This window comes from Gymnodraco acuticeps, unplaced genomic scaffold, assembly GCF_902827175.1.
Source record: "Gymnodraco acuticeps unplaced genomic scaffold, fGymAcu1.1, whole genome shotgun sequence".
Lineage (NCBI taxonomy): Eukaryota > Metazoa > Chordata > Actinopteri > Perciformes > Bathydraconidae > Gymnodraco > Gymnodraco acuticeps.
This window is the reverse complement of record NW_022991123.1, coordinates 1,704,097-1,776,185: the sequence shown is the minus strand read 5'-3', so window position 1 is coordinate 1,776,185 and position 72,089 is coordinate 1,704,097.

The following is a 72,089-nucleotide window of genomic DNA, read 5'->3' as shown; positions in this document are numbered from 1 at the left end:
CACAAAAGAAAAAGACAATTTGGGGGACGCTCGGTTAATCGGAACATGCAAATACACAGACAGGCACACGCAGGGAGCAAGGTCCCCGCTGGGGCCTTAGTTGGAATTGGTGAGAGGTAAGAAGGTACGCTGTGACTACGGCATAACACTCCCCTTCCTTGAATAAGGCCCCCTCTGCAAACCTGTTTCCCTCCAATAAAACCTTGTGATGTCATGGAGGGAAAAGGTTTTGGATAAAGAAAAAATAGAAAGAGTAGTAATAACCTTAGTTTTAAATATAAGATCCAAGTTTTTAGGATTAAGTGAAAGAGCAAGAACCAAAATGTAGATGAAGAGGCACAGCGTATCTGTCAATGAAAATGTGCATTCTCTTGTACCGTTTTCCAAGGTCATTTTCAGAATTCAGAATAAAACGAAATGTCAATGTAGCACCTCTAGTCCTATCTCATACCAAGAACAGAGGCACTAACATCTACCTAGGTTCGTAAAGTGGTATGCCGTGAATAACCCTGCGAAGAGTTAGATTTTAGTTGAAGATTTTACAATTTTATTGCCAGCAATGTTCAACAACATTTACATTCAATTGTGCCAACAATATGAAAATGAATGAAAAAAAAAATAGAGCTCGTTAACACACAAATCAAAATAGTCTCTTCCCTTTGATTAAGATAATTCAAATCAGTTTGGTGTGTGCATATGTACTGCTATGGCTCTTCTACCCGGGTAGAGCTAATAGTGTACTGGTTCTTATCTGAATCAGATCAGTGTGAATTCAGCAGGATTCTTCAAATCATGTCCTCTGTAGGCAGGTCCAATGGTAGGCCACACCGCTTCCAACAACCGCTCACAGATTCACTGGGCTTGGCTCGCCATCAATCCCAAGTCAGATTGGATCTGGCTTGCGGACATCAATCAAAAGGGTTAAATTACATGGGTCAAAAGTGACCCGAGTGAGATTGAATTGTAAATATCTTTGCAACAAATTACTTTAATAATTCAGAATTCCAGGTATTCCTCAATTAACTTGTTTTTAATCATCACAAATTCTTACTTTCATTTTTCCTTTCTTACTTTTTGAATACAAATTATTTTTGTATCACTACCCTTCTAAGGGAAAACATGGGTAAAAAATGACCCGTAATGACCTACAATTTGCGAAGTGCCGGAGCGGCGTTCCTGTGCTATCCGGCAGAACTACACCCCTGCCAGACGAGACATATACCACGTGATGAGACGTTAGGCCTGATCTTGGCCAGGAAAAACAGGCACTCTCTCGTTAATTGTTTTTGCGGTCTAGATTTCTTTCATTTTTTTTTTTGCACGTGTTTATAAATTACCTCGAGGGCCGTATAATTTGGTCTTGCGGAACGCATATGGCCCGGAGGCCGGCGGTTCCCCACCCCTGATCTAAAGGTTGTTGAGCAGGCAGTGAGAAATTAAGCTATAGACTTACCAAGTTTTATGGTCACCGTATAGTGCTTCGATCCATGCGGTGATGTGTGTGTCTAATCCATGCACATGCACAACATTTCAAGCACCTAACAAGCCTTTAGTTAGGCTCCCCACGCCTGAGGCTCAGGAGGTTAATGCCAATGACTTAAAACTGTACATGCATCCGTGGACATATATGGATACGGAAGGGTACAATTACCAGCATTCAGGCTTCGTGAGCTTTGATATTCAGATGTTTTTTCAGTTCTGCCACGACACGCTCATATTGTATGTTTATGAACAAGAAGAAAGAGAGAATGAAAAACAGTGGCTGGCAGAAAGACTGACATTTACATTCTGGGCATGTTAATTGGAGTGCAACAGTGGAATTTGCAAAATCCAACCAAGAGACCAGAATTACAATAGATAGTTATGAAACATAGATGGAAGGCATATTTGGGAGGGGGGGGATTGGAGTCTGGAGGACGGGGTGGAACCACAGCGAGTCTGGGAATGAATCTCAGCCTGCTGAATAGCCAGTGGTGGCAAAAAAAGGAGAGCATGCCGGCCTGTGTAGACCTGGAGGCTGGCCTGTTGGTGTGCATGTGTGGATCCCTCCGCAGCCCTTGTTTGCCAGCGGCAGGATTTTGTATTCAACACAAGCAGCCAGCGGAGGGACTGTATGAGGTGGATAACATGGGAGGGTCCAGGGAGGTTGTAGACGTGCTGCAGCGTTCTGGATGAGTTGAAGGGGGCTGGAAGGAGTGTGGCCGCAGAGGGAGTTACAGGAGCCCAGACAGGAGATGACTAAACTTGAGCAAGGAGTTGGACAAAGTCTCTGGTGGGCAAAAAGGTCTGCTGTTGTAGTTGTAGTACAAGGCTGTGGCTGTATTGTGGCTTCAGAGTTGTGTTAAATGTTTGGCCTTCTGGTTAGTGGTTACCATTGTTTAGGGTTAGGGGCGTTGTAGGGGGAACGTTTTTTAAAGGTGACATACATATAGTTGAGGCTGATTTGGAGGTGGTGGGCTGATGTGAGTAAGTGTTCCTGAATATAAGGGGACACACTAAAGATAATGAATATCCTTCAAAAAGCAGTCCTATTAAATGTCTTTCCTTCCCCCAAGCATTTTTGTTTTTGTATTACCGTGCCCAGGCTGTAAATAAAATGTATTTGTGTACAAATTAGAGTTCCCCCTTCAACCCCCAGCTCAGATAAAACGCATGAGAGGAAATTATTAAACAACAAATTGCCTTCAGGACATCATCTGATTCAACACTTCCTTATTTGAACACACATACATAGCTGCTGTCCGAGGGATAAACTTGACATATTTTGTTTTTCTAAAATTAATAATTTCCCACAAGCAGACGGTTTATAATGGTTTGCCAGACGGTGATTGAGAGGAGACTGCTCGAATGCCCCGTTTGCAGTTTACATTAAGTTACCTTATTTTTACTCGGCTTTGAACTCCACCCACTCCCTTGCTGCTGACGAATCCCGAGAGACGGTGAGCGGCATTGCAAGTTGTTCATGATTGCCTTCTAGCTTTTTGTTATGTCATCAGCTGTTATTTTATTGGTGAAGTTAGCATGTAATTTCAGATGACAAAAACTTGATATGAGGTTTAGAGTATTTTATCATTGTGCAAGAATCCATCTGTTAATCGCTTAAACAATTCTTAAAATCCACTCATTATGAATGAGTTCCTGTAACACACTGCTACAGAGCCGGAACACTCGTCTGTTTTGTTATATCTGTTCTTGAGCACATTGGAATAAAAAGGACGTTACATTTATGTCTCTCAATGTTAATTTGTGGTTGGTTAATTAAGTATCGGTGTAGCCATTAGACATCCTGATCAAAACGTATTTTTGTTATGTCCTGCTCATTGTTTACACTTCAAATACTAACTGACAAAAGGAGTTGGAGTTGAGAGACGATGACAACAACCAGATAATGTCACAAGTAGCTAGTTGCATACTTATTTTAGCTGGTTAATCATTAGACAATATCCAATGGCTTACAAGATTGCATTTGGCTGTTTACCTGGATTCAACCAAAGCCTGCTTGAATGTGATTGGTCAATAATACTCTGATTTAAAATGCAGGCATCTGTTTATAGAGATTAGTCCAGCCCAGAAATCAGAGCTAAAACAAGGGAATGAATACCGGAGAGACTTAAATGTGTGACATAACCAGAAACAAAACTTCTTATGAATGCTATTATTGTTGTATAACTGCTGAATGTGTCATCAGCAGTTATTTGCTTCCCGATCCCCACTTAACCCATGTAATCCCATTGGTCACAATAGTGACCGTAAAACATATTTTCACTGATAAGGCTCTATAAATGTTACTGAATTATATCTCAATGTATTCCAGAAAATATTGGATAAATAAAAGGTCTCAATGAAATATGTGCAGTGTCACATGTTTAGTGTAAATTGTCACATGACTTGAGCTGTTCACTTCCTGGTTGCACCAAGAGTGCTCCTCTCACTCACTCCTCCACGGCATCAGCACTACATCCCTCAATAGACTCCAGCGTGTCCAGAAGGCAGCCGCCAGACTCCCCACCCACACCAAATCATGGCATCACATCACCCCGGTCCTCAAAGAACTCCACTGGCTGCCCGTTTCACACCGCATCCATTACAAACTCCTGGTCCTCACTTACAAAGCCCTCCACCATCTGCCCCCCCTACCCCACTGACCTCCTCATCCTCTACCAACCACCCCGGTCGCTCAGATCCACCTCAGCCGTTTGCTTTCCATCCCCAAGGCCAAACTCCGGAGCTTCGGGGATAGAGCCTTCTCTGTGGCAGCCCTGAAGCTCTGAACTCCCTCCCCCAAGACCTCCATGAGCCTGAGTCCCTCATCCTGTTCCAGTCCCGCCTCAAAACCCACCTCTTCAACTCTGTATCCATAAGCCCCCCCCCCCCCCTCCCTCAACCAACACCCTCCTGACTGCTTTGTTTTGTTTTGTTTGTCTACCCTCCCTCCCAAATGTAAAGTGTCTTTGGGTTCAAGAAAAGCGCTACAGAAATATAATTTATTATTATTATTAAGTGAAGAGGATGGCTGCCTCAAAGCTCCCAGAAAAAGGGTTAGTAAAGAATGTTAACGTAAAGATAGTACAATGGTTTTGGTAAACATCATCTTTAAGGTATCTAGTATTGATAAATGCATTTGCAATAACTTAACTTTTTTTTAATGTGGAAACAGAAAAGAGTAAACATGTTGACGGCAACAATAGTGACCGGCGGGATAACACAGTGCATCTAGGTATACACATACATAGTCTTTTAACCTAATTTCTTAATGTGTTGTTTCTTTTAGCTTTACCTTGAGTCAAGTTCTGGATATGTTGGATCTAGGAGACAGCCCTGATAAGGCATGCAACATTACAGTTATCCCTCAAACTGAGAAAGATGCTTTCCTCAGTGATTGTGATAGCGATGGGTCAGATATGGACTATGAGGGGGAGTCAGGCCATTTGCCAGCCAAGCTGTCGAATGCATATGCTGAACTTCAGCAAACTGATCATGACAGGAACAACGTTATCAATGATGATGATGACATCCCCCTCACCACTACCCCTTCCTAACCCCCCTCCACTGTTCATGATAAAGAGCCAGTGGCCTCTATGAGCCAGAAGGTCCAGTCAGAAAAGCCAAGGGCAAAGCTGCAGGTTGTCAAAAATAAAGATTGAGTGTTCAAACGATCGAAGAGGCCCGCATCCACTGTTATTCCAAAACACACAGTATACAGCCCAAATGCTGCAGAATGTATAACACAAAGTTGCCCTGATCAAATCGATGTTTTCTTACTAATGTATCCACCTACCCTAAGAGAGATCACCATTGAAATGTCCAACCTCTACTCCACCCAGACCAAGGACCAGCAACTGTATCCGAGTATGGAGGAGCACCTCACATTTTATGGGATCCTTATCACCTCTGGGTACAGCTCTGTTCCAAGAAGACACATGTACTGGTCACTTGACAGTGATGTACACAATGAAAGCATTTCAGATGCAATGCGGATAAATCGCTTTGATGAAATAATGGCCTCAATTCATGTGGTTGACAACACAAAGATCACTGACGACCCATTTTTTAAAGTTAGACCCATCTTCTTCGAGCTCAATCAGTCATACAAAGTCATGCCATTTCAGGAATGGCTGTCGGTGGATGAGAGCATGATCAGATACTATGGTCGCCATGGATGTAAGCAATTCATAAGAGGTAAACCAATCCGCTTTGGTTACAAACTATGGAGCCTTGCCTCATCCAGTGGTTACATGCATCACATGGAGCCATATGGTGGATCCCACACTCTCCTCCCTCAGACGGGGTTAGGTCAGGGACCCAGTGTTGTCCTTGGTCTTGCAGAGCAAGCTCAGGTGCCTCAAGGTTGCAAGTTCATCCATGACAACCTCTTCACTTCTCTTGGACTCCTTGATGAAATGACAAAAAGAAGATATGGGAGCTCTGGAACAATGAGGCACAATTGTCTGTTTGATGTCCCATTCAAGCCCCAGAAAGAATTCATGAAGTTATCTCGGGGAACATCTGAGGTTTTGACCCAAGGAGACAAGTTGCTGGTCCGTTGGAGAGACAATAATGTTGTCACAGTGGCAACAAACATGGAGGAGAAATACAGTGAGACCTTTGTCAAGAGATGGAACAAGGAGTGACGTACATTTGACAAAGTCCCACAACCAAAATGCATCAACCTATACAATGAGCACATGGGTGGTGTTGACCTTCATGACCAACAGGTATCAAGATACCATATCTCAATCAGGTCTAAGAAGTGGTGGTGGCCCATCTTTGCATGGTCTCTCAACAGTGCACTTGTGAACAGCCATTTATTTTACAGAGACATTATGGGAGGGACATTATGGGAGGGATCATTGATCTGCTCACCTTCTCAAGGATAGTGGTGCAGTCACTTATGCAAAAGTTTGGCACAAAACCACTGAGCCAGGGCAGGAGATCTCTGCTGGCAGCTACTGTTGAACATCAGGCAAGATATGACAAATCATCTCACTGGCCAATCAACACGATGAATCGGTTCCAGAGATGTCGTCACTGTGACAAACGTACTACCTACGCATGTGAGAAATGCAAAGCACCACTGCCCATTGAGTGCTTCAAGATGTACCATGGACAGTAGAAAGGGCACTATAAGTGAAGGCAAAGAGGCTGTAATAGCTATAAAAAAAGCAAAGCAGACCCAATAAAGGCTGTGGAGATGAAGTACAAAGGACAAGTCCATGACAAAGGGGAAAAGTCCAAAATGACTGGAATGTTTTGGAAAATAAGTTCAAGTTAATCAATCAGTAGATAGTTCAAAATAGTGATGCACAAACTAATCGTGCACTTGGTTCTAAAGCCTATGATATATATATTGCATTTTTGTTCAGTATAGGACACCTATTCTACATGCTATATTTTCTAAATGTTACCTTTTATGTTCAATGTGAATGAATCACACAACTGGCTGTACAGTTGTTTGTGAATGTTGCACTAAAATATCAGAAAGACAATGTTACAAATATTGCACTAAAGTAAAAGTTCAAATTTGACAACAGATGTATAATATTAATGTTTCAATACATGTTGCACTAAAATAGAAATGTTGAAAAACTTTGATGGTTGTTCATATTGGTGTTGTATCAGGAATTTTGATGTGTAAAAAGTCTAAGTAGAATTTGATGGGGATTACCAGTGAGTTTTAAATGTGTAGATAACTAGGCTGGGATGTATACACATTTGGATGACTGCATTGGAGAAGTATGCTAATTCAATATATGTATTTTCACGGCAACAGATAATCCCACCAGTCACAATTGTGACCGGCCATAAAACATAACATTTCAACTACTTTTCCATGAGTTTTTTTAAAAACAATGATTGATTTTTTCAAAGGGTTACTAATGACACAAGATTTGGATATGTTCATGTCTGGGAAAAATGTGGGATTAAATGGGTTAAAGGTGATATTTCAATGGTGTTGTTCAAGTTGTTTCCAAAAATCAACTTGGTTGCACTTGGTTTGTCAGGGTTGAGCGAAGCAGGCAGGACCCAAAACGCAGATTTCACAGAAAAAACACCTTTAATCCAAGGTCAAATGGAAACAAAACAGAACTCTTCCCCGTGAACACAGTCAAGACACACAAGGAACTAATGGCGCATTTCCACTGCAGCGGGTAGCCCCGTTTAAGCGTCCTTAACCGTCCTCAAGCGGCCAGGCCAGTTTTTGGTGGCCTTTCCATATAGCCTAGTACCGGCTAGCGGGTACTTGTTCCCTCTTTTTCCAGCCCCATAAAATCGTGGTTCTATCAGACCAGGGCCAGGGCTGAACTAGTGACGTCAACACTCTCGACTGCTGATTGGTCAGAGAGAATCGTCACAAGATCGCGCGCGAGTTCATCCCCTAGCGTCGCATATATATTTAGAAGCAAGCTTGCAGCATTTTTATAAACAGCATTTTGTAAACGGAGGAGCTACAAAAATGGCTACGTCTAATAAGAAAAGCACACTGTGGTCGACCGAGGAGGTGACGACGTTCCTACATCTCATTGGGGATGATAAAATCCAGCGGGAGCTCGACGGAACAACTCGAAATGTGAAGCCGATCGCCCCGCCTACACTGCGTTGCTACCCCAGGTCCTAAACTGTAATGGAAATGGGCCACGGCCTCGGACGGCCAGCGAGGCAGCCCGAGGCCTGAGCGAGGACGCTTAGGGACGCTTAAACGGGGCTACCCCGTTGCAGTGGAAATGCGCCATAACAAAGACAGACAGAAAAACCAGAACTTAAATACACACAAGAATAATCAAAGAAACAAGAGACAGGTGAGGAGGGAGGAGAAAACACAGGGGCACAAGGTGAACACAATCGGATAATCAGACAGGAGGGAACACAGACAGAAAGCAACAGGCAAGACAGGGGGTGAACACTCTTCAAAATAAAAACAGGAAACCAAAGACAGAAAAAGACAAGAGAAAACAAAACACAAGGCAAGGCAAGGCAAGTTTATTTATATAGCACCTTTCAACACAAGGCAATTCAAAGTGCTTTACAAAAAATGAAAGACATTAAGAAAAAGGCATTTAAAATCAGTCATTAAAAAGAAAAGCTAATAAAATAAACATTAAAAGAAAAATACATGGATAAAAGTTACAGTGCAGTCTAAGATATGAATAGTTCAATTAAAAGCAGCGACAAAAAAGAAAAGTCTTCAGCCTGGATTTAAAGTAGTCAGAGTTGCAACGGACCTGCAGGTTTCTGGGAGTTTGTTCCAGATATTTGGAGCATAATAACTGAACGCTGCTTTACCATGTTTAGTTCTGACTCTGGGGACAGTAAGCTGACCAGTCCCTGAAGACCTGAGAGATCTGGATGGTTCATAATTTAGCAGGAGGTCGGAAATGTATCCTGGGCCTAAACCATTCAGTGCTTTATAAACCAGCAGTAGTATTTTGAAATCTATTCTTTGACACACAGGAAGCCAGTGTAAAGACTTCAGAACAGGAGTGATGTGATCCACTTTCTTAGTGTTAGTGAGGACTCGAGCAGCGGCGTTCTGAATCAGCTGCAGCTTCCTAATAGATTTTTTAGTGAGACCCGTGAAGACACCATTGCAGTAGTCGAGTCTACTGAAGATAAAAGCATGGACAAGTTTTTCCAAATCCTGCTGTGACATTAGTCTTTTAATCCTAGATATATTCTTTAGGTGATAGTAGTCTGATTTAGTAACTGTTTTAATGTGACTGTTGAAACTCAGATCAAAGTCCATGACTACACCTAGATTTCTGGCTTTATCTGTTGTTTTGAACATTGCAGACTGAAGCTCAGCGCTAACTTTTATACGTTCTGACTTGGCTCCAAAAACCATTACCTCAGTTTTATCTTTGTTTAATTGGAGAAAGTTCTGACACATCCAGTCATTGATTTGTTCAATGCACTTACTCAGTGTTTGAATTGGAGCATAGTCTCCTGGTGAAATTGTTACGTAAATGTGTGTGTCATCTGCATAGCTATGGTAACTTATTTTGTTGTTTTTCATTATCTGAGCCAGTGGTAGCATGTAGATGTTAAAGAGAAGAGGCCCCAAGATGGAGCCTTGAGGTACCCCACATGTCATATTTGTCAACTCAGATGTGTATTTACCTATAGAAACAAAGTTGTTTCTGTCCTTTAAGTAGGATTCAAACCAATTTAGAACTGTTTCCGAAAGTCCCACCCAGTTTTCCAGTCGGTCTAGTAATATGCTGTGGTCAACAGTGTCAAACGCAGCACTGAGATCTAATAATACTAACACTGAAGTTCTGCCACTGTCTGTGTTTAAGTGGATGTCATTAAAGACCTTTACAAGAGCAGTCTCAGTGCTGTGGTTTGGACGAAAGCCTGACTGGAACACATCGAAACAGTTATTTAAATGCAAGAAATTACTCAACTGTTGAAAAACAACTTTTTCAATGATTTTACCTAGAAATGGCAGTTTTGATATGGGCCTGTAATTGTTCATTACTGAAGCATCTAGATTATTCTTTTTTAAGAGCGGTTTAATGACTGCAGTTTTCAGGGCCTGTGGAAAAATACCTGAGTGAAGAGATTTGTTTACTATATGAAGTAGATCTGAGGCCATGCAAGGCAAAACATCTTTAACATCCAATTATTTGTTGGAATAATATCAAGGCAGCAAGAGGAGGATTTCAGAAGTTGTATAATGTCCTCTAGGTTTTTATCATTAATCTGATGGAATTGTGTCATGGTGTTTGAATTGATGTTAAGTGGACACAGAGACAACACATTTTCTGTTACTGATGCAGAGGCACTGACTGCTTGTCTGATTTTCTGAATTTTGTCAGTGAAAAAGGAGGCAAAATCATTTTACGCCCTGGTGGATAGAAATTCAGAGGCTACTGACACTGGGGGGTTAGTTAGTCTGTCGACGGTAGCAAACAAGGCACGTGCGTTGTTTTTGTTTTTGGTAATGATGTCAGAGAAGAACGATTGTCGTGCGTTTTTCAATTCCAAATTATAAAGGCCAAGTCTCTCTTTATAGATTTCAAAGTGAACCTGGAGATTTGTTTTTCGCCACCTGCGTTCAGCTTTTCGACATTCTCTTTTTTCTGTTTTCACGCTCATGGCCTTTCTCCATGGAGATATTTTATTGCCAGACACTTCCTTTACCCTAGTTGGAGCAATGGCATCTTTAACATTTTTTATTTTTGAATTAAAATGATCTACTAGCTCATTTACTGAGATGTTGGCAGGGGCAAGTGTGGAAGAAAAATTCTGAGTAAACATTTCCCTAGTATTTTCAGTTAAATATCGCTTTGTGGTGACCTCTTTTTGAACATTTTTGTGAACAAAAATAGAGCTCTCAAAGAAAACACAGGAATGGTCAGAGAGTGCAACATCAGTCACCACAAACTTATAGATATTCAGACCCTTTGAGATAATTAAGTCCAGAGTGTGCCCCTTATTGTGCGTGGGCTCCGTCACATGCTGAGTCAGTCCATAGCTATCAAGAACACAAAACAGTTCTTTAGCCCCTCTGTCCTGGGGGTTGTCAACATGGATGTTAAAATCACTAACAATGACTAGACGGTCAAAGTCAATACACACTATAGACAGCAGTTCAGTAAAGTCATCAAAAAAGCTTGCACAGTATTTGGGTGGTCTATAGATATTTAGGAACAGAGCTCGAGAGGAGCATTTCAGCTGAAGGGCCACATATTCAAAATAATCAAAGTTTCCATAGATGTCTTCCTGCATTGAAGGGAATCATTGAACAAAATAGCAACTCCACCCCCTTTCTTATGCATTCTTTCCTGACTCATAAAACTAAAGTTGGGAGGGGTTGATTCGATAAGAACAGTTGCACTGTTATTTTGTTCAATCCAAGTTTCTGTTAAAAACATAAAATCGAGATTGTGCTCAGTGATAAAATCATTGATTAAAAATGTTTTTCCTGCCATAGACCTGACATTTAATAAAGCTAGTTTAAGTTTGTTAAACACACTATCAGTCATGTTTTTTGTAACAAGCTGTGGCTGACATGGAATCACTGCTAAATTAGATAAACTCACACAAACGTTTGAGCGCTTCCTGTATCTAAGATGATTCACCGCTCTTAATCTATTACCTATCAACACAGATATCGGCAAAGCTATAGGCAGGCAGGGCCCCGGCATGTCCTGGAAAGAGTTGAGAGTGCCATACGCCCTTGAGCCTGGACCCAGCAAATATCAGTTTGCAGCGTTTAGTAGACACACATCCTTATCAGGCTTCGGAGACTGCAGATGCCCTCTCGAAGGGAGGGGGGGCGGCCGACGCAGGCACGGTGATGGAGACGTGGGAGATGGTGCGGGGGGTAGAGGACATGTTTGCCAGGGGGGGGAGGTGGTTGACGCAGGCACGGCGATGAAGACGGGGGAGACGGCGCGCGTCTCCGCGGCGATTTTGGTGGGCGTCGCTGAGGAGCGGGGGTAAAGGACATGGTGCCAGCCCTGCGAATCGACTTAGTTTGGTCTTTGAACTCCAGGAAGGAATCGGTGCCAACCCTCTGTATCTCCTTCATGTGTTCAACGATCCCCAGGAGGGTGGGCGAGGGTGAAAGGGTGAACGGAGTATCCTCAAAGGCGTTGACAGGGGGGGGGGGGGGTGACGGGCAGTGGAGACTCCTCCATGTGTCTCCCATAATCAGAACATTCCTCAGGCGGGTGCGGTGATAATTCTTCAGGGTTTTCTGCGTGATGTGTTGTGTCTTTCTCCTGTTTTGATTCCTCTTGCCGCTTGTCCTTGGCAGAGGGAACAGATTGATAACGCAGGCAGTTGAATATGTTAGAGATAAACAATTTCACTCCTGACTTGTTCAGGCAAACTCCATTTGCCTTGAAAAGATGTCTGCGGTCCCAGAAAAAGTTAAAATTGTCAATAAAATGAACAGAATGGTCAGTGCAGACAGTTGAAAGCCAGGTGTTCAGTGCAAACAATCTGCTGAATCTCTCCACTCCTCTTCTGACTGGCGGCAGAGGGCCACTGATGAACACCTCTGCATTTAGAGAGCTGACAGTTTCAACAGACATTTAAAGTCTTTTTTCAGCACTTCTGACTGTTGTTTCACAACATAATTTGTTCCAATGTGCAGTACCACATTCTTCACAGTCGGATGTTCAGCCCCAATATGCAGGATCTTCTCAGCCAAGTCAGAGACCACATCCTTGGGAAAACAGAGTACTTTGGTGTTGTTCTTATTACACAGACCTTTTACATCTCTTACAGCAGAGTCACCCACAATCAGAGTTTCAGGCCCAGTCGTTAGCTTTCCCTCTAGCCTTTTACTTTTGGAGTAGCTATTGGTCCTTACCCTGCTGTGTGAATAGGACAGGTTATCCAGTTAATATCAGATCTCCGGTTCTCGGTCAGCGGAGCGTATCTGTTCTGGATTGGCACACTTGGTGGTTTAGGAGGATTTTTTGTAGTTCTCCCTTTAGCAGCTGTCCACTGCTGTTTCCTAGTATGAATAGGGGTTGAAGAGGCGCTCTTCCTGGGTGATAACAATGCAGGCCAGCCAGTCGCATCACAGATTTGAGAGCGCTGGGCTCTGCCTGTTATCCGTCCTCCCAAATCTCATGGAAATGATTTACTCTTAGGCTTTGCACCCAGAGAGTTCCAGGGAGGACTACCACTTGTAGATGTATTACCCGGTACACAGCCCTCCTGTTCCTTGGAATCCTTGTAGCTGCTAACTAGCTGTGAGTTAGCATACCCTTCTCCATTGTTTTTGCAACATTGGTAAAGTGGTGTCATTCCCATGACATAGTCCATTCACTTCCACGTTAACTTCCAACCGTTGCATTTTCATTTCCAACACAGTTATCTTCTGTATACGTTTGTGGAAGTCATCTGTAGAGAACGGAGGCATTTTGCTACCAACTAGCTTAAGCTAAATAGCATGCAGTAGCCTACCAGGCTTTAGCTGTTGCTTGGCCACGCTACTGTAAGACTGAGGTCGTCGTAAACATTTTGAAATATGGCTGAAACCCTCCGTCTATTTACGAAGATGAACTGTCCCAGTGATAAGTTAATGTCCAGGAGCTGCTGCTCGAAGTTTTCAGAGAATAAGAATAGGAAAATCAGCATAAAAAGTAAGCAGAGGCAGGAGCCAGCAGAAAAGCGTCTGCACTGTAAGAAAGAAAAGATAAGACACCACACAGACAGATCGTGACATGGTTAAGGTTACGGTATGGTTATTAAAAATGTATGCACACTGTCAGGCAGACACATTCTGTGGGAAAGATTGTGGTTACTATCCCCTTTGCTACAAAAAGGTCACACTGTGTTCTGCATTGCCAATGAACATTGGCATTTGACGTAAATCGTGAGGTGCATCGTTGTACGAAATTGATGTTGTCCTTCAGAGGTTGCTCAATTTCAGATTGTTCTACTGTACCTTAAGCCATTGCTCCTTTTACTTTTGAAGAACTATCAATCATGATGCAATGCTAGAGTGTTTGCTCAACATCCATTATATTTAAGAAATGTGAATATATTGGAACGATTTGCAGTCAGTGACTTTCTAAAGTCTACAACCCACAGACAGTGTAAGCCACTTGTATCTCCATCTGCCAGCATGTATTGCAGTCATATTTACTTCTTGCTTATTTTATTTTTCTTTCCGCTTCAGTCTGTTCTCAGCATGTAAAACACATGCTCAGTTATTGTGAGTTCAAGTGAATGAAGATTCCACTTTGACACCCTTTCTCAGGACCATTGGCATACTTTTTGCTGCAGCTATTTTTAAGAAGATCATACACCCCTATACTATGCTCCCATAATATTGATGCAAATGCACAGTGTGCTGGAGTAAAGAGCCAAGAGAATTACACAATACTACAGTCCACAGCCATGCTGGAGGCTCTGTGAAGCTCAACTTAGGCCTGGTATTGTTATGCGTTTAATAGTAAAGTCAACATGCTGATGTATAACGTTTGCTATGCACACCATCTTAGATAAGCATTCTTGATGCAAACATTAGCTAACTTTCGCTACACACAAAGTACAGCTGAGGCTGATGACAATGTCAATGTAGTATAGTAGGTATTTGGTGATAAACCAAACTATGAGACACCACTGACATTTAGATACCACTGACAATTAGATACCAAGGAATGTTTTATGTGTTTATTGATTGTTACGTGTTTACATGCCCAGGGACTGCATATGGAAATGATCTTTTAACTCTAATCTGCTATGTAGCATCCTTTCTCTCCTTGTGATTGATGTTTATTTATGCATGGCACTTGTTCAATAAAGACACAATAATAACATTTCCAACTGCTGATGGCACTAGATGAAGAGTCTATAAAATGTTATGGTAATCCATTCAATAGTTATTTAGATATTTAATTCACAGCCACAGATGTACATTTTACAAGGAAAAATCACGGGACGTCCAAGATAGGATACATCATCATTGTCTTCAAAAAGCTCTGTGTCAATCTATAGAGTCGATGTTGAGGTATTTTACTTGGCAAGTAAAATTGTGGCGGTCTCACAAGACGAGGAGCTAGCTTAATTTCAGCTAAACAGTCTTAAAGAAACTCTGCAGCAAAGATGTCAGCTTTCATGAAGTTTAATGAGTATGGTGAAAATGTAAACACAATACAGACATAGCATCACTGTGACTGTCAACCCAGCGCTTGAGCTAAATAAATAAATAGATAAAAAACACAACACGCTACGACACGTATCGTTAAATAGATTTGCTTAGCTTAGCCGCTCAGCAGTCTGGCTGCTGTAAACTAACTTAAAAAATAAACATAACACAACATATCTTACTAGTTGTAATGACACAGTTTGCCTGACAACAATACGTATAACAAAAATAAACCTGACCTTGAACTGGCTCCCATGAAATTAACTAACAAGTCAGGGTAAACAGGAAATTGATATTTAACTGAAATATGGTCATGCTCATGATTTATCATGAAGCTAGCACATACAGTAGTGAACAAGTGAACATAGATGGGAAATATATGAGGGGCAGAAAAGAAAACATTCACCTGATAGTGGTGACAGGGGCGTAGCTCAAAACTCCGGGCCCTATACACAAGCTGTCTCTGTGGGCCCCCTTCCTCTCTTGATCCATGTCTCTAATGCACCTTTTCAAATGTATTTACAAATGACTGAGCCAACAACTGTACACATGAATCGGAAGCGGTTATCAGGGAAGTCACTAATGAACTAAAATAGAACTAAGGTATAAATAGTAACAATCTGTGCACATTTCAACCCTCTTTCTTCAACATACTGTAGTTTACAATTACTTTACTATGGTTAAATGAGGTTTGCTTGGAGTATCATGCTTAAGATTGTTGGTCAACCCTAGTAACATAACAACCTAGTGAGGCTGTCCAACAACATAATCTCTGACCCAAACCATGTCATGAACAGTGAATATGAACTGCCACCATCTAATCGGAGATACAGGGTCCCACGATTCAATAAAGTCAGACTGAAGCACTCCTTTGTGCATCAGTCAATCCTCACAGTAAATACAGAGCTAAATCAGATCAAATGCACACTGAAGGCTCTTTGAGCAGCTTTTCTCTCACTGATTGTGCTGTTGTGTTAAATGTTTGTTGTTTGTGTTTCATGTATATTTGTCTGTTGATGTTGGACATGGAGCTGCTGTGACGCAAGTCAAATTTCAGACTTGATCTGACAAATAAAGTAATGTCGTATCGTAAGAGAACATTCTTCGTGTTTGCGAAGAAGGTAACTTCGTCACTGTGGACTGACGGCTTCGGGCCTTGTACTATTGCACATGTGGTTTTATTTTGAAAAGTGTTTCCCTTTCTCCATGTCTGTTACTCCTGATTATGTTCACCTGGTGCGCTGTGTTGTCTCCCCCCCCCCACCCCCACCTGTGTCTAATTGCTGATAGGCTCTGTTTCCCTGGTAGTGTGTGTGAGATCCTTGTGGCTGCAGGCTGTGTTCAGGGAGAAACAGCAGGATTGAGGCTGTGTGTCATGTGTTCATGATTTAATAAATGCCCACACCGTAGGGGTGTAACGGTTCACAGAAGTCACGGTTCGGTTCGTACCTCGGTTTGGGGGTCACGGTTCAGTACGGGTTCGGTACAAAAAGAAAAAGAAAAAAAAAGTCCCAAATGCATAATTCCAGGTTTGTTGTTATTTATTTTTGAACAGTAGTGCAAGTTTCAGTTCAAAATAAGGAACTCTAACATTTTGAATAATTAACTGTATTAAACAGTTAAAAACAAACCATACACAGTACACTCAGATTATCTATAATGGCTGATGTCAAACAAAAAGGTTTCATCAAGCTGTAAAACTAAAAAGAATGTCTTGAAAATATTACATCATAAATAATAAGAAAGTGTTTCAAGAGCGCATAGCCGTTGAAAAACATATGCCAAAAGCTTCCGTTATTTATTTTGGTCTCACGGCGGGGATAAGCTTTTGAACTGCTGTTGTCTTTTGCCGGGCTCCGGTGATTGGCAAATCTGGGTGATGCCTTCTGATATGATTTAGCATGTTTAGCGTGTGTTCCCATTAGCATACCGCGCCGCTGTCTAACAACGCCGACACACCGTTCTCGTCCGATCCACCACTCGCGCACTTCATCGTTATTGTAGTCCACGGGGAACCCGACATTTTCCCAAACAGCTGATTTAAAAGAAGCAGTTGGGTTCTAGCTCCTGTGTGTTATCTGAAATCGCCATACTAACTTTTCTTCTTCTTGTATTTTGTTCGTTTTGTTGTTGTGTTTCTTCTTGTTCTTCATTTGTTGTTTAAGGGCGGCTGGCAAACAGCTTTTAGGCGCAATACCGCCCCCTGGATTATAAATAGTGTAATGGATACTGCCCTGAATGACAGACTTTTTTCCCACTCGTGAAAAAAAGGCGTAGTCGTCGTGTGACTGCATGTGCCGAACTGTGACGTCCGAACCGTGATGGTACGGGACGAATACGGATACCGTTACACCCCTAATACACCGGGTTGTATTTTGGACGTTCTGCCTCTGCCTCCTTGCTTGGTCGGGCCGCTCAACTGTCAGCTTCACAGTATTTATTTAAGTATTTATCATTCCCAAGGTAAGACGAAAAAAAAAAACACCATCTTAGTTTTCTAACCACTACATTGAGAGAGTGCTTACTATACTGCATTATAACAGACAACTGAACAAGACTTCACAAGCCATGTTTATTTGCATAAACAATAACACACACAAAAATCAGAAAGTATATATGCCAACAAGCAAAATAATTAAAACTTTAGAAAGCTGAACAATTTTTACAACTTATGCTTTGGATAATATGATTGATCTTGCAGTTATTGAAACAAATATGGATAATGTCTAACTTCAAACTCTAATGTATGTTACTGATGAAACTGATGATATTGGAGTTCATTCCCCAGTAAATTTGACGGGTCTTCTTGTTAGCAAAATCATTAGCTGACACTCTACTTCTTTGAATTATCTACGTTTAGAGCAAGCCACTCAGGAAGTTAGCCAGGCGCTGAAGCAAATTCTCATTGAATTACATTGGGAAAGTGACGTCTGTAAATCTTATAATGTTTTTTTTTTTAGGTAAATCAACTTTCCAGTATGAACACTTGAATAGCCCTTATTTATATCATTAAATCCTAAAAGTTTTAAAAAATGCGCTTAAAGCTGAAAACAGAGTTATTTTCCCTCCTGCATTCATGTGACAGAGCCGAGAGCGGCTGAGACGCAGCGGCTGGGAGGCGGGGCTTAAGGACAACTAGTGCGGGGAGGACTAAACCATTTTCCTCCTTTTGTGAGGGGTGAGAGAGGCCCCGGGCAGTAAGTCAGTCCCACTTGTCCCCCCACAACGACGCCCCTGAGTGGCGATAGAGAAACATTTAGGGGTCACAAAAGTCACTTGGATTCAACCTCAGAACCTTTAATGGCTTTGTCAAGCTCCATTGCAAGAGGAAATATTTGAACTTGGACGAGTGCTGAACCAACTGAAAGTCCAACATTGCCATCTATAGAATAATGCTGCTATAATTGGTACATTTATGCAACTAAAGACTTTAAGTCTGAAATTAATATTCTTGTCTCACCTCCCTCAACTTCAAGCCAAAACAATGGTACAATAACAATTTGCATCCCTGTCATGAGAAGTCAAAATGTCTTAAACATATAAGAAACAATTGATCCAGTAGTGCTACGATTAGCTTGTACTGTACACATGGTATGCATTCAAATGTAATACATATTATCCTGAAGTGCAGTAACAGGAATGATCATTGATTAACCTTCAAGGCTTACACAATGACACTTCATGCATTATAAATGATCAGTTCTGCATCTTTCACTGCCCGGTCAGTGTTATGGACGACATATATTCTCAGCACCAGTGCTCTAACGCCTATACCAACTGTATAACATTATACAGCTTTTTACCCTCTGTCTGGCATATATCTGTACCACTGCGAAGTCTTTCTCTCTCTTTATCTCACACACACATACACGTTTGTTGCACTTACTTCCCACCCACAAATGCGCACACACACACAAGTGACCTTGGCTCCCTGGGGAAGGACCATGTTTAATTGTTCATCAGCACTTTTCTCAGTGTTCCGCAGGCAGGGAATTAAAGGAAAGGAGGAGAGGGAGAAAAATGAGGAGGGAGGTAGAGAAGTTAGCTCCCAGGAGGATACCAAACACAAGGTGGGGGGAGGAGAGTAAAGGTAAGGAGAGGAAACTGAGGCATGTGCTTAATTGTTCTGGAAGCAGATGGACAAGCAGTCAGGCAAACACATTCTGTAACTTAATCAACTCCAGCTTGATGAGCATCCCGAGAATAAGCCCTCTAGCGCCGTGGGTAATTGTTCTATATATCTAGTTAGATTCCAATAAGAGTGCAATAGCATTGATATATTGATAACAATATGGTGAGTAACTGGGGAATGATATGCTATTTAAACCTCCGTAAATCACAGTGAAACATGAAACCACTGCTTTAATGGTAAATATATTGGTCCCTCAGCTCTTTTGTACCGTGTATGCTGACTAATCATCCACTGACCAAATAGACTGTGATGTGTGAAGTGATATTCACTGATTTATTTCCGTCTATCTCTATTTTCTCTCCCTCCTTCCCGTTTCTCTTTCCCTCCTTAGAACTTCTCTTATTGCCGTTTTCTTTCCCCACTTTCATTCTCTATGCACCTCATCCTCTCTCTCTTTTTCTCTTGCTCTCTCTCCAGACTTCTGACTAGATGGGGTGGCAGATAGTGATGAGCCAGCAGAGGCCATGCTCGGCTGCTTTAGCTAATGGAACTCTCCTGTCTCTACAAGGCCTCACAATGTGGTCCAGGACCAGGGCCTTATCTCATCATCTGTGTGTGTGTGTGTGTACGTGTGTGTACGTGTGTGTACGTGTGTGTACGTGTGTGTACGTGTGTGTACGTGTGTGTACGTGTGTGTGTGTCCAAGGCTAGCAGCAGAAAAAAGGTCAAAGTATAAGAGACCAATGAGTAATCACATTTTATTTTTATCATTTAGAGAGCTTTTAGGATTGTTGATTTGAGAAAACGATAATTCAAAACAGTGTGGGTCCCCTTATATCATGTTTGGCCATCATTCCTTTCAGTCATAACATTGTACTCACATTATGTGCCTTAATTAATGAGATCAGGAATACTGTGCCAAAATGACAAGTTAAACAGGGTACGAAACAAGAACAATGGCTTACTGTCTGTGACATTTAACTTAGTCTTGACGAGTTTGAACATGTATGCAAGAACTGAACATTATTACAATTTGTAGGTAGTTTTAATCTTCTTTAGTGTCTCCTTTTTCTGCTTCGACAGCTATAGTTACTTTAAAGATTCAGATTACAAATATATATAAATATCAACAAATAATATATTTAAGGGATAATGTGCAGCGAGGTGGTCAGTAATGAAAAGAGTACACTAACATGGTGATTAATACGGAGCCCCTAAAGGGACATGAAAAAAAAAACGGGTTCTCACCAGAACCTAACCAGTTATCTCGACTTATTTTTTTGAATTTTTTTTAAAGTTACCGGTGCGCCATGGAGGAAGTGGAGCACACAGGAGACAACCATTTAATTGCAGACTGTTATGTTTCCGTGGGGAAATGACACTGCATACATTATTTGAGATATATTTCGAACTCAGACTTAATTTAAAGGACATTTCGGCCAGGGGTGTGTGGTTAAAACGTAGCAGCCTGCGGTCACTCCAGGAGGCAGCGGGACGTGTAACTCAGACTCTGAGAAGAGCACGAGATACTTTCTTGTGTGCACGAGAAACTAACCCGTTTTTTTTTCTCTCTCTCTCTTCTTTGAAAACATTTGTCCATGTCCCTTTAGGGACTCCGTAGATTAGGATCCTGACTGTTGGCAAAACAACCTTTGGAACGTCCAAATTGCCAATCAGCCTCAATTATTCAACTGAGCCGTGTAATAACATATACTAATATAGGTTGAGATCAAACTTTTGTGATCCTTTGTCGATATTCAAGCTAACTACTAATTTACTCATTACTGTTTAGACCAAAAAGTGAAGTGAAGTAAGAAGAGCGGAGGTCAAAACCAGAGCCCTGTGATGAATAATGTACTAAGTATTGCTTTATGTGACTTATAAATGTAACCAGTTAAGCCCCAAGCCTGTTTTTCAGGCCTCAGGCTCGAAAATGACATTCCCAGAACAATTGAATATATCTTCACTTTAAAAGGGGTAAATTAATAATCTTTTTTCCCAAAGCAATGATAAACCTGTGAGTTGGATGTAGAAAAGTCAGAATCAATATAGAATCTTTTTATTTTAAAGTAAATTCAGATTGAACATAGTAAACATTTTTAAATTATATAGTGTCCGTCCAAAAAACATTACTTATAGTGAAAACCACCCTTGAATGATGATAGTAGACTAAAAGCTTTAGGAATCCAAACTATAACATATAAGTACCCTGTATCAAGATTGATGCAAAATAAGTGACATTTGACCTTTTTAGAGAGATTTAGAAATAAAAACCCACTTCTGGGGTCATTTGGGTGCATTTTCCATATATCTGGCCCCCTCGGTAGATTTTGATGATTGACACCTCTTTTTAACCGTTAGAGCCAATAGAATCGAGTGGAAGTTCCTAAAATCCATCTAAACATTACCCATTGGTGAATGAGTGCTGCGCAGCCAGAATGCCCAAAACCGGAAGCTGTCATACACTCTCGTAGCAGCTAATATGAAATCTCCGTTATTGACATAACTTAACTATGAAGATAGATTATCAGTAATCATTTCAAAGTGACACGGACACATTGGATTAACCTATAGATTAACCTTCAGCAGCGTTTTTCATTGTTTTAATGCCATTGAACACAACTTTTGATCAGAAAACAACAAAGGTAAGACCTTTTTAGCCGTTTTGTTGTTGTTTGTTGTCGTTTCGCCGCGAGTTCTGATCGCTCAGTGATGATACTTATATGTCTGGAATCTGTGGAATCTCAGTTTGCTAATTGATATATTGTTTGTGCAGATCCGATAAGTAATAAGGGTATTTTACAATGAGTTCTCTGCATTAGCATTTTTTCGCTCAGGGCTAATTCAGAGCCTTTGTTATTACTCTTTTGTTTTGTTTAGCTAAAAATGATTAATATTGTCTGAAAGCTGTGTTTCTTCCCGTTAAGTGAGTATGACACATTCATAGTTTATTAAAGGTTAAGAAACCCTCAGAAGCTATTTCTTGCAAATATGTCATGCCCCCGGTACCGGGGGCATGACATCTTTGCCACTCTATATGTCGGTGATTCGCAAATGGGGGTACGCGGACCCCTAGGGGTACGTTGGGGTACTGCAGGGGGTACGTGAGATTTTTTTTTTTAAAACGAAAAAAAGTTAATAAAAAAATACCATGTATGATTACATAAATAATCTTAGTACAGTGTTAAATAGAAAACACAATTTTATATAAAATATTCCTAGAACCACCAAGGGGGTCCTCATATAAACATGTCAAATTTGTGTATTGTATTTTATAGTTTTGCATAATATATCATTGTGTTCATTGGTTTGTTAAACAGATATTACTTCAGTTGAAAAACTTCTTGGAAAAATCAGTTTTAAAAAAATGTTGTTTGTTGTAATGCATGCATGAAGGAGTTAATACATCACACACTGAGGGAACATCACTATATTGGAATTATTTGTATAGGCTTTTTCGATCAAAAATGTTCGGGGTCGGTCAGGGGGTACTTGGCTGAGAACATTTTTCAAAGGGGGTACATTACTGAAAAAAGTTTGAGAAACACTGCGTAGGTGATAATCCCCAACGCCCTTATCGAGGGCAGGCAATGCCTGTACATGAGCCAATGTGTGAAAGTGTGAATGGTCATAGATGGCATAGATGTATTGGTGGGAAGCGTTGGGCAATGCTCACATTCACACATGTTTTAATTCACGTCCTTGCTCCCTCAAGCCTGTATGCAAATGCAAGCTTTAGAAAGCAAATTATGTATGAGTGAAATTAACCCCATACAGTACATTATTAAATGTATTGAAATAGCAGCACAGATTGTTTGCATAAACACTTCTTCCCCTTCCCTTGCCCTATTTCGTTCCATACTGTACAAATGTGGTCTTATTTACGCAATTATATACATTATGTGTGTGTGTTTCTATGAATGAGCAAATGGGCCATCGGTCCAAAACAATGGCATGGCACAAAACAATGGCAATTCTTTATTATTAAAATGCTATGAGGAAAGAACACAGGAAGAGGGAAAATAATATCCAAAATGGAAACAGGTGATGATACCGTAATAGCAGTGTCAATGGATGCCATATAGATTTGTTGGATTTGTTTTTCAGTGCAAGGACAGAAATGTTCACACTTACACACATGTCCATTGGCAGTCCAAGTGTATTTGTTTGTGGTTGTCTCTTGATGCCTACAGATTGGCCCTGTCAAAACAAGAAAAGCATGTGACTTGAAATAGACAGCAGAACTTCTGGAGGAAGAAAGAAACGGATGGAGCCTGAAGCACCCCTAGTGCAATCCTAACAGCGTGAAGTAGACACACGTCACAGTCACAATATTCACTATGGATGGAGTGATCAAAGCTCAAGACGTTCACACGCACTGCACACACACAATACAAAAATTCCCAGCCCAACTGCTTAAGCAGGGGCTAATTCTTAATTATAGCAAATGTCTGTTAAATTTGTCGAAGTACTTTGGTCCTCATTAACTAATACAAAAGACTTTCAATACAGGCTTAACCATCTTAGGTATGAACACACCCTCACACACACACAAACACAAAACAACACACCAGGACAAAGGAACGTGTCTTCAGTTAGTTACTCGGTCAGTTAGTTTTATTCACTGAGGTTATAGAAAGAAAGTAAATTGGCTGATTGGTCCCTATGGAAACTAGTGGTTTGTGAGTCTAAGTGAGTGGGTGATCAAGCTCATGGTTTTGTTTAGTGTCCAATACAACCAGTACTAACAAATCAACTTCTACCGGTGTGTTTAGATGGCCTTTAACAATTTGGAACTGTAGTTCTTTCTTATATTTATTTCTGGTTTATATCAACTCTGATGATGTGACTCATACAGTCACTCATACTTATTTGTTACAGTGTACCGTGCACCAGGTCCTTATTCAGAATTCTTATCAGAATTCTCAGAGTTTTTATCAACTTTGGTTCTTAAAACAGATAAAGTAATTATCGTAGGTGACTTTAATATTCATGTTGATGATGATAAAAATAGCCTTACTGTTGCATTTATCTCTATATCAGATTGTGTTGGTTTTCGTCAGAGTGTAAATAAACCAACCCACTGCTATAATCACACTCTCGACCTTGTTCTGACTTATGGTATTGAAATTGAGCAACTATTAGTCGAACCGCATAATCCTGCTTTATCCGACCATTTCTTAGTAACTTTTGAAGTACTATTACGAGACTACAAAGCATTAGTCAAAAGCTCCTGCAGCTGAAACCTATCTGTTAGTGCTATAGCCAAATGTAAGGAAGAGATTCTACCAATACTTAACTCGATAGCATGTCTGCATGTAGGGGAGGAAACTTATACAACATGTACATTCAAAGTAGCAGTGATAAAACCGCTTCTTAAAAAGCACAACCTCGATCCAGAGGTTTTAGCCAACTATAGACCTATTTCTAATCTTCCGTTCCTCTCAACAATTCTTGAGAAAGCAGTCCCAAATGCTGTGTGATTACTTAAAAAACAATGATTTATTTGAAGATTTTCAGTCTGGCTTTAGAACACATCATAGCACAGAGACAGCTCTGGTTAAAGTCACAAATGACATTCTAATAGCCTCAGACAAGGGACATGTCTCTATTCTTGTTTTGCTCGATCTCAGATCTCAGTTCTTCTAGTCTGTTGTGGCCAGTGCACTCTTCTTTGCTGCAGTCTGCTGGGGGGCAGCATCAGAGCCGGTGACACCAGCATAATCAATACACTGATCAGGTATGCTGGGTCTGTCATCGGCATCAAGCTGGACCCCTCTGAAGCTGTGGAGGACACTGAACAGGCTGTTGTTCATCATGGATACCCCCTGTCCACCTGCAGCTGGACAGTCAGCGGATTTCCTTCTCCAACAGACTGCTGCAGCTCCGCTGTCACAAGGACCGATACAGGAAAACATTCCTGCCCACTGCAATAACTCTGTGCAACAAATCACCTCTGGCTGGAAGAGAACTCTCTGCTCCATAGCTTCTCTTAATAACTGGACTTAAACTCCCACTGTACACTTTACATTCATGTTCTATTTCATATTGAATAATCCATTCTTGCACAATAATATCCTCCATTATATTTGTTACTGGAAATATTTATTTCCACATGTATATTTTCCACATGTATATCAATATTTAATTTTTTAACACTATTTTATTTCTATTTGTGAAATATTTTGTACTGTTTATTTCTTGTGTCTTAATTTCTCTTATGTACATTGTCTTGTGTTTTTTATGCTGCTGCATCGCAAACATTTCCCAAATTGGGATCAATAAAGTACCTATCTATCTATATATCTATTTAAAAAATATGTGATGTATCAGTATATCAAACAAGTTTTTTTAATGACATTCAATGTCATATTGTGATTGAACAGTTGTTGTTGTTGTTGTTGTTGTTGTTGTTGTTGTTGTTGTTGTTGTTGTACTGTTCATTAGTTCAAGCAGACTTGAACTTAAAAGCACAACACAGATACAGGCAGAATTGTTCAGAAGGTTCCATATTTGTCATGAAAAGGCAACGTCAGACAAGGAAAACAAGTGAGAGTGAAAATATATGCTGTGCGTCTATCAAGGGAATGAGTTGCAGGAGACGAGATGGGCTGAGAAGACAAGGTGATGCAAATAAGCATATTGCAAGGGCCGGGAGGAAAGCAGGATTTAAAATGGCAGCAAAGTTAAGGATTTGAAAAACAGATAAACAATCATGGTTGTGTGAACTTCAGCTGGTTAAGTTACAGTAAACAATACAAACAAGGACATTGTATGGGTAAAGAGAGACTAGGGGTGTAACGGTATCCGTATTCGTCCCGTACCGTCACGGTTCGGACGTCACGGTTCGGCACACGAGGAATACGCCTTTTTTGTTTTACGAGTGGGAAAAAGGTCTGTCATTCAGGGCAGTATCCATTACACTATTTATAATCCAGGGGGCGGTATTGCGCCTAAAAGCTGTTTGCCAGCCGCCCTTAAACAACAAATAAAGAACAAGAAGAAAACACAACAAAACGAACAAAATATAAGAAGAAGAAAAGTTAGTATGGCGAATTCAGATAACACAGGAGCTAGCACCCACCTGCTTCTTTTAAATCAGCTGTGTGGGAACATTTCGGGTTCCCTGTGGACTACAATAACGATGGAGTGCGAGTGGTGGATCGGACGAGGACGGTGTGCCGGTGTTGCAGTATAACTTGAGTCATGACAACTGGCGACATTCTATTATTTTCGTCATAGGAATCCGGGGCGTGTACATTGAGGACCCATTGTTGACTTACCATGTCAATCACCTCGTTTGTCCTTTACATTAATCTTTTGCTATATCTGCCTTCCTAATAGGGATGCTCCGATCGATCGGTCACCGATCGAGATCAGCCGATACTCACTCTCTACCGATCGATCGGTGCTCTCTAAACATGGCGATCGCGAGAGCCGATCGCATGACGTAAAATACATGACACTTTTCTCAGTGCGCGGCAAAACAAGCTCGCCAAAATGGCTTCACCGGTCTGGCATTATTTTAAGGTGTCCGAAAAAGACAGTAAAATAGCGGTATGCAACGTGTGTGAAGCAGAAATCCTGCAGCTCCGCCCGCCGGACCGGTAAGCGGAACGAAACACACAAGAGTTAGACCTAACACACTTAGCTATTTTATCTACCTCTGGAACAAGCTAAACTAGTTATTATAAATATATTTATTCTTCACTGTCGGGTCACTCATTACTGGATCAGTGAGCTGCATGAGATACTGACAGGCTGTCAGGAGGGGGAGAGAGGGGGGAGAGAGAGAGGGAGAGAGGAAAAGAGAGCGCTTCCGCTAATTTCTCCCGTGTTATTATCCAAAGTGAATGTAAACTTGAATAATGTACATCATTTGAATGTAATAATTAAGTTGATTGTTGTTTGTGGAAGCTCCAGTGAATGAGCCCCATTAACTGAGTTTTAAACATCACTTTAAATGGAAGATTCAAAGTGATGTTTAAATCTTCCATTTAGGCCCCGCCCACTCGATTGGATCGGCGATCGGTATCGGCCGATACTGATTCCGGCGATCGGCCCCGAAATTGGCGATCGGAGCATCCCTACTTCCTAAGATCACTTTGATGCACATTCAGAACTCGTATGTGAGGTTGTAGGTGAGAGGTGGATATCGTGACGCTTACAGGGAGGTATCGAACATTACAAAGTAGGTGACTGTGTGGATGCCTGTTCAAAATATTGCAAACTTGAATAAATCATTTAAATTATATATTTGTGTCCGACTTTCATTTGTACATCGTTCTTAATGTGATGTATAGTAGCTTTGATAGCTGTCCATACCTTCAGACAGCCTAACAGTAAAACACAAGTCGTTCATTCACAGCCCGAACGCTCATCGAGATGACTGGATCACTCATGACAAGTTGTGATCAGCTCCGATTAAATTGGGATATAAATGCTGTAGCTATTCTCCAGCGAGCACGTTTTTTTAATGAAATACCTGTATCCCTCTCATCACAACAAGACTCTACACTACAGGAAAAATAATTACATAGGCTACATGAAAATAACCTTGATGCATGGGAATTAATCACACAAACTATCTTCCGTGGCTATACTGATATGTCACAGTAACGGTCAACCACAGAAACGTAAGTCCAGTGGGGCACAAGTTGAATACATATACAACATTTGTACATCGTTCTTAATGTGATCAGTAGCGTGGCGTGGGATAAAAATTAGGGGAAGCCAATAATACGTCCTTTCTTTTGGGTCGGGGGTGTGGTGGTCAATGTAATAACGTAACCAGATGAGTGATTACAGCACCCGGTATCATTTTATACACATTTGTATCATACAGATGCAGGACTTACACACGCCTGTTATCTAACCGACAGGTCCGCACTCACTCTCCAGCCGAAACTCTAATAAGCATTCATTCACAAACTAAATCAGGAGACCTTTAACGTTTTACGTCCGATTCGCTCCTTTTTTCCTCGCTGTACACAGCTCCAGTTTGGGCATTGGCCTGTCATCAGATTGTATTTGTTGTTGCTGCTGTAGCGGAAGTTTAGTACAATTATTTTTGATTAAATACTCCAAATCTCCACCCTCCATAATTGCACTTGCTTCAGTTGCTTGCTACTTTCTAACGGCGGTGAGAGTGGTGCAGTGACGCTATCTATCTTCTATCGATTAGATTTATGATTCGAAAATAATACAAGTAGGGTAGACATGTGGATATTATCCGACTGAACAAAACGTGCATTTATCTAACAGGTTGGTTTTCCACTGACCTTATTTCGAGCTATTTTCCAAAATCCTATGGAGAAATCCCATTGCTTTTTTGTTGAGGGAAACATGAGGGAAACCGAGCGCAGCTTACTTCCGGGTTTTAGGAAGCGTCACTGCCACACTAAGTTGATGCGATTTGCCTCTGCCTCTGGCTTCCCTTGGCATGGCCCTGACCAATCACAGGTTGGCAGGGGCATGACGTGAGCCTCTTCTGATTGGTCAATCCCTCAATTTTTTTCACCAAGGGAAGCCAATTTCGACTAGCTTCCTCTCGCAACAGAGAGTGCAATCTACTGTTTCACCATAACATCTACAGGGGCGCTGTTTCACTCTTTGTAAAATACTCAATGAGAATGGGGGAGAGACGGGCCGGCAGCAACACACAACAAAGAATTTCCGAAACTAAACAAAGTGTTTTTATTTATTTATTAAAATTATAACTACAATCCAAAAAAACAGGGGAAGCCTGGCTTCCCTTGGCCTCCAGGAGAAAACGCTACTGAATGTGATGTATAGTAGCTTTGATAGCTGTCCATACCTTCAGGCAGCCTAAAAGTAAAACACAAGTTGTTTATTCACAGCCCGAAAGCAGCATCGAGATGACTGGATCATCTGCAGTGTTGGGCAAGTTACTTCCAAAATGTAATACAGTACATTACTTATTACTGTCTTTTTTAAGTAATAGGCTACGTTAACTTACACTACAATATTGCTGTCTCTGAAATGTAATGACTTACACTACTTTTATATTAGCCTACTTTTGAGTTACTTTACCAAAATAACCTTAAAAGAATGGCTAAGTATTTTAAATGCTAAAACGTAGTTTAGTGCAGCTCATTATACATCCAGTGAAGGACAATGTGGTATAGCATAACAACTGTGTAGGCCATTAAGGCTACTCACAACTTTTATTACACGGCTTAGTTGAATACTCGATTCTGATTCATTGAACATGTGACACGTTGTTAATACAGTAGTACAGACCACTGTCGATGACTACAATGAAGGTTGCTAAGGAGGATCAAGAAAGAGAAAGCAAAAGAGGTTAAAAGACGGAGCGCTGAACGTCAGATAAATCACCAGAAGAAGGCAGAGAGGAAGTAAACAATAACAGGAACACGGAATGGGCTCTGTTTGTTTAGTATGGCCTTGTAATAAGCGGGATATTTGTGCAGCGAGGCGGTCATGGGGAAAAGAACATCCGACAGCCTGGATCTTGATGAGCCTGAAGGGTAAACACCAGGTTTACTAATCTACCCGCACAATTTTTCTCTGGTGTCAGAATGTCTTGCGATGTTGGTAATGGTTCAAAAACAAAACACCATTTAATTTCGGGTTAAAAGTTTACCGTTACTGTGACATATCAGTATAGCCACGGAAGATAGTTTGTGTGTTTCATTCCCATGCATCAAGGTTATTATCAGTCACCTACTTTGTAATGTTCGATACCTCCCTGTAAGCGTCACGATATCCACCTCTCACCCACAACCTCACATACGAGTACTGAATGTGCATCAAAGTGATCTTAGGAAGGCAGATATAGCAAAAGATGAACGTAAACGACAAACGAGGCGATCGACATGGTAAGTCAACAATGGGTCCTCAATGTACACGCCCCGGATTCCTATGACGAAAATAATAGAATGTCGCCAGTTGTCATGACTCAAGTTATACTGCAACACCGGTGTTGTTCGACAGCGGTGCGGTATGCTAATGGTAACACATGCCAAACATGCAAAATCATATCAGAAGGCATCACCCAGATTTGCCAATCACCGGAGCCCAAAAGACAACAGCAGTTCAACAGTTTATCCCTGCTGTTTTTAAGAAGCCAATAGACATGAAAGCAGAGAGACCAAAATAAATAGCGGAAGCTTTTGGCATATACAGTATATTTCAACGGCTATGCGCTCTTGAAACACTTTCTTCTTATTTATGATGTAATATTTTCAAGACATTCTTTTTAGTTTTACAGCTTATTGAACCTTTTACCTTTACCGTTACACCCCTAGTGAATTCTGTGAACCGTTACACCCCTAGTAAAGACACATAACACCTGTAGGCCTATGTGTTTTTTGAACACATCCAAAATTCCTAACCGTTAAAACACTGATTTAATTACTTAACACTTCCAAGGTTCCTTTTCTGGGACATTTTGGAACTGAGAAGCAGCCACAAAACAGCATGCCTCATTTCCACATCATGATGAGCCTCATTACTTTAAGTAGCAGATTTAGATTTTGCTTGTCTGTAAAGTATTTTCCACTGTGGATTCCAACTCAGTTGGGCGGGAATTTTTTGCAACACCGTGTTGAACTGCATTCATCTTCAACACAAAATTGGCTGAATCCTTTAAAGGAGTGCTTCTAAATCTGGCATAGCTGGCATTATTTATAGCTTTGGCCAGGAGGGTCATAATTTCACCAAAATCAAACTTGTGTTAGTTTTCCTCTCTAGTTTAAACAAACAAGCATTTGATCTGGGCTTATCAGGTGAAATATTAAAGGGGGCTTTCGGAATCTGGCAGAGCTACTGTTATGGCTGCCATATTTGGCACCCCCTCTGTAACTTTGGCCAGGAGGGTCATAATCTCACCAAAATCACCATAGTGTCAGATAGTTCACTATAGTTTATGCAAACAAACGTAATTTATCTTGAGCATATATGCAACCAAATAGAGAGACATCTGCATTTGTCAATTAAGTGCTTTGAACACCAGGAAAAGCACTATATAAATACTATGAATTATTTATTAATATTAATTGAAGGGCATAGTTTAGTGAGGGTTCACGGGCTGCTATTACTTTTTTTATCTGAGTTGAGGAAAAATAAATTGAGCTCACTATGGACAATAGTTTGTACAGGCTGTCCTATGTTGCATAAGGGAGGATTCTAATGACGATTCTCATTGAAAAATGAATGTTCTGCAGTGGTAATGCAATGTAATGTACTATCTAGAATAAAACCAGCGAGTCAAGTTGAGTATAGTTTCTTCGTATCATGCAGTGGAAATGCACAATTACTGAGATTGGGCCATAAAGTTTGGTAATAGGGCCAGGGTAACAGTTACTATGTCAGTTCAAGGTGGATAGGATAGGGCTGATCTCAGGAATCTGTGTAGGCCAGTCAAGTTATTCCACAGCAAACATAACAACTATTGCCACCATTTTGGAAGCACTGTTGTCTAGATTAGATCACAATATTATTGCATTTTATACAGTGCTTGAATTGGAATAAAATAGGTGCCAGTACTCTAAATTAGCAACTGTCAATGTATTTATACAGCCCAAAAACAAGTATTTGGCTCAAAGTCATAGTAGGCCTATATCCTATAATGCTGGTGGGTTTGTCTCTTTACTGTATATCTTAGAAAGGCTCACTGTACTTAAAGAAAATGACTCAGGGTGCATCTGAGATTAGAGGGGGTGCAGTGGTAAAGTGCTATTTTTATAAGTGGGGAGTGGACCTGACACCCTCTAGGGGGGTCCGGGGGCATGCTCCCCCGGGAAGATTTTAAAATGTTGAAGTTAAAAGCATCAATCTGGTGCACTTTGAGAGCAAAATGAAGAGATCTATGGATACCTCTCAACACCCATATGAAACAGAACTGTAAACAGATGTACCTTTTCTTTATGGATATAAAATAAAGTAAAGCCTGACTTCTACTGGCGGCTGATTAAATTACTTCTCGTCCCTGAGTACACTCACCATCTTTCAGCAGGAAAGGAGAGAGGGAATCAATGGAGCTGCCAGGGAGGACACAGGGGAATCCAGACGGTGGTTTATGGGATGCAGAACTTGGAGTAGGAGGCTTGACCAGAGAAGGCTCCCTGTCAGACAACATTTCTAAAACAGGCACAGCATTTTCTGTATTTGCAGTCGGCTCCTTGTCCGGCGACAACCGCTGTCTTTTCTCACTATTATTAAGTCACACTTCTGCCACCGGCGGCATCTCATGACGCATCTGTACGCTGGGCATATTTGTTGTCATGCGTCATGACGTGCCGCCGCCGGCTGAGTACCGGCATCTTACTGAGTACTGGCACCTTGCCGGTACTCAGTAAGAAGTGCCGGTACCACATGGGTAAAAATCAGAAGTGCCGAGTACCGGCCCAATTCAAGCACTGATGTTATAGCATTAAGCTGCCATACGCAATTAACTTTTTGCTCACCTCGAGGTCACACAGGCTTGCGATGAAAACAGCAAGAAAGGTTTAATTTCTATGGTGACCCCGCCTAGATGCACCTATAAAAGTCAGTGGCAGTTAGGGTTAGGTTAAGGCTGAAGTCAGGCTTAATACATTTAGTGTTGAGTGCAGCGCTCAGCGACAATATTGAGCGATGACTGTTGCCACTGGTATTACTTCCGCTTAGCAGTGCGGCACCGTTCTCACCATAGAAAGCATCAACTCAGCCAGCAATGTTCTACCGATCATCATGTGAAGGCAGCTTTAAGCTCTCCTTTAATTGGTGCTGACAGACCATGCCAGACACAATCAACAGTCCATAGAACAAAGATCAATAGACGTTGAAAGTTGCGATTATCTGCCATGGTTATGCATCATTTCATAAAACTTAAAAGCTAATGATAGTTATTATTATCTGTACAATCGTCCTTTATAGCACAGATTTGGATGTTTCATCCCTTACGCTTGCCTGTTTTTTCCGAAGGAGATTATGACACATGTGAAGTCATTGTAACCACCGCCAAGCAGCCCACACATGCAGCCCGTTTCACAACTCATCCTCAATTTGATAGTAATTTCACACTTGAAAGAGGCAGCGATGACAATATGCTCTCAATGCGTGTGGAGTTCCCGAGCTTGTCGGATAGCACACTTCACAACATTAAAGACAACTTGAGTAATCGTGATTAATGTGCTCATTTAATTTGCGGGCAGTCCTCCAGTATGCTGGATGACGGGGGCGGTTATTATGGATTTGAAAGAGAATGGTGCTTGTCTTTTCATAGCCTTAATTCACCATGAAAGTGTGCATGAAGTTGGACCTAATAGTAGTGTGTTAGTGAAACGCAATCCTACAAGATGTTTGCAAAGAAGACAAAGGATAAGAGAAAATGTATAAGGAGGAATTTGTAACCGGATTCATTTTATCCACATTTGACTTCCTTTATTTTATTTTTTGAATGATTGTTCATCCAAATCCCTTGCTCAATGCATTAAAAACTGAACTCAATCACACAGCAATGTGATACGGAACAAAAAAGTGATTTATGGCCTGGATTTTTAAAAACAATTATGAACAAAGTTATTTGTTTCCCTTATTCATCTAAAGTTATATTTTCTTCCATTTCTGCTCTTTGATCTCTCACACACACACACACGCACGCACACACACACACAAATAGTTCCATGGGATTTGTTTACTTTCTCACATTGCCTGCAGCACTCCTCTTCCATCTAGGCCTACTTCTACACCTTGATAAGTAGATGGGGTTTTGTTTTTGTTGTGTAGCTGACAGGGTTATTTGCAATGTAACTTTCATTTTCTAAATACTGAGCTTGATACACACTGTTTGAATTTGCCTGGGAGTAAAGGTACACAAATATTTAAATTTGTTATGTTTTTTCTCGTCTGGGTTTGATTGACAGGCAGATGAATATGAGGCTTTAGGCATAAGAAAAAATATGTGTGTGTTTGGGTGTGTGAAGGGGAAGTTTAAGAGTGACGAGCACAAAATACATTTCCAAGTGGTGGATAAGCTGATGAAAGAAGGTTTAAAAGTCTAATCTATGAATTATAAAAAACTCAATATGCCTTTGATTCGGAACTGCTGTTACTTCTACAATCATTATTATTATCTCATTCCCTTGATGGACTAGCACCATAATTACTAAATCTAACTCAAATGGAAATAGCCTCTTTCTGTCCAGCTATCTGTCCTTTGATTTCCTAATACTTACTACGACAACCATTTATCAGATTGACTTCAAACTTGGCAGGTGTATTGCTGCGGACGAAAGGAATTGCAGTATCAAATGCAAGCTCTTGTGATTGTGACATTTTTATTATTAGTCAGGTATGTACACACATTTAGGTTTTTAGAGGTAACTCCTATAAGGGTATACAGGTTCTCTAAATCAATGATCCCATTAAAGTCATGACATTTTAGCCACAGTTTGGTTCATCCCTCGTTTTTTTCGGGTTGGGTTAATCTAGGTTTTTCTAAATGAACTACAAGAACATCACAGATCACTGAGGAAAATTAACTAACTCAACACATGCATTCAATATACATTGTTCATCAGGAAACTTACAACAATTGTACTGCAATCTTTATTTTATTAGTGCCTTAGAGCTCGGCCTCTTGATATAATGAGGGCTCAGGCAGCCTTTGTTGTTCTTTGTTTCAAAACGTATCCACCCCTTCACCACCAAATTGCATGTTGGCAGGTTGCAGTTGTATTGCTCACAACCAAGCCCCCAGGAAGTGTGCAAGACGTTGAAGCAAAGTTGTGTAGTGGCCACTACAATGGTACTACAATTTCTGTGTCAGTCAGTGATGTAATTTGGTCACTGATTGGTTTTAACTAAATCAACTACCCAGTGAACCCTTTTAGCAACCTTATTAAAGTCTAAACTAGTTTTTAAACTAAAAGCAGTATCGCAAGTTATTTTTTCTCTCGCCATTCATTTGACTGAGTCCAGTATCGCTACGTTTTGGAGGTGGGGTTTAAGCAAAAAGCAAATTTGCAGGCTCGATGAAACCCAGATGCGGTTGCTTTTGCTCTCACGAATCAGGCCATTTGGGCTTCATCGCAAGTTACATACGAATGAATGTGGCACTGCCTCAAGTTCTCTACAAGAATTTTCAGAACCAAGTGGCAACCTCCAGTGCTAAAAATGAAGCCAACGTGGAAGTGCGTAAATCTCTAGTCCCTCAGATGGCCACTTGAGGCTGGCCCATGTTAAAATGCCCAATTTCACGCCAGATATACAACAAATTATAGTCTTACAAAAAACATTACGCTCTCTATAGCTTGATTTTCCATTCATGGCAACTCTACAAGGGTGCATTTTTAGATTGGTCGCCTGTCTGAATTTAACAATGCATTTAACTTATGCTTAATTTAGAGTGTGGTGGTTTTGAGAGACAGGTGCCATCTTAAGTAGCTAGACTCTAGCTGTCCGATCAGTAGCAACACCTTTTCCTGGCTAAACTCCACCGACATTCCATCTCTTGGCTTGTTTTTGGGTTAACAGGGAGTCAGTTGGGGTCGTTTCTGCCTAGATGTCAAGAAAGCTGCAAGCTGAAAGCATGCTGTAGGCCAAGCAGTCGATATATTCCAAACATGGACGTTTTGAGTGTTGATGTAGAATGGTGTGTTGTCAGCTGATAACTCCATGTCTAAATGAAAGAAAACGTATCAAGGATGCAATGTTTTAGTGAATTTGATCAATTGTTATGTGGGATAGGTTTAACACAAAAACATCCATTGTCCCTGAAATACAATGCAGTAGTTCACAAAACAATTTTTAGGACAGCTGTATTGAACATTACTTGGTTAACAAGGACCATTTTATCAATATGTAATAATAACACATTTCAGTTTTCTTGCTTTTTGAAATGTTTCTAAAAGCATTAAAGTCTTATATTTCGTTACAGGGCTCTAATTGGTACAAATTAACACTTTTGTTATGTTTTGTCAGTTAAGCCACTCATACAAAGAAAACCTATTTGAGGATTCACCAATTGTTCTTCTAAAAAAGCAAGCAGTTGCTCTCTTTTTAAATAATGGAGCACAAAGAAAATAATTCTTATATAGGTCTGTGTCGTGTTTGTGTTTTATCCTTCAGGATTTTGCGTCTGGCTCTGATTTACATACTATAGTTGAAGAAACAGATCAAATGATAGTTGACAAAGAGCTTTATGTTTCAAAAGAGTATGAGATACTCGTGATTGTTTGCCTGGGGAACCAAATGATTTTATCGAAGAGTCCTTGGAGACTAACACTTTTTACTACAAATAATAAATCAAGGCAATATGTTTGCACACAAGAGGCAAAAGTGACCAGAAATGTTTTAGGGACATTTAATCAAGGACTAAGACATTAACAATTGTTTGTAATTGTTACTAAACTGAAACTGTATTAAAACATAAATGAGTTGAGTTATAACAATATGTCAATTAAAAATGCTTTGGTGAGCTAGGTGCTTGTGTGAGAGTGCATTTTCAAAATAACAATGTCTTATAAGGTCAAGGGTAAGATTTAAGTAAAGTGTATATTAACACCTCCTGGCACATTTAATCTTAGTGTGTACAAAATAGCAATTAATGCATCGAAGCGACTGAATTAACTCCTGTCCTGTTTTTACTGTACAGTATTCACACACAAGTTAGGTAGCATCTGGCGGTGCTAAATCCTTCATGGCAGCAAGATTTAGAGTTGGCAATCAGTTGGCAATCAGTACATGGCTGAAGATCTGCCAGTCAGCCTATTTTATCAATGTAAAAGGTCATGCTAACATTTGTTCCCTCAATGGAAATGGCTGACAAGAAGTAGGAAAACGGAGAGGATAAACATTATAATAGAGTGTTTACTCATATTCACTCCCATGATAAACAAACCAATAGACGGAAATACATATATTCACACATAGCCTGTATCTGTACAGAAACCCTCAGAGGCAAGAGAAAAAAATAATAGGTGATATCATTCTGAAATAAGTTTCTCCTGTGTACAGACCCGGCGCCAGAACACATCTACAGAGAGGGCATATTATTTTCATGGGAGGGCACACAAAACCGGCATGTGCTGCGGCCAGTGGTGGCGCCAGAGATTTTCTTTTGGGGGTGCTGTGGGGTAGTTTGACGTTTCATAGAGGGTGCTCAAACATGTAGGGTTACCCATTAATGTACCGGGCGCTACAGTGGAATTGTACTCTTATATTACTATCTGACATCACATACATCGTAGCATTAAAGTTCACAGTTTATTTATAATAAAATAAATAAATAAACGTGTTTATTGGGGGAGGGCAGGAATGTCAAATGGGCGGGCCTCCCACGGTGCCGGGTCTGCTGTGTATAGAACTTAAAGGAAGGCTCTAGTCATTAGATAGTTAATAAAAACTTCAGTATTTAGTGAAACATTATGTTTAAACCATACCCTGACGAAATCAGCAATATTCCCTGGTAAATAATGATTTTATAGCTATTTTTTATCAAAACCTGTATATTCCGTCAGGCAGCTGCCATTTTGGCCATTTTCAGTAGTCACATGATCCGAAAAATTAGGTCGTGATGTCATCTATGCGTTCACTTTGTAAACACACGAACAGCTCATTCGACGAAAACATGGTGGAGTATTTGAGTTCGGACTCGTCAGCCGAGGAAGAAGTTTTGAGCAATGTGGAGAGATTGGATGGGGGAATTCAGCCATACAGCCAAGTGGCCAGAACCGTCAGGAATCCAGGGACAGTGACGATGAGGATGAACAGCACGGTGATCTTGCTGGAGACGATCCCTTTACTCGTGCAATTGATTTCCGGGGGCGAGTAGGGAGACCTGTACATGAATGGTGTACTTGCGATCGGTGTGTAGCCATGGACAATCCTCTTATGAACATATGTTGTCATGAGCTTGAAGAGCTTGAAAATAAACTGTTCACAGACGACTTGGATTGCATATGTTTACACAGGGCATTCGACACTGTGGTGTTAGAAAAAGCTGTATTGAGGACAGCACTGGTTGCCATGAAGGATGTGAAACACATCTCTTTGGTTGAACCAATAAATGAAAGGTGGGTAAATTTGACGGGTACAGCCCTTTCTTCTTAGCAATGTTTTGCGATACAATGAGGCATATTTCAATAGAATTGTGAGAGTAACTAGAGTAAACAAAATGAACAAAGCACATACGTCAATTTGTCCTCGACACCAAACGCATAGTTCACGTCACTTCCGGTAAAATAATTAATGTGACTCGTCAAAATGGCGCCGCCCACAGGGTTGATGTTATTTCGGTAATTAATCAGCTTAAAATCACTGATAACGTCATCGGATAAAAAAATTAAAAAAAAGACTGGCAGAGACTGGTCTGTTTTATCGGATGATAATTATTTAAAAATGCGTGTCATGAGGATTGCCTCCCTTTAAAGGACCAGTGTGTAGTATAAGGGAGGGTGTATTTGCAGAAATTGAATATATTATTCAGAAATATGTTTTCATTAGTGTTTACTAATCTGAAACTAAGAATTGTTACCTTGGAATGGGCCTTTATTATCTATATTGGGACCGTGTTTTGAACGGACAAACTAAACTATTTTATTTGAAAATGGGGCCTTTTGTGTTTTTAATGGGACCTGAAGGCCACCGTAGCATTCCAGCAAGCTGTTTAAATGGTGGTTATGCCAGTGGCCTAAATAGTGATTGGGTAGGGATGGCCTTGAGGGAGGTGAAGGTTGTGAAACATAGCAGGATGTTACCATGGTTTTGCACCAGCGGCTTGTCACTGCAGTTTTGTAAAGGGAGGGGTGAGAGGAGGGGTATTCAATCTGCAACCACAACACTATGCTGCCACATCTTATACACCCTTAAGAACAGGTAAAAAAATCTGTTTTGCCAGAATCATTTTTCCAAATCTTTTTATTAATTGAATACAAAAAAATGAACAACATTTCTTTGTCAGGTTTTTTTTTGTGTCAGGATCTTTCTTACACGGACAATGCCAGTGTAGTTGGGTAGTGGTGCCCCTTGTGGCAGAAATAAGTATTACGACAATAAAAAACTTGAAAGGTTGTACTTGCAAACCTTTTTTTTACCTGTTTTTAATTAACGTTCAGGTCAAATTACACTGAACAAAAATATAAACGCAACACTTTTGTTTTTGCTCCCATTTTTCATGAGATGAACTCAAGATCTAAAACATTTTCTATATACACAAAATAACCATTTCTCTCAAATATTGTTCACAAATCTGAAAAAATCTGTGATAGTGAGCACTTCTCCTTTGCCGAGATAATCCATCCCACCTCACAGGTGTGGCATATCAAGATGCTGATTAGACAGCATGATTATTGCACAGGTGTGCCTTAGGCTGGCCACAATAATAGGCCACACTAAAACGTGCATTTTTGCTTTATTGGGGGGGTCCGAAAACCAGTCAGTATCTGGTGTGAGGGGTAGGGTTAGGGTTAGGGTAATGTTGTGAATCGAGTGGCCTGTGTTCGTCGTCCATAACATACGCCTGCCCATACCATAACCCCGCAGCCATGGGCCACTCGATTCACAACATTACCCTAACCCTAACCCTCACACCAGATACTGACTGGTTTTCGGACCACCCCCAATAAAGCAAAAATGCATGTTTCAGAGTGGCCTTTTACTGAGGACAGTCCGCCCCGTGAACAGGGGGCCCCGCCCCCGTCCCTCCCCCGAGGGGGAGAGAGCAATTTGTCCACGGCCCCGGGAAGCGGCGAGGTCCGGGTCAGTCCGGGTCCTTCTCCAGGTCTTTTATTTTTTATATTTCAGATTCCTCCGCATACCACTAGCGGGAGCTGGCGTACCACCAGTGGTACGCGAGAACCACTGTACTAGGAGGAAAAACACAGGGAGAGGGACCAGACATTATACAAAGAGGAAAACATTTCAAAACAAAGGTGGAAAACATAAATCCAAAACCATGACAGAACCCCCCCTCAAGGGACGGATTCCAGACGTCCCAAAAAAAACCTTCGAGGGCGAAGACCACGGCTGGGGAACTCAGGAGGCCGGGCTTGGGGGCAAAGGCCGCGGCACTCAGGGGGCGGGCTCGAGGGCGAAGACCACACAGCTCCGGAGGCCGGACAGGACCCGGTGTTGGCCGGACAGGCACCGGAGCCGGTGGGACAGGCGTAGACGGGATCCTGGACATGACCTGGGCTGGTGTTAATGGGACCACCAACGCAACAGGGCAAGGAGTAGGCAGGGCCCCCGGCGGAAGAGGACAAGGAGTTGGCAGGACCCCCGGCGAGACAGGTGACAGCGGGGCCTCCAACGGGACAGGACATAGGGTTGGCAGGACCCCCGGCAAAAGAGCAGTCGGCGGGACCTCCAACGGCACAGGACACAGGGTTGGCAGGACCCCCGGCAGAAGACTAGTCGGCGGGGCCTCCAACGGCACAGGACATAGGGTTGGCAGGACCCCCGGCAGAAGAGTAGTCGGTGGGGCCTCGAACGGCACAGGACATAGGGTTGGCAGGACCCCCGGCAGAAGAGTAGTCGGCGGGGCCCCCAACAGGACAGGACATGGAGTTGGCAGGACCCCCAGCGGAACCTCCAACGGCACTTGAGTAAGGACTTGAGAAGGGACTTGAGTAGGGACTAGAGAAGGGATTGGAGAGGGGACTCGAGAGGAGACTCGAGAGGCAACTCGAGAGGTGACTTGAAAGGAGGCTTGAGAGGAAACTCGAGAGGAGGCTTGAGAGGGAACTCGAGAGGAGAATTGAGAGGGAACTCGAGTGGTGACTCGAGTGGTGACTTGAGAAGGAACTCGAGAGGGGACCTGAGAAGGAACTTGAGAGGAGACTCGAGAGGGAACTCGAGAGGAGACTCGAGAGGGGACCTGAGAAGGAACTTGAGAGGGGACTCGAGAGGTGACTTGAGATGGAACTCGAGAGGAGACTCGAGAGGAGACTTGAGAGGTGACTTGAAAGGAGGCTTGAGAGGAAACTCGAGAGGAGACTTGAGAGGGAACTGGAGAGGTGACTTGAGACGGTCGGTACGCCGACAAGGCATGGGGAGCTGGCGTCGGCCAGTACACCGACAGGACTCGGGGAGCTGGCGTCGGCCGGAGAGACAACAGATGACGAGGAGCCGGAGTCGGGACCATGGCTGCTGGGCCCGGTACTTGAGCCGGAACCATGGCTGGAACTGGGGCCGGAACCATGGCTGTATGGGCCGGTTCTGGAGCAGGGACCATGGCTGCTGGGGCCGGCACTGGAGCCGGAACCATGGCTGCTGGGGCCGGCACTGGAGCCGGAACCATGGCTGCTGGGGCCGGAACCATGGCTGCTGGGGCCAGAACTGGGGCTGGAACCATGGCTGCTGGGGCCACGGCTGGAATCCTGGCCTTGCGTCTCCTAGAGACCTTTTGGAGGCTCCGTGGACCTCCTAAGGCAAGGCGGGATCCCAAGAAGGGGCTCGAGGCTGGCACTCAGGGCTCCTAAGCCAGGGCCTGCTGTCAACCTCCCTGCGTGCCTCGTTAAGGGCAGCCTCTTTGGCCTCTCTGGATGAGGCCCTCCTCCAGTCATTGAAAATACACTCCAGATTGTATTTAAGCTCATAAAGCTCTTGGCTAAATGAAAGAACTGCTGGGTCCATACTGGTCTGTTCGTACTGTCAGGTATGGGGAAAATAGGACCCAAGTGCAGTTAAAAAATACAAAAAAAGGTTTGTTAACAAAAAGCGAGCTTTATTATAAAAAGCCGAAGGCATGAAAAAACAAGAAACTAATTAACAGAAACAAAACCGGGGAGCACGACAGACAGAAACAAACTTACATACGGGAACAGGCAAGAGACACGGACAAGCATGGGTGACAGTGACATGAAATGACGACGAACATACATGGAGCACAGGGGAAGACAAGACTAAATACACAGAAGGGTAATCACAGGACAAGACACAGCTGGGCAGGGGAGGAGAAACACAAGGGCAACAGGTGAACACACTCAGACAATTAGACACACCAGGGAAACTAACGACAGGGAGGAAAAACACAGGGAGAGGGACCAGACATTATACAAGGAGGAAAACATTTCAAAACAAAGGTGGAAAACATAAATCCAAAACCATGACATTTTCTTATCAAACTCCACTTTTGTGGAATCAGCTTCCAATTTGTGTTCGGGTGGCAGACACCCTATCCGTTTTTAAGAGTGTGCTTAAGACCTTCCTTTTTGATAAAGCATATAGTTAGGGCTGATTAGATTCAGCCCCTAGTTTTTCTGCTATAGGCTTAGACTGTCGGGGGACAGCTTACTTCTTCCTTCTCTCTGTCTGTACCTGTGTATGCTCATGTTCCGAATAACCCAGCTTCCCCGAAATGTCTTTTTGGTGTCTATCTACGCCGGGATCCTGAATCTTGGCTGATCCTGTTGCTGTGGTCCTGAGTCCTGGATCCTGAGTCCTGGATTTCGAGTAGTGGCTGAACCTGTCACTGTGGTCCTGACTCTCATCATACTACTTCCCTGATGGCTCCCACAGGATTGTTGACATCCTCCTGGATTAATCTTCCTATTATAGACACATGCATTTCCAAACATAGGTGGACTACCTATGTTGTAAATGTATTATCTTTTCAACTTACATCCCTCCCCTGTTGCTCTCCCTGAGGTTTCTTCTATTTCTCTCCATTAAACTGTCGGGTTTCTTTGGAAGTTTTTCCTTGTACGATGTGAGGGTCTAAAGAGGATGCCGTATTGTCATATTGATATTCTGTCCAAACTGTGAAGTCCACTGAGAGAAATGTAACATTTGTGATATTGGGCTATATAAATAAACATTGATTGATTGATAAAATCACACGTATTGTACATAAAATCGGCACTGTTTGCACAATAACTTTGACCTGCACTCATACGTGTAAATATATTTAACAATCCGGACTCAAATATGTATATATGTTTGTAGAATTTGTTTTACTGATGTGTTTCAAGCCATACTAATGAGTATTCATTTAGTTGGTCGATCTATCACCATGACCAACAGTTGTCTACATTAGCATGTGTGGTATCAGCAGAAAGGGGTCAACCTGGAATTATATAAAGTCTGGGGGGACAGAAGATGCAACATGACACTGCATGAGGTCAGGAAGAGTTCAACTACACATGCAGTTTGAGGTGTATATAAGCTGATTACACTATTGACTGCTTTGGTGCAAGGTAATGAGTCTCTTATAATGCTGTATAGCAATATAATATTTAACTTCAACCATCTCTGTGTCTGTGTTTTATTGATTCCTGTTTGTCTTATTATTTAATGTTGTGAGTGTTACACCGGATCCACGACATGTTCATTTCATTTATTTCTTGTTTTAACAGCTTCTAGACTGTATATCATTTAAATGTTTATCTTAATTGTATTATTAATTATTAATATTGTGTGAATCTGTACTGTACTTTTGCTCTTACTGTTACTTACTGTCAGGGCCGTATCCAGGATTTCCTAAATACCGAGGTCCAAACATGCTAGGGGGTTCGGCGGATACCCCCGAGATTTTTGGGATTTTCATGATCTAGTTAGGTGCTTTTGAAGTCCTGTGCAGGGTCACACATTGGATAATATATTGATTTCAACCCATGTCAGTGAGCTGACAATGTCAGCATCAATAATTTTTGAAAGTGTAATGCATAAGAATCAGTTGATTGTTACTATTAATGATCTGGACATGCAGAAGAGGCTAAAATGATCACAACACATTGTCAACATTCACTTTCCATGTCTTTCTCCTTTCCATAACCTGCACCCTCTCTTCCATCTTCTTGAGTCTCTCTGTCTTCTTCCTGTTCATTACTCTCTCTGTCCTCTACTCTTTCTCTTTGTTCAATCTCTCCCTCGTTGTTCACTTTTTGCTCCTCCTCACTTGTCGCTCCTGCCAGTGAATTAAAAGCAATTCAAACATTTAGTTTATTTCACTTGTTTGTTTGCATTCTTTTTTTTATTTAAATCTGTTTTGTTTGATTCTCAAAAGAGAAAAAAGATGTAAGAAAATTGAGTTTTATACAATTGTATGTTATTATGACATCATAACTGCAATAGATGTATGTGGTTTTAAAATGAATATTGAAACTATTCCGCAGATGAGAAGACCAAGCGAGAGACAAGAGAAGAAGAGGAGGAGAGATGAGATGGAGAGCAGAGAGACGCGAGAGATAGAGAGAATAGCGATATGCAATAGAGAGAGATCCTCTCTCTCTCTCTCTCTCTCCTCTCTCTATCTCTCTCTCTCTCTCTCTCTCTCTCTCTCTCTCTCTCTCTCTCTCTCTCTCTCTCTCTCTCTCTCTCTCTCACCAAAGCTGAGCTTCAACTAACGTAGTCTTTTCATTATATCTGAGTCAGTGTAAAAAGAAAACAATACAATGTTATATCTTCAATGTTTTACTCAAATTGAAATGAAAGAAAACCATTAAAATGTTTGTTAAAAGGTAATCCTTCTGACATTGGATGAACGTAATTAACTTTAGCTCTCTAGCTAGTTTATTCACGCAATTTAAACCAAAGTATAGCCTATAGCTGCAATATAAGTTAGTGTGCATGTTGTCGGACGTCCACTGACTAACATAGAGCGTTCACACAGGATCTGCTGGTCATATGATATCCTGATGAACAGAAACACAAGCAGCCGCTGGACTCAGATCTCTAGATACCTCATCACTCCTTCGCTGCTCCGGTTCAAGTCCGGGCTGCGGTGGTTTGTTGATTCATGTCGTCTTCTTCTGTTTGCTTTAACAGAGGCTACGTAGTTATGCAGCGCCCCCATGGTCAGTAAATGGAAGTACTACAAAGAACCCCGTTTAGTGCAATTATTTCACAAGTTTTGTATACACAGCTCGGAAGATATTACCGAGGTCCGGACCTCGGTGACCTCAATGGTAGATACGGCCGTGCTTACTGTTACCGTGTTAAGTGTCTACATAATACAACACCTAACTACATACATACTCTGTGTTACTTTTATTAACGCTGAAACTGGCTTTCTCTTATTCTAGTATTGCAGGGTCACCAGAAACCCACAATCAAGTGTGCAGAATCCAACAGAGAAGGATTCTTTTTTCAAATAACCTCAGAGGAACACGATCAAAAAGGGACTTTCAAAGAAAGCCCATTGAAAAGAGCCAGAAAAGTAAAGAAAAAAAGTTTAAATGACGAGGTTCAATGAAAGAAAATAGAAAAGAAAAAGAGATCTTCAAGCTCATAAAGGCCTTTCACACTTTCAGTACAGGTTATAGAATTACCCTCCACATGGTTAAAGCTTACAGCTCGTTTACAATGTAATACAAACAACTTGCACAGCTCCTCCTGAATATAGTGTTGCTCTGCAGATTTAACAAGAACTAATCAAGTTGTTTGTCCTTGAACAATGAGACCTTCTCAAATGCAGAAAGGTCATGCTAAATGTCAAGTTGTTTCTGAAATTAGATGTTGTAATGGAAATAATAAATTGAAAAAATGATAATAATGAAACTGCAAGGAGTCAAATAAAGGTTCAGCAGTATCCACCGACTTCCATTTGAATTTGATTAGAAATTGAAATATACTTTACTATAATATATAAATAAAATATAATATTCACGATTTTTCAATATTTGTCATGTAGCAAGGGTCCTGTTCTTACATGTTCTTCAGTTTTGGAACAAACACTGGTCGTTATTGCAAAAGGAATCCCAACAGTGTAATCACCGCTTATTACACAGCTATTTACTCAAAAAGATACATTTTGTGACATAACATATTGCTGCAACAACAGCTGTGATTGCAATGTCACTTAAAATGATGACAGTATTGATTGAAGTTTCTGCCCGTAACCAAGCAAGTCTGCTCACATTTTCCAATATCGGTCTTTAAACACTACCAGAGCCCATAGTCCGTTCCCTGTAGTGTTTACTTCCAACCCAGTCTCACGGCATTTTGTTTTATAGTCACGACATTTTATCTATTGATCGTGTTCACCAACACGATTTTCCCCTTTTTTTCGTGTCACACAGAACGATTTTAAAAGCAATGTATTTCTATTGGTAGTGTGTTTCGTGCCTGCAACACGTATTTTTGTCCTGTCGGGTCTTGGAAGACCGGAAGCTGTGTGGTTCATAAAAACATGTTCTTACTCAATATCAAACCACGATTATAGTTTTTATTTTAAATCGTATATTGTCTGACTTTTTTTGCCGTCCCCGAAGAAAATAAATGGGGCTCAGAGCCTCAGAATACTGAAATCTGTACGTTTTAAATCTTTCTTTCCTTGTAATTTGTTATTCTTTTCTAAATAACACACAATTATCCTTGTTTTTATTTGTTTAATTCTATCATCTCTGGCTTTTTTGGCGTCCGTCAGGAACTGAATTTCAAAATAAAAATAACCGGAAACAGATACACACCCACTGAACTGATTACCCAAGATCCTCAGCTATGGTTTAAGCTTGGTGATTGGATGTTTTAGCCGCAATGCACGTTGGGATATGGTGTTTATGCGATATAAAATCCGAAAACCATTTAAAAAAATAAATAATAATAATAATACTTTAATCCGAGTGTACTTGCTTTTCTCTTTGAAAGTCATCACATAACGGCATTGTAATACACGGTTCGGCTGCATTAAATATTACACATATATCATAGTTTTTATAGAGCCCTGATTAGAAGACCTTTGGACAAACTGGAAGAACTGCCACCAAAACTGAATAAGTGACATGGATCATAAATATATCAGCAATTGAACAACATCTTCAATTTCTCTTCACACAATACACATTAATTCGGCTGACGTTTATATTTGATCCAATTGGTAGATAGGTTATATTTACCCCATAACGGTGCACAGCTGATACTGTATAAAAGGACTTGTAGTTTTTAAAGATATTACTGATTTTCTATGAATATAAGAATGTATACTGAGTTGAAAGAATAGTCAGGGATTTTGGGTGATGGGAGACACATCTATGGATTCAGAATTGCAATAGCTTACCATTAAATTATGGATATACCTTTCTGTCTGTGATGTTTTACAAATCAGATATTAATGTGTAGAAGTAAAACATGAGAAATAGTATAGCAATATCCTATAAAATTATGTGAAAACATGAATACAACTACACATCTTCAGATGTTATACATACATAAGTGTCCTACACTAATAATACAAAGTTATTATGGAATTGCATGGCTGTGTGTACCTTGTGTACACCGCCTAGTGGTTAAAGCACATTATTGAATACTTTTTTTAATATGTTATATGTTATGAAAAAAATATTAAGAGTACATACAAAATAGGATCAGAGGGTGTGTGCCAATTACAGAGGCATCACACTACTCAGCCTCCCCGGGAAAGTTTACTCTAAGGTACTCGAAAGGAGGGTCAGGCCGATTGTCGAACCTCAGATTGAGGAGGAACAATGCGGATTCCGTCCTGGTCGTGGAACGACGGATCAGCTTTTTACTCTCGCAAGGATCCTGGAGGGGGCCTGGGAGTACGCTTATCCGGTCTACATGTGTTTTGTAGACTTGGAGAAGGCGTATGACCGAGTTCCCAGGGAGTTACTGTGGGAGGTGCTGCGGGAGTATGGGGTGAGGGGGTCTCTACTCAGGGCCATCCAATCTCTGTACTCCCAAAGCGAGAGCTGTGTCCGGGTCCTCGGCAGTAAGTCGGACCCATTTCCGGTGAGGGTTGGCCTCCGCCAGGGCTGCGCTTTGTCACCAATCCTGTTTGTAATATACATGGATCGGATTTCGAGGCGTAGTCATGGGGAGGGGGTCTGCAGTTCGGTGGACTAAGGATTGCACCACTGCTTTTTGCAGATGATGTGGTTCTAATGGCTTCATCGGTCTGCGACCTTCAGCACTCACTGGATCGGTTCGCAACCGAGTGTGAAGCGGCTGGGATGAGGATCAGCACCTCCAAATCTGAGGCCATGGTTCTCAGCAGGAAACCGATGGACTGTCCACTTCAAGTAGGGAATGAGTCCTTACCCCAAGTGAAGGAGTTCAAGTATCTCGGGGTCTTGTTCTCGAGTGAGGGAACAATGGAGCGTGAGATGGGCCGGAGAATCGGAGCAGCGGGAGCGGTACTGAAGTCGCTTTACCGCACCGTTGTGACGAAAAGGGAGCTGAGCCAGAAGGCAAAGCTCTCTGTCTACCGGGCCATTTTCGTTCCTACCCTCACCTATGGTCATGAAGGATGGGTCATGACCGAAAGAACGAGATCGCGGATACAAGCGGCCGAGATGGGTTTTCTCCGCAGGGTGGCTGGTGTCTCCCTTAGGGATAAGGTGAGAAGTTCGGTCATCAGGGAGGGAGTCGGAGTTGAGCCGCTCCTCCTTCGCGTCGAAAGGAGCCAGTTGAGGTGGTTCGGGCACCTAGTTAGGATGCCACCTGGGCGCCTCCCTAGGGAGGTGTTCCAGGCACGTCCAGCTGGGAAGATACCAAGGGGTAGACCTAGGACCAGGTGGAGGGATTATATCTCTTCGCTGGCCTGGGAGCGCCTTGGGATCCCCCAGTCAGAGCTGGTTGATGTCGCCAGGGAAAATAAAGTTTGGGGCTCTCTGCTGGAACTGCTACCCCCGCGACCCGACCACGGATAAGCGGGAGAAGATTGATGGATGGATGGAAAATAGGTGGAAAGCAGAAGGTCAATGATAGAAATATAGAATATAAAAAATCAAGAATATACTGTAAGTGATCTCTACAATAAAAGAGTTTAGTGCCGGATGTATACAGATATCAATAGGAGGATGTGCAAAACAGAAACACAAATGAACCTTTATTTAAACATTAAAGGTTAAGGTCTTCTTTTAAATAAGAAAAATGCTTTGGGGGTATCTACAGATAAATATTAAGCCTGACAAAGTACTTAACGTCTAATATATTGCTTTCCTGCAATGTTAACTATGTTGAAACACTTAGTTTAACTGATATACATACTAAGTATACTCTAATGTATGTAGATAGTATAAGAAATGTGCAGAATGTGACAGTTTAATGGTGGAGGTACACATATTGATTAGGGGTGTAACGGTTCACAGAAGTCATGGTTCGGTTCATACCTCGGTTTGGGGGTCACGGTTCGGTACGGGTTCGGTACAACAAGGAAAAGCAAAAAAAAGTCCCAAATGCATTTTTTTTTAACAGTAGTGCCAGTTTTGGTATGAAAATAAGGAACTCTAACATTTGAAATCATTAACTGTATTACACAGTTAAAAACAAACCACAAACAGTAACACACACACACTCAGATGGCCATATTATTTATAATGGCTGATGTCAAACAAAAAGGTTAAATAAGCTGTACAACTAAAAATAATGTCAAAATAATAAGAGAGTGTTTCAATCACAATCAATAAAAGGCAATATAGAACTGTATAACATCTCCTGATGTCAAAATATAAAATAAATACAATGATAAATATAAAACAAAATAAAATCTGTACATTTAGGAGCAATGTCTAACATGTGTAATTAACTTGTGAGTGTGTGAGGCCATTATGCCTAAATAAAGGTACTCAAGCTTTACTCTATTTTCAAGTTTTTCTTCAAAAAGATGAGTTTGTCTACGTTGTCAGTAGTGAGGGCAGATCTGTTGGCGGTAACTATGTCACCTGCCGTCGAGAAAACCCTCTCGCTGGGGACTGAGACTGACTCGGATGTGATTGAGCATGTTTGACGTGTTACCACTAGCATACCGCACCGCTGTGGAACAACGTCGACACACCGTCCTCGTCCGAACCACAACTCGCACCCCATCATTGTTGTAGTCCACAGGGAACCCGAAATGTTCCCACACACCTGATTTAAAAGAAGCAGGTGGGTCTTCTAGCTCCTGTGTGTTGTGTGAACTCGCCATAGCTACTAACTGTTCTTCTTCATGTATTGTGTTCGTTTTGTTGTGTTTTGTTCTTGTTCTTCATTTGTTATTTACGGGCGGCTGGCTTTTAGGCGCAATACCGCCCCCTGGATTATATATAGTGTAATACTGCCCTGAGTGACAGATTTTTTTCCCAGTCGTAAAAAAGGCGTATTCGCCGTGTGACTGCATTTGCCGAACCGTGACGTCCGAACCGTGACGGTACGGGACAAATACGGATACCGTTACACCCCTAATATTGATAGATGTCTTGCAATGCACTGTTGAGGAACCTGCGACCCAAGTTTTTCATTAATTGCATAACTACACCGTAGTTGTGTATATGATATGTCAATAAACCTTTGAAAATGGGGGGGGGGGGGGCTGGTCCCGTTCGAGTCCAGTTTTGGATAGTCTGCCGTAGTGTCATTCCATTTCAAAGAGCTGTTTGACGCTCGGCGTAACCTTGGCGCACTGCCACTCCAACATCCAATCCCAGAGCTTGAAGATTAATCACAGGGTTTGTCAAGCAAAGGGACTGTGTCCCAAACGATAGCTGAGGTAGTGTAGTGTCTTCGGCCATCCTAAACTCCGAAATGTTTTTCGGATATCATATCGCATTAACACCATATCCCAACGTGCATTGCGGCTAAAACATCCATAACCGAGCTTAAACCATAGCTGAGGATCTTGGGTAATCAGTTCAGTGGGTATGTATCGCAAGGATGCTCGAAATGTCCCATATAGGCATATGTCTGTTTCCGGTTATTTTTATTTTGAAATTCAGTTCCTGACGGACGCCAAAAAAGCCAGAGATTATGGAATCAAACCAATAAATAAAAACAAGGATAATTTAGTGTTATTGGTGAGTAAATAACAGTGTGTTCTTTAGAAAATAATAACAAATTAGAAGGAAAAAAAGATTAAAAAATACAGATTTCAGTATATAAATAAAAACAATAATCGTGGCTTGATATTGAGTAAGAACATATTTGTATGGACCCCACAGCTTCCGGTCTTCCAAGACCCGACCGGACAAAAATACGTGTTGCAGGCACGAAACACACTACCAATAGAAATACATTGCTTTTAAAATCGTTCTGTGTAACACGAAAAAAAGGGGGAAATCGTGTTGGTGAACACGATCAATAGATTAAATGTTGTGACTATAACACGAAATGCCGTGAAACTGGGTTGTTACTTCTTGACTGTCTTCTTCTGCTGATCCATTGAGTTTAATTTACTTTATGTCTTTCTTCTGCTGATTTCTTTGTCGTCCAGCTCTCTGTTTTTTTAACCTCTTTCCTTCATTGTGCCATTTTCTTGTTCTCTTTTTTCACTGGGGACACTTCAAGGTACCATGAAATCTAAATGTGCTGTCCACATTTATTCAAATCAATATTTAAAGAAAAGCCATAGCTGACATTCTATTTGCCACACTTCTTTTTGTGGACAGATACAGTATGTGCTTTAATTCTTACCCAGGTTAAAGCTGTTTGCTTGTTCTCCAATTACAATTCCAGTTGAAAATATTTGTTTGTTGCTTGATCGATGCCGTTTTCCATGATGGCCAGTGCATTTTGCGTAACAGTAGCTAGTTGGGCTTTTGCATGAGAAAAAACATTTGCACAATCATTCTCAATTCTAACTAACCCCCCAAAAATGTTTGACAACTTTAATACATTTATGTATGTACATATTATATATGTTTGCAATATGAGGTTGTTTAATCTTTTCAGGTTAAATATAAATTATTTAATTTCAATTTAACCTGCATAACCACAAAAACAAAACAAATGTATTAATACCTCACTTTGCAAAAAGTATTTCTCCTTTTTGTCCACACCTCTGTAAGCACACACACACTTTTCACAGAGTGGATATTTCTGATTGGTTGCTCAGTTTGTATATGACAGATAATCAAAAGGTCAAAACCCAAAGTGGACCTCTGTGTCATTTCAACAAATGAATTGTTTTAAACAAAAATACACATCATCCTGACTGAAATGAAATATTAATATCAGGGATCGTTTTTTCCTGATAGTGATGTTACTATGGTAACAGCATTTTTTTGTCGCTGCAGGGGAGTGTTCACTTTCCCAGAGTAGTGAGGGCACAGTGACCCTCAAAGTTCATGATGGCATTGAACAAAAAGCAAGATATATTTTTAAACCATGAAAAACACAGGGTTACAACATAATATCCTAATAAATATTTCCTGGCACCAGATCCGCAAAAAATGGTTTAGATATATTTGTGTAAAGCTGTGTTGCTGTAGTTCGGCTTTGTGCAACTACATTTTGTACAATTAGAAGCAAACACCTCCATCCATGAATTGGATGAATGGTTACTCCTGTCATCTACCTGCAATATTCCAGTGAATAATACAGATGCCAAGCATAGAATGCACATTGTGGAAGGCTTCCATGCCACTAAGTAATTCAGAGCACAAAATATGTTGAGTAAAGAGCGTAAATGATGCAAATCTCATTTGTATTATGTGACACGTTTCTGTGTAGGCTCATCTGTGGAACTCCCCTGTCCTTTACAAACATCACTTTTCCACCAAAGTGCTTCCAGGGCAAGTTAGGGACCGGGCCAGATTGCGAACCAGTTTTTCCTGTTTTCAACACGGCCTGCCCCGAAAACTGGTTTGTATCTGGAACCAAAAAAACGCTGGGCAAGAATGAAGAACCAGATATAGTCAGAGGTTTAAGCCTGAGGCTGGGGCAAGCTTAACCTGAGAACACACATAAAATCAGGCATCAACCAGTCATATGTGTGATACTGTTTATTTTTACCACCTATTCGCTTTTATTGGCTTTTTTGAAAAACAGCTCACTGCTTCAACGGCACAATTGTTCCTGTTGGAATTGTATCATGTGTAATTAATACAGTGGCTACATAGTTTGGCATATCAGACTATTACAAGTAAAATCATAATAAAAATAGGCCTGTAAAATATGCCAGTAGAAAACAGCTTATGTGGAGGGGAAGCAGCATATCACTCCAGTGGTCGGCATATGCCACTGAACCACATTGGTAAACAATTAGCCACGTCACTGGAGAAGAGTATAACGTTTGGGAAGTTGTTCTTCAATTTAATCTGGCTTTGTAGGATTAAAAGCAACATGAGAATCAGCCCGACACAGTCTGGCATTGTTCATGTTCTGAGCAGCATTGCCAAGAAAATCGGTGACATAAGCGGTGATTAACGAAACAAGTTCGCATTTAGAACTAAGATCAAAGCAACCCAGCACCAGCATGGAGCTACAACCAAAACTGATTTTCAGTGGAAAGGGGGTAAAGAGTTCTTCTCTGCAGTAACTGAACAGCCCTTGGTGAAAATCAGCAATCTTCTGCAAATACACACATTTGCTGTGTCGATAACTTTGTGATAAGGACTGAGTGGAAGCCACTGTTGGAGATTACTTTCTGTCTCTTGACATTTTAGTCTTGCTTTTCTTTTTCTCCTCACCTACTATCTCTCTCACTCTCTGTGTTAGCCATCTGACCCTCTTCCTTACCACCCGACACAAAATGTTTCCAGTTTTTCTCCATTAAATGTAAGAGATAGGATGGTGAAGCTGACCTGAGAAGTTTTTATCTATTTGTGATGCCCTCCCCGGACTCTAGAGTATGTGGAAACAAAGTGGGTGGTATCATGACCAGTTTTTATTTTCTTCACTTTTTGAATAGAACTTTTGCTAAGGTTATATGCTGTACACTCAAAACCAAATGTATTGTCAACTAGCGTTTAGAAAGGACATTTTGTATGTACTTTTTTGGCTTATAAAGCCACGTGATGAAATTCCCAAACTATCAGAGATGGACAGATGCAGAAAGGTTGGTGAATCGTCATATTACTTGTTAAACCTTTTTCAACCAAAAGTTTTCAGGAACTGTGGATCCTGAGGAACAAAATTCATGAACTATAAAAAGTCCCTCTTGTCTAACCCTGCTTGCATTTAGCGGCTTTAGAAATGGTGTGGCCACACATGAAAAGACACATTTATCCTAATTTTCCATTAAGTTATTGTTGTGGGATGTTTTTGATATCTGTAATGAATGCATGAAAAGGAGAGGACCATAGTAAACGATGAGTTGCTTGATGGTTATTTATTGCCATGAAACGACTCTTCCACTCGACGCCTTTATCAATCACTCATGTTCCCTAGTGCTTTCATCTCCTTCTCTTTCTCTATCCTTTAGCCCTCTGCAGTCAACATGTTGAAGTGTCTTTGGGCAAGACATTTAACGGCCAATGGCAACGGTGTGTGAGTGTGTGAGAATGTGTCCCTGAGCAGGAGGCACTTTAAAGCCTATGGTTGCGGTCCAATAGTCCAAAAATCAGCTCCTAACGTCTAACCCTATCGTCTATCCCTTGACCTCTGTGTGAAACGTCACGGGGTTAAGGGATAGTGGATAGGAGAATTCAAAAGGACTTAGGAGAAGAGACTGCGGTACTTTAGAGAATCCGAATGCACTTTCACTATCCGACGTGTTTATGATGCGCCAGCGGACGTCATTTTGTGCGTCTGCTGCTGTGGGGAAACTATGGAAACTACAGTTTTCTATACAGCGGACTACAACATGGATGTTTAATAAGAACGAGGGACTACTGTAAACTCATCTAGAGACTGCACCGTGCTCTGATGCTGTTGTTTTATGCTTTATGAACGGGGACAACAGAGAAACATATTCTTCATGATCAAAGTTGGAATTGAAATAAAAAAGGAAAGTGAAACTTATGCTCGTCACCCTCTCCCTCCGGTCCACAAATGATCCCAATACGTATGATTGTATGAACTATGAAAAGATCTTAAAATCAATACAAATGTATTTATTATAAATGTTAGTCCTTAACATCTATCACTGTGTATATCACCATTCAAACATATTTTAACAGTTGAACAAACTCCACACAGCTCAGTGAAATGTTGACTTTATTTGATCATTTCAGTAAAAACTAACGTTCATATTTCTCTTTTTGATTATAATACTGATGAACGTTCAGAACAAAGCACTTTGGCAACTTACCACATACGTTTTAAAAAGCTCATTATTAATAAGCATCGTCACTTTCATGATATCATTTCTCGGTCATAATCGGTTGTTTCTGTGAACGGCCGACTGTTGTGTGACGTCAAATGCTGCGGCTGCAAGGCATTGTGGGGCAGCATTTTCTCCTCTCCTTTCGTCAAGGGAGGTCCAGTGGTTCCTAAACTAAAGGAGGTTATAAAGGAAGTTTGAAACCTCCTTTCCTATCATCTAGAGAATTGGAACGGCACTTATCATGGCTGCCGCTGAGGTACTTCCGGGTCATTTCACTCGATTAGGAAGGTTCCTAAGCTAAATGGACTATTGGACCGCAACCCCTGCCTCTGTTTGAATGTTTGTGAATGGGTGAGGGTGGGTGAAGATTGGAAAAAGCACTATTAATAGTAGATCATTTTAACTTTAAGTTCAAGGAAAATGTGTATCTTGCATTATCAAGATAAGGTTAGTAATACATAATTGATAACATATTGGTCTAATTTGTCTTCTATTTAAACTCACATGACTATTTCTATTTCGGAACTCAACATGGCGTCCCAGACCCAAAGTTTAGAAACCCTGACTTTTTAGATATTACTGACAGTAGGGATGCTCCGATCGCCCCCAATCAGTATCGGCCGATACCGATCGCCGATCCGATCGAGTGGGTGGGGGCTATGGGGATCTTCCATTTAAAGTGAAACTCAGTTAATGTGGCTCATTCACTGGCGCTTCCACAAACAACAACCAACATAATTATTACATTCAAATGAAGTACATTATTCAAGTTTACATTAACTTTGGATAATAACACGGGAGAAATTAGCGTAAGCGCTCTCTTTTCCTCTCTCCCTCTCCTGACAGCCCGTCAGTATCGTCTCATGCAGCTCGCTGATCAAGTAATGAGTGACCCGACAGTGAAGAATAAATATATTTATAACTAGTTTAGCTTGTTCCAGAGGTAGATAAAATAGCTAAGTGTGTTACTGTAGGTCTAACTCTTAGTGTGTGTTTTTGCTCCGCTCACCGGTGAGTCACGGCAGGTGGAGCTGCAGGATTTCTGCTTCACACACGATGCATACCGCTATTTCACTGTCTTTTTCGGACACCTTAAAATACTGCCAGACAGGTGAAGCCATTTTAGCGAGCTTGTTTTGCCGCGCACTGAGAAAAGTGTCATGTATTTTACGTCATGTGATCGCGTCTCCCGATCGGCATTTATAGAGAGCATTGATCAATCGGCAGAGAGTGAATATCGGCCGATATCGATCGGCGGCCGATCGATCGGAGCATCCCTAATTGACAGTGTAAATGAAAAAAGAGAGACAATTATCCAGTGTTTTCCATGATTTCATCTCACCAGGGTGAGACAAACACAGATGCCAACCACCAATACTACTGATCCAGACAGTAATTAGCAGTGTGCATGCCTCCCTGAAATGCTGCTGGACCACCTGCTGTGCCTTCCAGTCTGGTGCCAGTACAGATGACACACACATACGACACCACCACCACAACCACACATACACCTAAAATTGGGCTGTAATGCCCCAGTGGGATGCCACACCAATACATCTCAAAGCCTGTTATCAAATTGAGGCTATAATAATAAATAATAAACCTGCCTATGTTCCGGCTGAATACTGTGATGTTAATTAGTTCAAATTGTAATATAGTTTAACCAAGTACTTTTCTTCATACTCTCCATAAACACAGAATGAACACATTTCTCAAATGTGTGTTTTTAGTCATGTGATACTTTGAGGTGTAGCTATAAGCTGTTCAACCAAATGTATTCTTACTCAAGTTGTCAACTTTTTTTTTACTTGCAGGTGTACATTTTTGCAGAGATTTCTAAAATCCTAAAGTTCCCTCCAGACTCAGTTTCTCCCTTCAGGAACCTAAAAATGAGCATAATAGGGCTCCTTAAATGATCATTTACTGCTGTTAATGACTTTTGCGTTTATGGATTGTTTTCATTTTTATTTTATTAATTCCCCTTATTGTGATGTGTACCAATACTATCTATTAGGATGCAATAAAGGTGTAGAAACCAATATCCTGATCACACTCACAAAGGCACACACACTTGTACACAAAGCAAAATTACATATTGTTCTTACAGTATTGTTGCTGTTATTATAGTTGCTATTATTAATTATATCTTGTATGTTACTTTGTTTTGGTTTTCTGCCTTCTTTTGCGGCTTATATTATTTAATATACATTGCAAATATCCTAATCAGAGATAATGTATGACAATGAGACATCACATGTCATGTCATATGTATATTGCAAACACAATTGACCGAATAACATTGAGTAATACTCAATCCTTGGAGATTGACCTTTTGTGTGTGTGTGTGTGTTTTTGTGTGTGTCTGTTTAAATGCCGTGTGGGGTTTTCTCAGGCTGTCATGTAAATCACAGAGGAAGTAAGACTGTCAATCACCGCTGTGGAAAAGGCACACACACAGACTTCAATATACTGTCACCGTAGCTGAGTGACATTTAACACAAGTGTGTATACGATTGTGCATTGTTGAGCATGTGTATTACCTTACGTTATCATCTTTTCATTTCCGCCTCTCGCCTGCTTTGAAAGTCAGAGAGATGCCAGGGCGGGGCCCTAACTCATTACAGATGTGTGTTGCATCTACACAGTAATTCTCTCATTCTAAACACGGCTTATATCTTCCTCCCATCTCATCTCCATTTCCTGTTTTTCTCCATATATCAGCTATTTACAGAGTCGCAAAACCCGGAGCTGAAGATATGCTTGGGATTTTATTATTCTCCTCATATTCTAGCCAGGTTATTTTCCCCTCTATTTATTATTTCACTAAACCTTGTATTTCATCAACTTTCATTTTACTTTGCTTTAATGTCTGTACAAAATGTAAAACATGTTAATATGCCAGTAAAAATTAAACAAGGAGACACTTTTTAACCCTTTATTAACTCACATGCTGCTAAGAACCAGGATTCATTCATTTAGTTTGGGCATTATATTAACTTGGCTTTTAGTAATATAACAAAGCAAAGAAAAAAGGGCCACTACATCCTTTATGACCTGCAACTTGCCCTGGTAAAAAAACATATACCATGTACTCTAAATAACTATAGTAATGTCACCAAATAATGATGCTGAACATATTCCGTACAAACAGCAATAATATTACATGTTTAACTATAAAATGATAAAAAAAATGTATGAATAGCTCATTTATTATCATTATGTAAAAGGCCAGAAAGTGGCTTTGTATGAGGAATCGGGTAGAGGAAAACATAAATTAGACGCCTCCTTCGCTCCTTCTAGAAGCAATCTTTTATTAAACAAGGTCCAAGCATAAAAATAAATTAATCTGAAGAAGAAAAGAAGATGATTTATGCCCGATTTAGCTATTAGCTAGTTTCCATCTGCGGTCCCTGGGCAGGTAAACACACAAACATTTAAAACATTAGATAGTCTCTATCACACTAACAATTATACATAATCTCTATCACAGGTTTGATATAGTTCAAATCAAACCTCCCATTTGTAGGTACACATATTTAAAAGGTTTCAACAGTTGATTAACTTCCTTGAACTAAACAAGTCAGGTCAGGCTTTTGACCAACCCACAGCACTGAGAATGCTCTTGTCAAGGTCTCTAATGACATCCACTTAAACACAAACAGTGGCAGAATATCAGTCTTAGTGTTATTATCTTAGTGCTGCATCTGACACTGTTGACCACAGCAAATTATTAGACTGACTAAAAAACTGGGTGGGACTTTCCGGCACAGTTCTAGATTGTTTTGAATCTTTAAACCTTCGCAGAGAAAGATGCAAAACGGATGGATATGATATTTTTCCTCTGCCGCTATTTTACGTCTCTACAGTTGAGTTGGAGCTTAGTTAGTCATTGCACATTGTATTTTCTTGTAGTATCAACCAACTTTTCCTCCTAAAACAAGCAAAACCATATTTTGTTTTCAACATTTTTGTTTGACTGATTAAATGTGCACAACAGGAAAACATAGATCTTGACGCCTCTCAACTAAAATGCCCTGATGCTGAATCTTTAGAATACTTTTAAAGTTCAAAACTAAGACAAACTGAATAATTAAGCACTCCATTCCCTACAAATAGTCTTTGGTCTTCCAAACATATGGTTAGAAGCTACTGTACACTGGGATAAACTCTTTAAACCCAAATACAAATGACGCAACAACCTCCCATATATATATGTATATATATATATATATATATATATATTAGGGCTGTCAAGTTAACGCGTTAATAACGCGTTAATAACGCGTTAACGCAGAGTTTCAGAGCGCATCGAGTTTAAAATACCATCTACAAGCTGATGCTGACAGCTTGTGGCAGATCACACTTCCACGCTCACCGGCAGGCACCGACTGGCTGTTGGGAGGACCGGGAGGGTGTGTGTATGTGTGGCCCGAGCGAGCGAGAGAGAGACCTTACGTGCATTGTTGTTGTTAGCATCTGGTGCTAGCTAGCTGCGCTAACGGATATGGAGCTGTTTAAATGAAAACAGAGGAGCGACATTTCGCCACAACTGCGCCGAGCACTTGACTTTATGCAGGAAGCCAGACAGTGGGACATTGTACGAAAAGTCAGCACACTCAGCACGGATAGTGCGCAACATGATTGCAGCGTCCAGGCAGCTCCCGTTCGAGCATAGGCCTATGCCTTGAGTTGCACATAGCGCCAACGATCCATCGCACACACACACACACACCATTTGTATTGTATTATTGAATGAGAGAGGTTCCAGGTTGAATTGAGGCGAATATTTGTAATGTTCAGAGGTTGTTGTGTTTAATATTCATGAGAATATTTGTCATTGTTCAAATGATGATAAACATTAGCATAAAGCATATTTGTCCACTGATATATTGATAACAGTATTAAAAACTTGAAAAATATTCCTCTAAGGTACATTTAGAACAGATCAAAAATGTGTGATTAATTTGCGATTAATCGCGATTAATCGCGATTAAATATTTTAATCGACTGACAGCCCTAATATATATATATAAATGTATTCATTGGGATAAACCCCTTGAGATGCACCATCTCGTTTTCAAGGGGGTCCCGACCAGGGTGCGAACTGGAGGGGAGCAGGGGGAGCTATAGCTCCCCTAGTGGTGACATGAGCTCCCCTGGGAACATGGTTTGTGAAATTTGGGGGGAGCTCTCTAAAATACTGATATGATGACCAAATAAATTCCATTTTGGGCATGTTTTTTTTTCAAAGGTGTAAAATAAGTGAAATAAAATTATATTTAAAGTTTATGATTCATGAAAAAAGTGTCGCCTGCTTGCACGCTGCCCGCAGCTCCACCCACTACCCACTCACTCACAAGTTTGTTTAGTTAGCACTGCATGTTTACCAGGCATTGTTGAAGTTTGCGTAGCCCATACATGCTCGGGAAATCTGTTGACATGAACATGATCCATCGGGACGTTTCATGTAAATGTAGACCTGTGGCACCACCCCGTGTGCAACAGATGTTCTCTTTATAATAGGCCTATGTCTGTGCTGTTGCTATTAATGCACGGATCAGCATTTACCCACCCCCCCGCAAAAAAAAAATCCCGGCTCCCCCGGAGACCGTGGTATAGTTCGCACACTGGTCCCGACAATAGCAACAACTTACAGACATACATAAACAAAAAGACAAAATGCAAAACATGACACACAAGACAAACCACATACAGTCTGTTAAGTGAAATTCAAGCAATGCACACAATCATTACAATTTGAGAGACAGTCGAGCAAATCAGTTTCATCAATATCAGTTATAACAAGTACAGACCAGTTGAAAGTGAGATAACAATGTATGTTTAAATATACCCAATGATGCAAGAGATCTAATAGCAGCAGGTAAAGTATTCCAGTCAGTTGGGGCTTTAAACATGAACGCTCTTCTGCCAATCAATTTTTTTGCAGAGGGGACAGAGAAATAAATCTGAACAGAATGTCTAACTTGATGAATTGGTGAGTAGGGTACAAAATACTGCTTTAAATAAGGGGGATAGTTAAGATAAATGCATTTAAATATCAGCTGAAGCCAATGCATGTGTCTTCTTACATTTAAAGAAGGCCATTTAAGTTGGTTATACATTGTGCAGTGATGTGTACGAAAAGGACAACCAAGAACAAATCTGCATAGTCTGTTGTAGGCTATGTTGAGTGGAGCAAGATCTGATTTATGTGCATTTTGGTAGACAACATCACAATAGTCCATAATCGGAAGAATAAGTTGAGAAGCAATTATCTTTCGGACACTGAGCGTAAAACAATTGCGAGAGCGGTGTAAAACACTGATTCCGTAATTTACTTTTTGTATTACATGCTTTATATGTAGTTTAAATGAAAGTTCAGAGTCTAGCCATACACCAAGATATTTAAAGCTATCAACTTTATGCAGAGAAGTGCCATCCTTACATGTTATTACTACATTAGGTTTGGATTTGAGCTTCTGCCTGGTACCAAAGACCATGGTATAATATTTTGTTTTGTTAAGCAGTAGTTTATTGTGTGATAGCCAGTCCTGTAAGATATTAAATTCCGATTGAAGAGAGATCTGAATTTGTGAAAAATATGATTTGGATGTATATATGACAGTGTCTTCAGCATAAAGGTGAGTACAACAATTAATGACAAGAAGATAAATCATGTATGTAAATAGAGAACAGAAGTGGGCCCAGAGTTGACCCTTGGGGTACACCCTTTTGTTGAATCAACAGGTCAGACTGTTTTCCATTAACAACCACACATTGCTTTCTACTGTGAAGGTACGAGTTAAACCATAACACTGTATTATTAGAATGCCGTGAAGTTTATCCAAGAGCAGATATCGATCAACGAAATCAAAGGCTTTTGTCAAGTCAATAAAAATGGCACCTGTGAGTTAACCATCATCTGCAGCAGAGTACAAGTCATTCGTAAATGTAAGTAGGGCAGTTGTTGTGGAGTGATTAGGCCTGAAACCAGATTGAACCGGAGATACAATATTATAAGTATTGAGATAATGTGACAGTTGATTATAAATTATTTTCTCCAAAACTTTGGAAATAGAACAGATTATAGAAATTGGTCTATAATGATTTGTATCAAGTAAATCACCACCTTTATGCAGTGGAATGATGCGTGCACATTTCCAAATATTCGGCAACTCACAGGTGGACAAAGACAGGTTGAACAAATCAGCAAGTGGGTACATGAGAATATGGGACGCCAATTTTATGAACCTGTTTTCTATACCATCGAGTCCTGCACTGCCATCCACTTTTAATTATGTGATAGCATTATGAACTTCGTGTGGTAGAATCTTCTTAAAAGAAAAATAACTGTTGCAGTATGAGTTAGATAGTAGTCAGATAGTAGTCAGATAGTAGTGTGGAACATACATTAGCGAAATGCTGGTTAAATATTTGGGCAATGGATAATGGGTCATGAATTATTGTATCAGCAGTTCTTATTTTATTAATAGAATGTTTACCTGATTTATTTCAAATAGATTTAATTTTAGTCCAAAATTGCTTGGGATTCTTAAAGTCCGATGTGAGAGATTCTTTACAGTAGTTCGATTTAGCATTTCAGGTTTTGGTTTTACTCAGATTTCGAAGATGCCTGTATACTTCCCAATCGGCAATAGTTCTTGAATGACGATATAGCGACCCTGCTTTATCCCTTTCCCTAAAGAGACTGATGAGTTCAGAATTGATCCAAGGGAGATGTTGACCTTTGACCTTAACCATTCTCACAGGTGCATGTTTGTTCATGACATCAGTGAGCTCTTTATGCAGAAAATCCCAAGCATCTTGTACAAAAGGTATTAGTTGAAATCTGTCCCAATTAAGGGCAACAACATATTGTCTGATTTTGACTAGTTTTGGAGGTAGTTTAATTAATTTGATTTTCCATACGCAATAAACAATTGAATGATCGCTGAAGCAATCCGACATGACACCAGCTTTTAAGATTCTGTCAGGATGTGACACCAGTATCCAGTCAAGCAGAGATTGGGTTCTAAGAGTGATACGAGTTAGTTCATTAATTAGCTGTTTCACATTTAGTCTTTTCTCTCTATCAGATGATTTATCCAACCAATTTTTGTTGAAATCACCAAGCAAGATTATTTCATTTCCGCAGGAAATGGAGTTGATAGTGTCAATTATGTGGTTAAAAGACTCTGCAGGTGAAGAAGGTGGCCTATAGATGCAATCAATAGTTAAGCATTTATTTTCATGAAAAATAATTTTAAGAAAAATGCATTCAAAATGTAGAGGCTCTATAGAAGTAGCAATTAGCTCAGTCACAAGGTCAGAGGAGACATAAATAGCCACACCTCCACCCCTGCTGCATCTATCAGATCTGTAAAGCAAATCATTTGTGATTTGTAGTTCACTATCAGAAATGTTACTACTAAGCCAATTTTCAGAGAGTGTGATGATTTTAGGTTTATGTAGAACAACCCATATCCGAAGTAAATCAATTTTGGGCAATAGACTCCTGATATTCAAATGAATGATTTGTATACAAAGTAACGCGTTACTGTAACGCCGTTATTTTTGGCAGTAACTAGTACTCTAACGCATTACTTTTTAAATTCAATAACTCAGTTACCGTTATTACATGGTGCGTTACTCCGTTACTGCGTTAGTTTTTTTATATAGTCAACAGCCAGGCGAACAGAGATGAGAACTGTACTTAAGTACAGTACTTGAGTAAATGTACTTAGATACTTCCTGTGTCACATGAGGAGACGGGCTGTGGGCGTGTTTGTGTTGTTTACTAACAAGACTATCATGGTGGCGGCCGAGCTCAAGTCTAGTTTCTCCACCTGGAGATATTCTCACTATTACACTTTTGTCGAGCACAAAGAAAAGAACGTTTTAGTTAAATGTAAGTTGTGTCTTGGCGGGTCAAAGATCCTATCTACTGCCCAAAACAGCAATTCAAATCTCTTAAAACATCTGCAAAAACAACATGCTGGGACAAAGCTAGTAGCTAAGACCACAGAGACTCAGCCGACGCCACTCCACCTCCACCTAAGCAACAGCGGCTGGATTTTAACCAAGGGACAGCTAGCCAGGGAAAAGTCGATAAAGCCATTGCACGGTATGTTGTAGAACACATGCAGGCTATTGCTACAGTGGAGTCACCCGCTTTCAGGGAGCTAGTTAGCATGATACCATGTCCGGGCGGCACACGGCATATGGAACGTTACACTTTTTCCAACTACCTGGAGAAAGAATATACAAAAATGGAAAGCCAGCTAATATCGATGCAATCCACATTGCATATAATGCATGTCAAGTTGATCAACAGATTGTATTATTCTCCAATGCAATAACAGTACTGAAATGAAGGCTATAAGGGCATTAATGGGACCCATTTTTTCAAGTAACTAAAACGTTACTTTTCACAGTAACGCATTACTTTTTGGTGTAAGTAATCAGTAAAGTAACTGAGTTACTTTTGAAATGAAGTAACTAGTAATGGTAACTAGTTACTGATTTTCAGTAACTAGCACAACACTGGTAGTTTGTACACAGATGGCCACCCATGCTTGGTGTGCCTCAGGAGGCTTCACGCTGCAACATTAACTCCAGTGATATGCCAGCTCTCCAAAGCTTTTTCACCCTAACAGACGATCGTCAATGACCTTATCACCAGGTACTCAGTTCATCCAACTCAAAAACTTCAAATCACAGACACTTCCAGTCATGACCGGTGTTCCCCAGGGCTCTTTCCTGGGGCCTCTTCTTTTTATCATCTATCTACTTCCTCTTGGGCATATCTTCCTTAAACACAACATCCACTGTCATTGCTACACGGATGACACCCAGCTCAACTTGTCCTCCAAACCAACCACCATCCTCCCTGTCTGACTGCTTACAGGACATCAAATCCTGGTTTTCCTCTAACTTTCTCAAACTTAACGACAATAAAACCGAGGTTCTCCTCATTGGCACAAAATCCACCCAAACCAAACCTGACAGTTTCTCAATTACAATAGACAACTCTTCAGTCTCCCCCTCCCCTCAGGTTAAGAGTCTGGGGCCCTTTCTCATTTCTCTAACTCCCCTCTCGAGACTTAGTCCCGCCCACAGGAGATGCGAGGGGAGGAGCCGAGGAGGTGAAGCAGCAGGCGGTTAGAGAAATGAGAACTCCTCTCCTCTGAGCGGTCATTTTAAAGAGACGTCCATTAATGATGACAGGAGGCACAGCAGCACTCCGTCTGATGGAGAGATGTGTTCATGACGACTTATATATTTACTTTGATTCATTCACAGTGCGGTATAATTAGACAATAACAGACTACAGATGCGGACACACACACACTTACACATATATGTATATATTTATATAAATACAATTTTAGAATCAAACAGAGCACTCTCATAATAACGTAACACTATCAGAGACTGGATAGACCCCCCCCCCCCTCGCTACAATGAGGAAAATAAATGACACACACACACACACACACACACACACACACACACACACACACACACACACACACACACACACACACACACACACACACACACACACACACACACACACACACACACACACACACACACACACACACACACACACACACACACACCTCCTAAAGTATAATCAGGCTACAGCCGTTGTGTATTTTATTATGTGAAGCACTAAATTGTCTTAGAAAAATATCGACTCTTTGTTTGTAATATATCTACGGAAGAGGATTAGGGCCACATAAAACTTTTTTTTTTGAGGATTTAAAAAGTCAGAATTCTGACTTTAATCTCAGAATTCTGACTTTTTTCTCAGAAGAAAAAAACATTTTTTTTTTGGGAGAAAAAAGTCAGAATTCTGACTTTTTTCTCAGAATTCTGAGATTAAAGTCAGAATTCTGAGATTAAAGTCAGAATTCTGACTTTTTTCTCCCAAAAAAAAAATGTTTTTTTGTTCTGAGAAAAAAGTCAGAATTCTGAGATTAAAGTCAGAATTATGACTTTTTTCTCAGAACAAAAAAAAATAATATTTTTTTCAAATCCTCACAAAAAAATGTTTTATGTGGCCCTAATCCTCTTCCGTATATATCTACTAAACTACAGCAAATAAAGAGAGTAGGCCTGTTATACTGAGTGATATATATTTTACACACTGCTCTGCTTTCTGCACGGACCTCACAGCTGTTCTCACTGTAAACATCGCTTCGCGATGAGAGCAGTTAATAAAATAATATCGAGGGGATGCATGCAGAGCGGTCATTGGCTGAGATAAATCCGGCCGTGCGTCACGACTCTTTGAAACATCTCTGTTCCCGGAAATGCATCCACGAAGGAGCCGTGGAGGACCCATCAGTGTATCCTTCGGTTGTAGCTCCTTTAGAGAGCCTCCTCAACGCTCGATCCTCGGTCCTCGGTCCTCGAAGTGCATTTAGAGAAATGAGATGTCCTTCAACATGGCGCGCTGAAATTCATTACCGGGTCACTACCGGAGGACCGAGGAGTCGAGGAGGGGGATTTGATGAAATGAGAAAGGGCCTGGGTGTCATCCTCGACAGCACACTTTCATTCAAATCTCATATCAGTCACATCAGTCATATCACTCGGTCTGCCTATTTCCATCTACGCAACATCAACCACCTCCGCCCGTCCCTTAACCCTAAGAGCACCGCCATTCTTGTTCACATCCCGGTCACTTCCCGCATTGACTACTGCAACTCCCTTCTCTTTGGTCTCCCACTCAAATCCATCCACAGACTTCAACTGGTCCAGAACTCTGCCGCCCGCATCATCACCAGAACCCCCTCCATTAACCACATCACTCATGTTCTTCAGCAACTTCACTGGCTCCCCGTCAAATCCTGTATAGTTTTTAAGATACTGCTCCTCACCTTTAAGGCCATTCATAACCTCACTCCTCTGTACCTCTCAGACCTCCTGCACATCAACACACCCATCCGCACTCTCAGGTCTTCTGCTTCCCTCCACCTCACTTCACCCCCCTTCCGTTTAACTACCATGGGGTCTAGAGCCTTCAGCCGCTCTACACCCCGCTTCTGCACCCCACCTCTGGAACTCTCTCCCACCTGACATCCGCAACACTGACTCTCTCCCCATTTTCAAATCACTCGCATATCCACCCTGATCATTATCCATCACACATCCTCTGATTATTTCATTTCAAACCTTTATTTATCCAGATTGTTCCTTGAGATCATAGATCTCTTTTTCAAGGGAGACCTGCAGCAATTAGGTTCCACATGAAACATAAAACAATAGAGGATATCATACAACATATTTATAAGCTACATTTACATACTTATCAACATTTACAAATACCCATAGTTTCAAAGAGCATTTCACTTAGACTCAGTTTCTGTTCCAAGCAAGTGGCGCTGCGCACATAAAAGCTGTCTTACCTAAGACAGTCCTTGCTCTTAGCACATCTAACAATACTACATCATGCGATCTCAGACAATAGCTGCTTGCAACTCTCTGTGTTATCAATGAACAGATGTAATACGGGAGTTTACCCAACATGCCTTTATAAATAAACATGTACCAATGACTGAGCCAACGTACAGTGAGTGATGGCAAACCTGCCTTGGTATACACAGGGTACAGTGATGTGTAAGTGCTTTACAATTAGTGACAAATCTCAGTGCACTGTGATAGGCGGCATCTAACTTGTTCAGGCAATGGGCAGGTGCATTCATATAGATCAAATCACCATAGTCCAGCACAGGTAAAAAGGTCACAGTGACTAGCCTTTTCCTGGCTTCAAAAGAGAAACAGGAATTGTTTCTGATAAAGAAACATAGTCTAACCCTCAGCTTTTTAAGCAGGTTATTGACCTGAAGTTTAAAAGTGAGACAATCATCAAGCCAGATACCTAGGTATTTATAACAGGCAACCACTTCAAGTATTATTCCTTGCACAGTTACAATATCCAAAACAGGCTCTGGTGTCTTTTTAGCTTTTGAAAAGAGCATTACCTTAGTTTTTTCAACATTTAAAAGAGGCTTTAGTTCAGAGAGCTGAGTCTGAATAATGTTAAAAACAGCCTGCTATTTAACAACAGCCTCCTTAATGGAGGGACCTGCACAGTACATTACGGTATCATCCGCATCAAAATGTAAAGTAGCTTCATAGACATTTTCACCTAAACTGTTGATATATATAGAGAATAAAAGTGGACCTAAAACAGAACCTTGTGGTACACCATTAGCAATGTTCAACCACTCAGAAGACAGCCCATCAAAATGAACACATTGGGACCTTTCAGAGAGGTAGTTCACAAACCACCCTACTGCATGGCTGGATATGCCTACTGGCTAGCCTCTGCTTTAAGATGCGATGATCGACGGTGTCAAACACTTTGGAAAGGTCAATAAATAGAGCTGCACAACTCTGCTTATTGTCTAAGATACTCGTAATGTCATTCACCACTTTCATTGTCGCAGTGATGGTGCTATGTTTCTTTCTGAAACCTGACTGATGTTTAGACAGGATATCATTTTTACATAAAAACTCCTTTACTTGTTCACTCACTAGGCGTTCGAGCAACCTTCGCCAGAACTGACAATTTAGAGATTGGCCTATAGTTATTTAAAATAGTTGCCTCCCCTCCTTTTAGTAAAGGCAAGACAAAAGCTGACTTCCATACTTTTGGAATTGCATTTGTGCTGAGGGAGAGGTTAAAAAGAGTAGTAAGAGGAAGAGCAATACAATCTGCAGCTATTTTTAAAAATAAAGGTTCTACGTTGTCCGGGCCAGCCGGTTTCTTAGGATCTAACTTAGATAATGCTTCATGAACAACATTAACAGTAAAAGGAGTACAACTGAAAGGATTTTCCAGACCACATTGTTCAGAGTCATGGATTGGGGTGTTCACAGAAGCAGAGTTAGTCACAGAATCAAACAGAGAACCGCAGGACACAAACTGCTTATTAAAGCAATTTAGCATAGTAGCCCTGTCCGATATAGAGCCAGATGCTGTGGTAAGGCAAGGAGGTAGCTCATTTTGGATCTCACCGCGGGAAATCGATTGTATGGCTTTCCAACATTTCCTAGGATTATTTAGGTTTTCTGTGGTTACTGACAAATAATACTTCGACTTAGCACTTTTGACATGTGAAGTGAAGCTATTCCTTAGCTGCCTAAAACGCAGCCATTCTACCTCTGAGCCTGATTTCCTAGCCTTTGCCCAGGCCTTGTTTCTCTCATGCAGGAGACTGGACAGTTCAGCAGAAAACGATAGTTACGGCTGTAACTACGGTTCTATGAGTCCCGGATGACCGCCAGAGGCGGTGCTTTCAGCACTGGATATGTCCATCGCGCGCATGCGCAGCTCGAGTACCAATACCAACAAAGTCACCTGTGACCCACGTGTCGTCAGAGGATCTGTTCCCAGAATCTTCTCGCGAGCACACAAGAATTCTGAGTGACAGGGAACTGTAGTTACAGCCGTAACTATCGTTCTATTTCGTCCCTACTGACCGCCAGAGGCGGTGCTTTCAGCACTGGATGACTTATACCAACAATGTCATGAAGAATCCAAGCCCTTGCTCACCACTGGAAATAGCGGAGCTCGGCAAAAGGACCACGCCCAAAGAATGGGGAGTGGCGACATTGACCTGATGACAACTGGAGAATGTGCCAGAAGACACCCACGACGCCGCGGCGTAGATGGTCTCCAGGGGTACCACCCTCAGGGCAGCCCAAGATGTTGAGACGCTCCTTGTAGAGTGGCATCTCAGCCTGATGGCAGGGGGCGGCCACTGGCCCCGTAAGCCTGTGAGATGGTATCGACAACCCAGTGGGGCAGCCACTGGTTAGAGGGCATAACCTCCTTCAGTGCCGCCAGGGCAAAATCAAGAGTTGCTCCTACTACCGTATACAGGCAGTAGCCTTGATATACGCCCTTTGGGCACCCCCAGGGCACAGCAACTTCGACGTGCCGTACTCCTGAATGTCAAAGCGTGCCAGCTGGGCAGGCTGATTGAAGTGGGTTTGTGGAAGGACCCCGGGCCGGAATGCCACATTTGCCCAAAGGGCAACGCCTGAGAGTCCCACCTCGGGCATGTACTGTTTATGGAGAGGACATGCAACTCCCGACTCCCTTCCCTGAGGCTATGGCAAGCAGAAATGCTGCCTTCGTGGGCAGCCACCTAAGCCCCACCTGGGCCAGGGGCTCGAAGGGAGGAGATGATAGGGCATCCGGCAGCAGAGGCAGGTCCCAAGCCGGAGCCCTCGGGGTGCTAGGGGGACGCTGCCGTAAAGCCCCTCTCATAAAGAGGGACACCGACCTGTGGCACCCCACCATGGCGCCGTCGACCCGAACATGTCGGGCAGAAATCGCAGCCACATAAATTCAGAGTGGAGTGAGAACGTCCACTATCTAGAAGGGACTGTTGTCTAAGCAACAACGTACATGCTGTCCCCAAGGAACACGCACATTCTTGCCCCCCAGTTGGGGTAGGAAGTGCGTGAGTGCAAGCTGCACAGTCCGAAGCTCTAGCAGGTTGACCTGGCGCGCACTCTCCTGGGCAGACCGCTGACCCTGAACGGTCCTGCCCTGTCGCACTGCACCCCACCCTGAGAGACATGCACCTATGGTGATGGTCTCCTGGCAGGATGGGATGGCGCCCATGGGCACGCCCACTAGGAGATAGGCCCTGCCCCTCCAGCGTGACAGAGAGTGGAGGCAATGCTGCGACACCCTGACTTCCCTGTGCCTGTGCCACTTGGCGTCCAAGTGGAGGCTGTTCAGCCACATCTGCATGGGGCGCAACGACAGCGGGCCTAAGGGCCCAGCGGCTGAGGCAGCTGCCAGTCTGCCCAAGGGCCGGAGGAACTGAATATAAGGCACCATCTTGCCCGGCCCACGTGGAAGTAGGCATCCCTCAAGTCCACGGTTGAGAACCACTCCACCTGTGCATATGCAGTGGTCAGCATATAGAATGGCAGCACCTTCGGGAATCTGTTGATTCCTCTGAGGTCCAAGATCGGGCGAAATCCGCCGACTTTCTTGCTCACGAGAAAGTACGCCGAGTAGAACCCCCTGGGCTAAGCAGAGGGTCTTACTGGCTTGATTGCGTCCTTGGACAGAAGGACGGACAACTCTTGGGCCAGAGCTAGGGCCCCTGCCGGATCACTGACGACTGTCAATTAGACCCAGTCGAAGGCTAGGGGCCGGAGCTGCGGTCCGTACCCCTGGGTTAAGGTGAAAACCACCCAAGGGACGGAAGTACAGACCGCCCAGTAACTGAGCTGCTGCTGGGAAAGCAGCCGATGACCGGGGGGGCACTGGGGCAGGAGGCCATCTGGAAGGCGGGCGACCTGGGGCACGAAAGTCATTGGGTCGCGCCGCTAAGACCTCTGCAGACCACCCCTGTAATCCGGCGGCTGAGTGCGGCTGCTAGAGTGGCCCCTGGGTCTGCTGGGAGTGGGCACAGGTCTGCGAAGACCCGAGAGCTGCTGCCTGGTCTGCCTAGCTTGGGCGGCACGCTCCAGTGCCTCCAGGGCAGCTGACCTAACCAGCTCTCCTGGCTCGACTGGTACGCTACGGAGGACTCTCCTACATGCCTCCGTTAGTGGTGACTGGGCCAGCGAAACCTGGCGACGAGTCTGTACCAGCGACAAGGCCTCCTCATACAGAGGTGCATCAACCGAAGGAGGTGCGTCAGCCGAAGGAGGTGCGCCAACCGAAGGACGGGCGTCAACCGAAGGGGGGGGGGGGGGGGGGACAGGCCCGCTAGCAGCCCCTACACCGGGCCCAGGCTGAAGGGCCAAGAGGCGACTTCATCATTCCCCTATCGGCAGCTAGCCGATCCACTTTAGAGGACAGCTTGTTTCTAGTCCTTCTATTGGGGGGAGCACACATAGCCATCGCTCCCTCAAGTCGCCGGGAACGGCCGAATTGATCTGGAGGAGGATGTGACAAGGAGAGG